We start from the raw sequence: 72,089 nt of genomic DNA, 5'->3' as shown, positions 1-72,089 counted from the left end.
AAAAAGCATAAACAATAAAAAATATGTTATCTCTCCTTTAACCTTGGCTTCAGAGTAAAGTTGAGAAGCAATAAAAAAAAAAATCTGTTGATCTTATGTGTCCTAGATATGTTCAAATTTGTTTTGTTTCAAAAAATAAAGGACCCTAATCAGACGAAAAAGGAAAAGTAACAACTGTATATTTAGGAGCTGTACTTAACAATTGTTTGAAATTACCATTAACCTATTCTTTACCTCATCTCTGAAATCTAGGGTGTTAATAAGTTGGTGATTTGGTTAGTCTGTTCTATTTATGCTGATGACATTTAACAAAATACGTTAATTCACAAGATGATTGATAAAATATTAGTAACAAGACATACTCATTTTACAGATAAGGATATGAAGTCTCAAAGGTTTTCAGAATATTTCCTGAGGCCATACAATAACCTGTAAATGGCAAAGCCAATTTTAGAACTCGTGTTTTCTGATCACAAATCTATCAGATTCAGATCTTAGCTTTAAAGTCCAAAAACTAAGATAAATCTCATTTTTTTATCTTGGAATCAGTCATGATATTTTACAAGTGGAAATTTATATTTCCATTGCTATTTTATTTTATTTTTTTTGCTACAATGCCATAATAAATATGCAACATGTTCTTTTAAGCAACTTTCTGGAACTGTAATACCAATGAATGACTTTACAGAATTATTGAATAGAATTTCCACTTAGTATAGAAGAAATGCCTTGGTTCAGCAACATCCAGTAAGTGAGCACATAAATAATTGCTTATTAAAGACTTTATATATAGAATATTACAACCTCTAAGTATTAGCAATTCGATAATGAAAACATTATGATTTACTTGCCACCACCATTAGTAATTGACACCATGGATTATATAATATTACTTCCTGCCAGTAATTTTGATTGAAGCGAAGGAGAAGTGGCCATGAAATATGCATTTATAACTCTATATGAATACAGTACAATTACTATGAATGGTTGATGAACTCTTTAACTTTCTGATACTCATTGACAAGCTGTATTAAATTTCATTCTATGGCATCTGTCAAGGAAAATACAAAACTCTATTTACTGGGCCAATTAGAAGGAGAAGGAATGTTCAATCAAATTTATGTGAGGTCTGAATAAGTTATATCACATTTATCCTTGGATAGGGGAAGAAAATGTTCTTAGACTTTTGCACTTTTGATATAGGAAAGAAATTGATAAATTGATTGGGAGTTCACAACAAAGGGCATTTTTGCAAGGTCATTGTATATCGGGGTCCCCGTGATGGAGACAATGGAAGACCTGAGCTTCAGCAAAAGAAGAATGGCCAAGATCTCCACGAAGACTGTAGGCACATACAATGGTATTATAAAGACAAGGTTATACAGCCCCATTCTTTTCACATAAAGACATAGCTGTCTGGATAAATTTGTACATTTAGGGACTCTTGCTTATAAATAAATTCTGAAAGCAGAAGAATCTGTCTCTAATCTAGAATTTGTCTAGGTTAGAGGAGGAAGTCTCTGTCTTTGAGTTAAGAGGAAAAAAAATTATGACAAAACCAATAATCCAATGTGCAATTGCTAAAACTTCTGATATCTCTAACAGAAATGAGACTGTCTGGCCTATGTATGATCTCTCATTTTTGTCTCAGCACACACAGAAAACCATGGCCTAAGTGTCAACAGAGGTAGAATTCGAGGTCTCTCTGAAAATGACCTAAGAAAAAATATGGGGCCCAAAGAACTGAAGAAAATTTGGCCCATGGCCCCTTTAAATTTTTCCTTCAGCTAAACAGACATCTAGTCATTTAGAAAAGAACCCACCCCCTTGTTAGACTAGCTGAGGGACAATCCCCTGTTGTCATTTTTATTGTCTGCCCTGGAGAAGGAGGCAGCTTGGGATGCCTAATGGAATCTTGATTCTATTTCACAGCTACAGAGCACAGCCAGAGGCCCGTGGTGCTTTTGTGAGCCAGAATCCACGGAGGCTAATTTTGGCTGAATAGAGGCTAAAGAGAATTCATTTTTCCTTGTTACATTTATTTCACTAAAATTGTTCAAACTCACAAGATATTGCTGGAAGGACACCAGCAAGCACTTCTTAATTGGGGCCCCATTCAGTAGCAAAACTGACTTTGCAGGTACCAGCGCAGAGGTGATGAGGATTTCAGGAGCCCTAAATGCATGGAAATTAACCTTAACACAGGAGATATAAACGTTATCTCTACTTAGATGTGGAATGTAATCTCGAGGCTTCTGTTTCACATACTTGCTGGAAACTGTAACCATGGCTCTCATCTTTCAGTTGCTACATATGAAAGGTTTCATGTCCAGACATCACCAGTAGATTCTGCTGAGCATGCTCAGGGAGATAATTGCTATTCCCCCCCAAACGCTAAGAGTCTCTAGAGATAACTAGTAGCAATTGAGTTTTAACCAGCATTCAGAAAGCCAAATGGACAATAGAGATACAGGAAGAGTCATTTTGCTTTTTCCTCCTACTGAAAATTTTAATGAGTAAGAAACATTTTATGTTTAGGTTTTAAAATGTGTGCAACGTACCGGTTCTACAAATTATCTCAATGTTAATAGTACAGAATCCCGTTCTGAATTTTAATCTTGCACACATTCTGATTACTACTCCTCGCTCTAACTTCTTGCATGTTTTTAACTCAATAATTAATAAGGACAGCCATTAAATTGCTAAAGTCTTGCAGAAACAACTGTGTGAACTTGCTAAGTGTTGATGTGACCGTTACTATTTTCTATGGACTCTCCAATCTTTGTTTAAAGGAAGTATCATCTTCAGAAGGTACTAGGGGAAGGTGTGATTACCCCCATTTTACAGATGGAAAAATTAAAGCTTATGAGACAGTGATAGGAGTGCCTGATGGAAGAATTTCTGTCTTCCGTTTCAAAACTTACTCTTTTGAAATTGGTGGTATAAAATAAGCCTAATGAATTTAAAACATAATTCTGATATGGAAGATTGTGTTTCACAAAGAGAACTTGGGGAGAAAATGAATTTCCCTGTAACAGGTACTCCACGTTGTTTGTTGTCCAGAGGGTTCTGAGGGTAGTTAACCTAAGCTCACCTGCATTAAATATTGACCCTGAGGGGCAATTTGAGGCCTTGCTAATGGGGCAATTTGGGGCCTTAATGATGCAGACAAAAAGGTCCACAATCCTACTTGATGAAGTGAAGAGGCTCATTAGCATGATTTTCAAGGGTGGTGCTCAAAGAATTAGCTTGCCAACCAAAGCCATGTCTAAACTGGTCAAATAATGAGCTCTTCATTTAGCTAGAGTGCTGTATTTGACCAGTGTCTCCATGTTCTTATGCATTTTTCTTTTCTTCTAGAGCATTAAGTTTTTTACCACAACCTAAATGGACAGCTAACTTTTTGCAAAACTTTGAGAGCATATCAAATATGTGGTATTTTTTAAAGCAACACGAAATGAGAAGAGCTCATGTAAGCTTACGCCAAATTACCAATTATCCCTACTAGGGGAAAGTTCTGTGGTGAAAACAATGACATATTGTTTAAGCTATTGGATTTATGGAACACATCCCAGTTTCTAACATACGGTGGAGTCAAATTTAGGAAATAAAGCATCCCATATCACCTTTAAAATATCAAACAACAGAGCAATACAAATGCCATCACATACGTAATTTCAGTGACATGCATGGAGCCTTTGCAAGTGCTCAGTAAATTTAAATCCATAATGCCTTGAGGAGACAAATGTACACCCAAATACATACCGCGCACACACACACACACACACACACACACACGACACACACGCAGCATGCAAACCCAACGTTAACTCAGTCAAGTAGAAAAGGCAGCTGTACTGTACTCAGTGCTTCATTATCAGAAATTCACGTTCATTGAACAAATACACAGTAAGAATTATCAACAAAGGTGGAGAATTCTCCTTGTTCATGGAAAATGTGTTGGAAGGCTTTAAGAAATATAGTATTCAAAAAGTAACTGAAAATATCTTAGTTCATCAAATAAATATGTAAACTTTTTTCTTGTATCATTTTATGTAATATACTAGCAAACTGTCTAATTCGATTATGGAATACAACGATAGACTGTTCTTTGACTTACTCCTAACCATTACACCAGATAGACTGAAGTGCCCTCAGCTTTGCCCTAGGCTCTTAATGCCTCAAGCTACTGCTTTAGTGGCTGATTCAAGGGGAAAAAAAAATAATGAAAATTCAAAATGTGACACTTTTAACTAATCAACTGCAAGATACTTTCCTTTCAGCATGGGTAACAGATAGCTTCTTCCTACATACTCATTCTATAGTTGACCGCAGTCTTCGGAATGGACATGTTTTAAAAATGGGATAATGTAATTATTATCAAAACTAATTGGTACCTCAAACGGCCCAAATTTAAATTCAATAAGCACAGTAGAAATTACCATGTTTTAAGTTCTGATGCTTCACCCTACTAAATTTTTAATTGTGGCAGATATGTTCTGCTTCTGGGATGTAGAATAAGAAGGGGGGCAAAGACGCCCGACATTCCTCCATATAAAAATGTTTTTGTAATCACTCTATTTAAATAGTAACATTTTATTTTTTTAAGCACTTAGTTTCTTGATCAGGATCCATATTCATGGGGTCTCGCTGTAATCCACTTTACCACTTAATGTTGCAATTCAAATGTTCAGTCAGAAGCAAAGCCCTCCAGAATAAAGCATGAATATTACCGTGTGGGGCTGTAAAGAGAAGACTATTAGAATATATCACCAACACACTAGGGGACCATTTAGTCCACTGCTCTAAATACATCATTTAATTACAATGGAGACATTACTTCATGTTTCTACTGATGTAAGTATTATTAGAATTCATGATATTCGCAGGCTACTGTGGGCCATTACATTGGCCATAAGCTATTCCATAAGATTTACTACTAAAGGCCCGCAAGGGTATTTGAGCATTCATGGATTCTGTGGCAGTAGGCTTTTATCTAAGACACATAAGTGAGGGACAACCGAGTTATTATCTCTAAGAAACATAGCTTAATATTTTGGATTCTAAAGGTTAAGGTACCATAAATCCTGAATTACTCTGAGGTATCACATAAAGAGACATTTTTATTTTATTTTACTCTATTCTGCCTCTTAAAATATTTTATGATGGCAGTTTCTAGAGTTGTACCATGTTGTTTACATTCAATCCCTGGATGCATCAAAACACTGACACAGCATTTCTTTTAAACTGTAGTACAGAAAGCAAAAATATATCTATATCTATATATATATATATTGTGTGTGTGTGTGTGTGTAGTATGTTGTCTGTGGCACAGAAGGAGGGAAGAGGGAGAGAGGGAGGGGTTAATCAAATCCTTTTTTTTTTTTCTTCTTTAAGGCATACCCAATTTCCATTTTAGGAGTCTTGCTCAGTGCTTTGATTGGCCCTTTTCATGACGGGTGTCCTTGTGTTGGTCGGAGCTGAGCTGATTTGCCCTTAGATGCAAAGCCAGGATCCTCTTGGGAAGGGGATTCTAAGGGACCACACAGGGAAGAGCAGATCAGCTGCAAGAAGCAGCTTCAGAAGACTGCCTGCTTTTGCAGACAGTGAGAATTACAACCAGAAATCTAAGCAAAGACTGAAGAAGGGGTTTAGTATATTTGTCACAAAAAGTAGGCAGACACGAAAACATTTTTTTATTATGAAATGAAAACTTCTAGATAACTTCACACCAAATGAAAGCTTTGGAAAAGCATGGAATTCAGGCAAACGCTCCAGTTTCTCCCATGCCAGATGCCATGACAATGCCAGCTTTGCATGTCTCTCCAAGTCTCTTTCTTGGCATTTTGAGGCACCTGTTAAGCTTCTGAGTCTTAATACGTGAAGTCTAAAACTCTTTCACTTTTTCTAGGAAAACTATCAGATTCATCAGCATTGGTTGTCTCATCTAAAGAGGAATCTAAAAATGACAAATAGTAGCAAACAGCTAGAAGGGGATATGAGGGTACAGAAATTGTGTTTACTGGGGGACAGGAAGAGCTATTGGGTTTGAACACAGAACATCCACTGAAAAGTTAGGCAGACAAGTCAGATATATGGTCTCTGAATTTGAAAAATGGATGCCTCACTTCCAGAGCAGATTTTTCTGTCATCTGCCTTCCTCCCTATACTCCTCTTTACCCCAAACCAGTCAACTCCAAGAATGTACTATTCCAGGCCCTTAAAACTTCTTCTAGGAGAAAAAGTTTCCACCTCTGCTATAGAAACCATCACCAGAAGGGTTTGTAGCTTTGTATGATGTACAAATGCACTAAAATGTTATCTTGAAGGCAAGGAAGTAAGTAAAATATGCACAACTACCTTGGACAAATTTAGCTGTTCTTCATTGAAACCTAAAATATTTAATGACCTCAATTAAATTTAAAAATCATCAAATATACACACTAATAGTATTTACCATAAAGTCGCACTGCTTTCTATCTTTTTTGTCCAATTAGAATGTGCTAAAACATTGTCCTTTGGGGCCTACATTCTAGATTTAACCACTTTGTATTTTACATTAAAAAATATAGTGCATATATTTTGACCTCAAACATACAAAATCTAAGTAATATTTTAAAAGCTAAGTATTTTGAATTAACATTTCAGGCTTGCAATAATAAGTACCTTTCGGAAAAGTTAATACTATTTTTTGATGAAATCGTCATGCCATGAAGACCAGGCAAAATTTCTCAATCTTAGGACTTTCTAATTTCTAAGTATTAGACTTTACCACGTACAAATGGTTAGACATTTTTTTAAAAGGCAGGAACCACACAATATTGAGTTACTGGAAATGTTTCTACACATGCTACGCATGTTTCAGTTAGACCTTTGACATACCTGAAGCTGCTCATGCTCCCCCAGTTTTCTTTTCTGAAGCCATGTTTTTTCCCAATTATAGATTTTTCTAAACACACATATCCATCAAATACATTTTTATTTTTTTTATTACCTATTAATAAATTAGTTCAATCATTCCCTTTGAAAGGTAGGGAAGATCACCATTACTTTATCCGGATACTCTTCTTATAAAAGATGTGGTCTAGAGAGGTGCTACCCATCTTCTTAATTCTAAACCAAGTACTACTTCCTCTTCAGAACTGAGTAGCACCTGTGTGGTGGGAGTTTGAGCTCAGGGAGTTCCAAAATTCAAATCGAGAGAGCCAGCACAGGAGTTGGGGAGTCTCTGAGTGAAAGTACTCCTGGCCAAAAGACCAGGGCTGAGGGTCAGGGCTTCATGATTTCTGCCTGGGGGAGTCTTCGTCCTGGAGACCAAGAGATATCCAACAGGAGCAGCCTGGGAAGATTTGGAGTTGACCTAGTTCTGAAAGAATGGGCTGAACAGAAATGGGTAGATTCCATTAATTTATTATCATGCTTATTGAGCAACTACTATGTGTAAAGGCCTATTGAAAATGCGAGGGATACAAAAATGAAACAAGAGGAGTAGAAATCCCTATCTTTTTGGATCTACCATTTTGTTGGGAGTAGTTAAAACCAAGGTTCACATGAATTGCCCAGAAAAATGAGAATGAAAATGTGGCTCACTCTCAACTCAGCCTTCCCATTTGCTTTTCCCACCAAGTAGAGCAGCTCCAGGGTTAGCCTCACACTATTAGGTTTAATCCCAGTGTGCTCAAACATTAGGTCCTGGGTTCCCATATTCATGTCACTGAGTTGTGTCTTTGAAGCCACTCTCATTTTGCGTGAGGTGAGGAGAAAACCCCTTCCATTCCTCATCCTTGGATAGGAATTAGAGTTCCACCTACAGACAACTGTCTCCAGAGAAATTTCCTTTCTCAGCTCTGGAGTGTTCACTCTTTCCTGGTGAGGAAGATGATCTCTGATCCTGGGAGGAATGGTTTTCCAATCTTTTAGCATGACAAGATGTGTTTAGGTGATCTAAAACACTACCTTTTGTTTTCTTTCATGTAACGCTAAATTTTTAAATTAGGTGCCCTCATGCATATTTTTTGGTTGATAACCTCAATTCTCATCCTATATTTAAAAATAGTCTCAAAGGCAGTAATTACTGACATTAGAATGAAACCCGTTTTTGTCATTTTTTTATGTATCCGATGAAATCTATGACAATAATTTGATACCCATCACTATAGTTTTAAAACACATGAACAAGTTCTTCTCTCACAGTTGGAAAGTTTACATCATCCTTTTACTCCTTGAATTTAAAGTCTCATCCCAATTCCCTTCTCAGGAGTTTTGCCTAATGTATTACATTGTTATGCTTGAAATGACTTTCCTGAGCCTTGTTAGAGTTCTCTGGGACTAAAATATGCATATAAGCCAAAATAGAATTAAACATTTTTTGTGACCACAAATTTCTTGGTGTTTTAAAAAAATTATTTTGCATTGGGCCCTCTTTACAATTGTTGTTACTATGTGATTGATTAAAATAACCTGCCTATATTACTAATTTTGATAAATAATTCTCAAAGATAAAATTATAATTCTATTGGAAGAAATACTTTAATGAGAAGAATGGGCTTTTTATTTTTACATAGTTCATGTTTCCCTGACTAAATATTATTTTTTGCTGAAATAACACAGGATTCAGCATCAATAATCTATTCATATATTTTATAGATATATGAATAATAAAAGCTATTCACATAAATAAGATAGTAGTGATGCAAAGGCTTTTATTATAGCAATTTTTTTCAGTTCTTATAACTCAAAGTATAAGCCAAAAGTCACATGATTATAAAAAAATCTACTTTTAATTACAGTTTGGTTAGTTCCTGTTTCAATTTTATTAAAAAATAAATAAAAGGAAATCATCAGTTTCTAAAAAGGTTGGGTTATTTCTTTGTTCGAGTAATTCATTTCCTTATTTCTGGTCATTAAACCAAGATTTATCAAATGACAGTCATCCCATTTTTCCTTCACTTAGAGGTTTAACTTTGCATACTCAGAAATGGTTAGGAAAAATGAAAATACAGTTTATTTCAACACTCTTTCCCAAAATAATTGTTTTGGGTGGAGAAAGTTTTTATATTTTCATATATTATTATCAAAACAATGGGCCTATTGGTTTTACTTATTCTACTTTTGGAAAATATTTATTATAAACTTAATGGCAAAGCGAGTTATTATTTTTAAATCATACAGACTGACTTTTTATTTAAAAAGACTTCATTTTTCATTGCAGATAAATGTGCTAATTTGTGATCCATGAAAACCAACTTTCTTTTGAATTCTAATTCTAAGATGATAGATTAGATAGATAGATAGACAGATAGATAGATAGAATAGCAAGTGGAATGGTGGCCTCCAAAATATATCCATGTTAAAACTCCGAAATTTGTAAATGTAGCTTTATTTATATAAAGAGTCTTTGAAGGAATAACTCAATTAGGAGTTTTGAGATGAAGAAATTATCCTAGATGTCCAGGTAGATCCTAAATCCAGTGACAAGTGTCCTCATAAGAGATACACAAAAGAGAGATATATAGAGAAGAGAAGGCAATGTGACCATGGTGACAGGGACTGGAGTGACACAGCCACAAGCCCAGGAATGCAGATGGCCACCAGAAGCTGAAAGAGACAAGGAATTAGATAGTCTCCCAGAATCTCTAAAGGGCCCTGCCAACACCCTGAATTTGGTCTTCTTCCTTCAGAACAGGGAGACAATAAATTTCTATTATTTTAAGCCACCAAGTTTATTGCAATTTGTTAATAGCAGCCATAGGAAACTAATAGAGATAAATAATCAGATAGATGGTAGATAGATAGACAGATGAGAGATAGATGAGAGATAGATAGATAAGATAGGATAGACAGGTTGAGGAATTTGCTGCATGAATGAAAAAAGCACTTCTACCTTTCTTTATTTTGTCATTATTGGACTCCTCAGGGTCTTCCTATTCCTTATCATTAATCAGTGGATAGAAGAGGCAACAAATCTAAACAAAAATAATTATCTAAATTGGAATTTGGAGTCTTCCAACATTGCCAAAATATCCCACTTCTAATGTCCTGTGTCACTCTTAATAGAAACTAAGTCAGATAATGATTTTTTTAAATGTCTGAAAAAAGCAATATTTTATAAAATCTCTTTGTTTGGTACCTGAATATTTTTAAACCCAGAAGGAAAAAAAAGTCACCATATTAAGATTCAGGACAAATGCAAGTTATGAGCTTCTTTTGTAAAGTAGGAGAAAGAGGATTGTAAAGGGGAAAATGGGGAAGAAAAACCAGCATGACACACGGATCACAGACATATTTTTAGATAAATCAATTCAGTAAAAAATACACACAGAAGTTGAAGATATAAAGACTGATCCTCTTAAAACTATCTATGCTGCACACTTCTTAGTAAGTGTTGGTACCCTAGGAGTACATTTACCCCTGTGTAAAAACCCCTAGTCCTCAGTAGAAGACTCAGATCTTGCAGTGCTCAAAGCTTAAACAATTCTAGGAGCCCTCTTGAAGAAAACAAATACAAAAATTTAGTATGTATTTAAAACAGAGCCTTGGGAGGGGCTCATGCACTTGAGGGACCCTGAAATTTAAATTTCATTAGTTTCATGCTAATTCTACCTCTGGATGTGGGGCTTCTTAGCACTAATTGTATAGTTGGCCTTTGAGACCTCAGCTCAGACACAAAGAATGCTATTTTAACATCCATTAAAATTATGTTTCTTTTGTCATTTATGATATTTCTTTAAGCAGACTTGCCTCTCCTCTCTTAGATTACAAACCACTGAGAATCATTTTTCTGCTCCTGAGCACTCTCCAGCATCCTGAATAATGGACACACTGAAATATTGGTGACCAAATAACGGACTCAAGTCTTCAACTCTGTAGCCACTTCCCCTCACCATATTTTGCAAAGACCTCTTGGTATTATGAGAGTTCAAAAATGTTAGAGCACACTGCTTCCTGTTACCAAATGTGTTCCAGAGGTGCATTGTTTCTGAAAGATACCTAAAGGGGAGCATGGGTGGCTGGATAAAGCAGAGTCTGGACAGGATGTGCTGGCAATCCAGATGCAGGATGATTTTAATTTAGGTAGTGGGGATCCCTGGGTGGCGCAGCGGTTTGGCGCCTGCCTTTGGCCCAGGGCGCGATCCTGGACACCCGGGATCGAGTCCCACGTCGGGCGCATGGAGCCTGCTTCTCCCTATGTCTCTGCCTCTCTCTCTTTCTCTCTCTCTAACTATCATAAATAAATTTTTTAAAAAAATTAAAAAAATATTTAATTTAGGTAGTGACCAGGGTGTCCTGTAGGGAGCTCAGAGGAAATTTCTGGAAATTTGGAAGGATCTGGATTAGAAGTGGGGTTCAGAGCATGGTAGCAGGCAATATTCCGTACTCTTGCTACCTCAAGATATTTCTTACAGTTGTTTCTGTCCCCTGGGGCCTCAAGTCTGGATCCAAAGTCCTTCTGTGAATGGAGGCTGCTTCTCCCTTTAGAACCACACCAAATAGTTTGGATTATATTTTCCTTGTTTGACAATAGAGGATCCATTCTACCAAGAGGAATAAACTGTCATTGTTTCCAGGGCTCCTGACAATTGCACTCTTTGGGGAGGTGCTATATTCAGATATTTGAAGTTGCTCTGCTTACATGAAAGATACTTGGTCAGTGATCCCAAAATTCTCAACTCTGCTTCAAAGGGGGTACCTTCAGGGTTCCTACGAAGGTTTCTTACATGAATGCATGCTATAAAACATTAGATTATTATTCTCCAGGAAAGCATAATGCTCTGTTGGCATTTTATCACCTATCTGCTCTTTACGTGCATATTTATGTCCAAATTGTCTCCCTTTTTAACTCCCTTAAGGGCATAAGTTGTACTAGAGTGTTTCTCTGCACATGTATTGTGCTTGAACAATTGTAAACTGACAGAAGTCTAATTGTCTCTAAGACAGAACTTAGTTACAAGTAAAATTCCCCAGTCAATCGTACCTTACTTCTTACAGCTGACAAATACATGTTTCTCTATGGGGTACATACTAAGGAAGCCAGAATGAACATTAGTTCTCGAAGACTTTTTGGCAGCATTTCTCCTGGCTTATATCACATTCCTTCCCGTACTTGCTAATATAAACTCTTAAGCATACCAGAGTAGGCATCTCAATGTTAAAGCTCTTTTGAATTATGTGTTTTTGAAGTAGATATAGAATTAACAGGTATCCCCACTTCATCATTATTGGTGGCCCCAAAAGAATTACTGCGTCTTTCACCTTGTGGTTCAAATGAGTTCAAAAGAGGAAGACAGCATTACATGATGGAAAGGGCCTCACGATCTCAATTAGATTAATAGACACTCACCCTAATCCAGTTCCACGGCATCTAAAAAGGACTAAGTCTTGCTGTGTAAGTAATAAAATGGTAAACATAAAGCATGTGATAACCAGAGCATATTTTTGTTTGACGTGTAAATTAACAACTAAATCTAGGTAAAGAAAATAATAACCACCAATACTTCTTCAATATTGAATATACATCAGATTATATAAATGGATTATTTCATGCTGATCTCAATCCTATGAGATAGGTCCTGCTATTAGCTTCATTTTACAAAACAAAGAATTGAAGTGTAGAGAAAACAAATTGTATTAACTAAACTTATACAGGCAGATAGTAAGGGAAGAGGGTTTGTGCGCCAAAGTTTCTGTATTTGTCACTACCACCTTCGCAGAGAGGTTGGAGAAGTATTCCCAGTACTGTTTGTTCAAGGTTGATTTCTATGATAGATGACGAAGTAACAGGAGGTAGAAAAATCCAGTGATTTTTGTTTGTCATAATCTTCCCATATAAGACATAACGACTTCTATGTAATTCTTATCAACAAATTCCGTAAACTTAATTGAGGATTAATGGGGAATTTTGCATCAGAATCAATAATGAATAGTGACTCTTGAGTTGAAATTAAGTGCCACCTCTGGGCTGTACTTGTGGCTATAGATGAAGTAGACTGCTTTAAAAAAGGGATTCCACCAAAATGCAGACATTTCTCTTCCTTCTGTGGTCCTGCAAAAATCAATATCCATGATATATGCAGGCTTTTTGACCATTCCCATTTCCATGGAAAAGTGGGTGCCTTTGGCTGATTATGCATAGTAAACTTATGGTCTTTTCAATATCCAAATCAATTCAAGGTCACTAGACACAACTCTTAGTAACCATCTCCATGAAAACGATTCCAAAATCCATTGCACAAAGCTTAGCCAAGATAACAGGATGGCTGTCTTTTGAAAGAGCAATATAATCTCCACAGAAAAAAAATATCATTTGTGTCAGATAACTTATGTTACTGTTTTGTAAAATGGTCAAATTCCTCAGGAAGCTCTCTTACTTCTATTTAGACTTTAAAACAAGGTAGACTAAATTTACCTAAGAAGTAAACTAACATGTTCCTCCAACATCAACACTTTTCATAGTAGTGGCACATCTATTCTGAGATCTGTTACGGACTATCATTCAGGAAATTATATGATATACAAGCCAAAATGAAGATAAGTAGATGGTCATAAACACTTAACAAAAATATTATATGTCGTACAGCTTGCATTACTAACATAACTGGACTGGAAGTCAAATTATCTAAAAATGGTAGAAGTAGTTTCTGTTTTCTCTTGAAAAATTTGTAATGTTTGTACTGTGGCGGAACAAGCAAGGTTAAAGTTTATTAAATTTCGGATTTTACAGTTACTTTTGTTGTTTTAAAAATTTGATAATATTTCTGAGACTTACATATATTAAACTGTGCTTATGTGACCCAATCGTTTCCCATTGCTGTTATAAAACGTTACCACAAACTTGATGGCTTGAAACAACACAAATTTGCCATCTTACCATTCTGGAGGTCAGGAATCCAAGACGGATCATGAATATGGTTAAAGTCAAGTATCAGCAGAGCTGAATTAATTCTAGAGGCTCTAGAGGAGGATCCGTGCCTGACAGAAACTTTTACAGCTACTCCCAAGAGATGACTGTGTTCCTTGGTCATGGTTGCATCACTTTGATCTGCTTCCATCATCTTACCCTCTCTTATTTTCTCCCTCTTATTAGGTCCCATGTTGGGCCCACCTGGATCACCAGGATAATCTCCCTATCTCAAGATTTTTAACTCAGTCACAATTGCAAATAAGGTAACATTTACTTTATACCCATTAGGTAACATATTTACAGGTTCTGGGGACATTTACCTTATACTTATTAGGTAACATATTTACAGGTTCTGGGGTTTAGGAGGTATACATCTTTAGGGGAGGGAGAGTGTTATCCTGACTACCACACTATCACAGGTGGTGACAAAAATAAGGGTGCAGTTGAAGGTTATAGTGGAAGGAGCCTGGGCTCTGTCGCAGTTGGACAGCCCTAGGGTCAAATCTCAACTCCTCACAACCAGACTATGTCATCTGTGAAGGTTAGTCCTTGGAGCCCTCATGTAGGAGTTAGTTGGAACTTGTAAAGAAGAAAACTTCTCTTTATTCTCATTGGCTGGAATTATGTACCATGTCAAACCCTGAACCAATCAGAAATCTAGTTCATCAAATGAATCAGGGCTCACTTCTGGAGCTGGGGAAAACTGATCCACAAGCTGTAAGAGAGGTATAGATAACTAAAAATAAGAAAAAACAAATAGGAAAAAAACAAGGTTCTCTTAAGAAGGAGGAAGGGTGAATGAATACTCCATAGGCAACCAGTAGGACCCATTGCTGAGCTTTTAAAATTTAACCTAAGCAAAAATCACAATAACAAATAATTCTAAACATTCAATTGCTTTCAATCTGCAACATGAAGTAATGTGTTTAAAATACCTAGAATAGGGGGCGCCTGGGTGGCTCAGTCAGTGAAGCATAGGTCACTAGATCTTGGCTGGGGTCATGATCTCAGAGTCCTGGGATCGAGCCCCACCAAGTAGGGCTCCATGCTCCGCAGGGAATCTGCTTCTCCTCTTCTCCCTCCCCCTCTATCCCTCTCCCTGCTCTCTCCTCTCTCAAATAAATAAATAAACCTTAAAAAGATACCTATTATATGGCTTGGCACATAATAAATATTCAATATATATCAGCTAAAGTACCATTTTATGAATATTATTTGGTGTTTTATTAGGGAGGGTTTTTATTATCATTATTAACTCTTTGGACAAGTAGAAATGAGTAAATCCTAAGAAACAGGGCTTTAAATGATGCCAAAAATCCTCCAAACAACAGAACTAAACTCGGGTTTTGAAAAAGGTGAGTATCTGGCAGACAGAACTGTCTACTGGCCACATTTAGCCACCTGTTGCTCCTCACTCACAATTCCGAACAGTCTCAGATTTTGATTCCTATTTGAGTTAGTGTCCATCCAATTGTTCCTATTAGCCTCCAAACTCTCTGGCATGTCTTCTATGTGTCTACAGACTCTTACAATTTCTTCATCCTAGATGCTCAGCACTCTCCTCTCTACTTCACACAGGCCATTCTCCCAGTTTTCTCTGTTATTTTTTACCTCTTGGTGGTAACCATCTCAGCCAGAAATCTTTGTGATCCACCTGCTATTGGGATGTCTCTCTTTGTGACGTTCATTGGTTACTCCCCATCACTGGAGGGCCACTTGCCAGGTCTACGCGCGTCCCTGCAGGACAGCACACCCAAGCGGAGCCAAGCTCTTATGTGCTGTCTACTTCATTTGTGAAACTGAGAGTCCCGAGCATGGTGCAGGAAAAAAGTCCTGTCTTAATAATGTAATAATGTCTCCAAACAGCCAGGGCTTGGTAAGGCAAGGATGGTGAGAGACCTTAACATGTCTATTAAGGGACGAGAAGTCAGGAACAAAATAATCTCCTGTGTAGGGATTTTTGTATTGTTTGCTTTCAATCAGAGTTAAATTCTCTCATAAAAGAGGCCCCAGATCAAAATTGTTGACATCTCACTATTCAGTGTGAAAGTAGTTGGGGCGTTTTAAGGGCAGATCATTCTCAAAGTTCGGACTGAATTTGGTTTCACACGAAACTTTTTTTTTTTTTAAGATTTTACTTATTTATTGAGAGAGAGAGAGAGAGTGCATGAGCATTGAGGGAGGGGGCTTGTGGCAAAAGGGAGAGAGAGAAGAGAGAGAGCGAATCTCAAGCAGACTCCACGCTGAGCACAAAGCCTGCCTTGGGGATTGATCTCACAACGCTGAGATCATGACCTAAGCTGAAATCCAGAGTCAGGGCAGCCCTGGTGGCTTAGCGGTTTAGTACCACCTGCAGCCCGGGGTGTGATCCTGGGGACCCGGGATCAAGTCCCACATTGGGTTCCCTGCATGGAGCCTGCTTCTCCTTTGCCTGTGTCTCTGCCTCTCTCTCTCTCTGAATAAATAAATTAAAAAATCTTAAAAAAAAAAAAAAAAAAGAAATCCAGAGTCAGTCATTTAACCTACTGGGCCGCCCAGGTGCCTTTTTAAATGTTCTTCACTATTGTCAAACTGGTGTTTTTAATAGTGAATTTCCAAACATACTGAGTTCAGGGTAGAAGCAAAGAGGCAGAGTTTGAGCACTCATTTTACTGTATCTACAAATCTCATAACATCCTCTTTCTAGTTCCTCTAGCATATAAAGAGCTGGGCCTAGACAGAAAATTGAAATTAGTCTCCCAGCCCTTGGGACGTCACCATTAGCTCATAGACAAATGAGTGCTTACTAAATACTTATGGGGGGTGACTATTTGGCAGTTTGACTTAATGACTTCGAAAGAACTGAAATAGTCATTGCAAATTTGTGCAACTTGAAAAAGTCCATGGGTCTTCTGATCATGCTTAACTTGTAAGGGGAACTCTGTACTGTATCCTTTGTGTTGCTTCAGAGGATAATAACCCTGTATGTTTTCCACCTGGAATTTGTAAAGTTTTTCTTTACGGTGCATAGAGTTTCCTCTTTGCGATCCCCCTATCTCACTGTCTCTGGATGTCCCGCTGTCTTAATTCAAAAGCCCCAGGATGTTTGTGATGCCCAGACTCTCCACCATCCATCCAGTCCAAGCTTCCTTTCTCATGTCGTCCCTTGACTTCTCTGCTGTTTGCACATCCCCTTCCCACCCCCACCTCAATCAGAAAGCCTGTTCCTTTAAGACATTAATTTCAGATGTTCAAAAATAAATCTAATAAGAATCTTATGGTTAGAACATTTTCCACCTAAAAAGCATTCATACATACAGTTTCCTTATTTGATCCTCATGACCATGTTTTCAATATTGGTAGGCCGGACATGATTATCCCCTCTTAGAGATAAGAAATTAGGTTTGCAGGAATAAATGAATTAAGCCAGGCCAGGTACCAGCCAAGGAGGAGGCGGTGTGCCCGGGGACACACCTGTAGGTTTTACGCTTCTTAGTTTACTACTCCTTCACTCGTCATTGTAAATCTTCCTAAAATTACTTAACTTAAAAAAAATTACTTTACTTGCCCGGGCACTAATCAAAACAATATTGCCTGCAACCAGCGGTAAAATAATAGATCCACCCCCCCCACACAAAATGCAAATGCTTCTCCTTATGTGGAAGAGTACAGCAGCCAGTCCCTTCATCCATGTGATCTCCCGCTCCTGGGGCCTACTGTGGAAACAGACGCTTTTGAACTAGAATGTTCAGATAGTTATCCGTATTGGTACCTGCCTCCCCCCCCCCACCTGCCTAGGTAAAAAAAAGGGGGGCGGGCAGAAATAGAAAATGCAGTCTATGCTTTCAAGCAAAGGGCCCAAATTTGAGGTGCGGTAATTTTGGGAAATCTCCTCTCCAGTCTCAAGGGTCTCGGAGAACTGATGGTGTTTAGTGACCTCCAGCTGCCGTGTATCATCCTTGGAGGATTGGAATTGATTTTCTCCATGTTGCAGGGGAGGATCCAGAGGGGGCAGCCTCAGGGGCCACCACCCAGGCCTGCTGGGAGGGACTGGACATGGGAGCGGGGCCTCCTCCTGCTGCACTGTTTTGAAGTCGTTCTTCCAGATGCTGCTCTCATTTCAGTTCATTCTCCGTCTCCCTGTGCTGCCGCGTGCCCAGCTCCACTCCAAACTTGCTTTTTTTAGCCTCCCAAAACCAAAAATTGGTTGTCTACCAACTGACTTTGGTTTTACTACAGAAGGCCCAGGGCTGATTTTTGCCCACAAAACTAGAATCGCTGCGGCCTACCCTGTGGTCACCATCCTGCACAGAGCTGCATAGGCCAGCAGAGGGTGAAGCTGCACCCCCCCACCCCACACACCTTCCCACCCCCCACCCCAATCCCCCAGGTGTTAGTTGCTGCGGCCTACGGTGTGGTCACCATCCTGCACAGAGCTGCCCAGGCCAGCAGAGGGTGAAGCTGCACCGCCCCCCATACACCTTACCCCCCCCACACACCCACCTTCCCACCCCTGGACCACCGCCCCCCCTCCCCGACCCCAGACCCCGCCCAGGCGTTAGTCGGCCAAGCCTTCAGAGCAGTGGCGGTGATGCCCAGCGCCACCACCCAGGAAGCGGGGAGCCACAGGCAGGAAGAGCTCAAGTGCAGCTGCTGGGCCCTTCCTTTGCACACCTGCTTTTCAAGACCCTGAGGGAGGGTCCAGTAGTGTGTCTCTATGGTCACGTGTTCCTGTAGAACTCACAAAACTGAGGCACTTAGTGACAGCTCTTCACAGGCCCCTGGGTGTTGGAAAAGCCATGCATTTGGGGGATCTGAGTTAAGCGAGGCTCACTTGGACAAACGCTTAGTGTGGCCTTTACTGGAACATATTTATGCGATTATCAGGCATGTGTGTGTGTGTGTGTGTGTGTGTGTGTGTGTGTGTGTGTGTGGAGATGAGTGTCACTAGCCTGTTGGTGGTAGGAACGGCTCCCAGGCGTGCCCCCCGTGGCCCTAGCATTGTGACAACAAATGCAACACCAGAGGTCGCATCATGACAGGGAAGTGTCTGTGGGAAAATCGTTCTAATCATAAGACTTGTACATTTGTCAGCCAAGAGTGAGAATCTCATCAACACCCAGTAAATATGAAAGTTGTCTCCTGTCAGGAATATACTTAAAAAGGTGGCATATTAGGTTTCAAACACACCGTCTATATAGCTCTTCCAATTTCTTTTTAATGGGAATTGCACGAAATAGTTTATCAGAATCCCCTATTTACAGGGCGCCACCCGTGGCAGTGACGACAGAGAGATCATTGGTAACAATTCACATATGAAAGAAACTTGATAAAGGTTTTCTCGAATGTAATAACAATATTCGTGTTTCCACAAATTTTGTTCCATCGTTACCAACAATGATTTGTGAAGATGAAAAACTCTTCTAAGCCAGTAATTTTGTGGGAAAATTTGAATTACCATATATAAGAAACACTGAATTATATTGACTCTCTTTATTAAAACATAAAAGTTGCTGTCATCTGAAGAGCTGAAGAGTATTCATCCAAACGACAGTGAAGGAAAAAAAAAGATGTAACTGGGTCAGTCTGTTGACTAGTTAAGAAAATTGTGATTCTTTCCTGAAATTGCGGATATGGTGCATTTGATCACTTTTTTTGCATTTGTAAATTGTCCTGGGTTAGTTTTTTTCTTGTTTTAAGCAAATTTTTACATTTGAACAGACTAATCACCCGTGACAGTTTTGGGGGCTGAGGAAAGAGTACACCAAAGTGCACCCACATCACATGTCTAAATACCTCAGTTTTAAGTATACCAATAGCTGTGAATAAACTATGTTCTGTAATCTTCACAGCTATAACTCCATAATTAGAGAAAGACTTTATTTTTTTAGGTAACTGGATATTGATCAAATGTCAAAGATTACAGAAATTAATTATTATACATAAGTGAGCATCCTATTAATGGTATGATGATTTGGAGGTGATAATAACATACAGATGTATGCTCATAGGTCAAAGATATTTATTCCCGTATATATTTTTTTACTTTTATCAAAAGCATCTTGCATATTGTAACAATCAAGGCTTTTAGTTAATTTTTGTTTCATTGATGATGATGTCACATATCAACTCTTTTTCAGTAATTTAAATTTGTTTATCAAATTCAAGTTGGAGAAACTATGCTTTATTGGGTTGGTAGCAACTGAAATTGTCAGTAAATTTCTTTAAAAAAAATACTTAGATTCAGAAATAAACCTTGAGTTTGAATATCATGTTCAAACATTACAAGGTGATATATATGATATATCATTGTTATCACAGAAGATAGTACAAAACATTTTGGTTTTAGCATAAACCCATTTCGTACTTATAATTTCATCATATCTTAGCAATATCTAGAACCATATAGTAGGGTTAATAATCTTTGTGTACTTCAAGTACTTATCTATATCTGTGTCTTTTTTTTTTTTTTTTTTAATTTATGATAGTCACAGAGAGAGAGAGAGAGAGGCAGAGACATAGGCAGAGGGAGAAGCAGGCTCCATGCACCGGGAGCCTGATGTGGGATTCGATCCTGGGTCTCCAGGATCGCGCCCTGGGCCAAAGGCAGGCGCCGAACCGCTGCGCCACCCAGGGATCCCCTATCTGTGTCTTTTTTTTAAAAAGATTTTATTCACTAGGTGATACGCTATATGTTGACAAATTGAACTCCAATAATAAATAAATAAATAAATAAATAAATTTTTAAAAAGTAAATAAAAATAAAAAAAAGATCTTATTTATTAATTCTTGAGAAAACACACAGAGAGAGGCAGAGACACAGGCGGAGGGAGAAGCAGGTTCCCCACAGGGAGCCCTATGTGGTACTCGATCTGGGGACTCCAGGATCACACCCTGAGTTGAAGGCAGATGCTTAACCACTGAGCAACCGTGGCGTCCCTACCTAACTAAATCTGTGTTTATCTATAATGCACAAATTTAGCAATAATATGAATTGTTTGCTATTGAAATTGTTTTTCAGCTGTTGCCATTATTACATGTATTGTGAACACTGCCCTGATATGATGATTCCCTCTGCAATCACACGTTGGAACAGCAGTAGAAGCAAAGCGAATGAATGAATAAATGAATGAATCCCTGGCACCACCGGGAAATGATACTTGAAGAAAGCAGACCCTCTTACTGGCATGCTTACTCAGAGAAAGGAGTTGACAAGATAACACTTTTGCTGCTCAGATCCTCTTCACTCTCCAAAGCAATGTCCACATCAGATGTTGAGATCACCAAAGCCCGAAATCTTCAGTGTTTAGACTCTTTTTTTTAGATATTTTGAAGGCCCATTTTAAGAAAAAAAGGTAACCTCTTTTTTTTTTTTTTTTTTTTTTTTTTGAGAGCATACAATGTGAGATGTGAAAAAGACTTTCCCTGTTTGTCATGAGGGCACATGTGTCTGGGTTTACAGGTTGCTCTGTGTGATGCTAAGTGTCAGATCCCAAGTGATAGAGGAGCTGGGGTTCCTCAATAAACTGTGTGTGTGTGTGCACATGTGTCCAGAACGGGGCCCCCTCTTGTCAGGTTAAAGACAATACTGCTATTGTATTTAATGTTGGATTTTTTTTTTTCTTAAAATGGGCCTTCGAAATATCTAATATTCAGCCTCCACAAAGCTTAGACTTACTCCCGGAGAGAGCTTCTGAATAAGCATTGCAGATAATACACACATGTGTTTGCTACAGCATCTTTCCAAACCCTACTCAAATGCCTCACTAGTGATTTTTTTTTAAGTTATAAACCCTCAAGAGAAAATACAGAAAATGATCCAACAACAACAGAATTGAGAAAGCTAAATAGCAGATGTGTGAATGGTAACTGAATTAGCAGATGAGGAAAAATGAAAACTTAAGGTGACAGTCAGTCTTGGGGCCCTTTTCACATCCAACATCCAGCCTCTCAGAACATCCTGCTGGCTCTATCTTCAATATACATACGAATCTCATCATTTTCCACCATCTTTACTAGTACTCCTATGTTTTGGGTTAAATTGCGTGTCCCCCCACCAAAAAGATATGTTGAAGCCTTAACCTCTGGTGCCTAGAATGTGACTTTATTTAGAAGCAGAGTATTTATTTGTAGATGTAATAAAGTTAAGATGAGGTGATACTGGTTCATGGTGTCTTTTTAACAAGAGAGGGATTTGGAGATACAGACATACATGGACGTAAGATGGCCAAGAAAAGATGAAGGCAGAGGTTGGAATTATGCTACCACACAACAAGACATGCCAAGGATTGCTGGCCAACACCAGATGCTGGAAGAGGCAAGAAGTGATTCTTCCCTAGAGCCTTCAGAGGGAGCAAGGCCCTGCCAACCCCTTGACTTTGCACTTCTGGCCTCAAGACTGGGAGAGAATAAGTTTTTTGTTGTGTAAGGCACCCAGTTAGTGGTACTTTGTTACCGCAGTTGCAAGGAACAAATACGGCTACCGTTACTTCTTGCCCGGACTGATGGAGTCATTCCTAACTGATTATCCTGCTTCTACTCTGGCCCATCAATCAGTCTATCCTCAACACAGCACCAGTTTTCCTCCTAAAATATAAATCAGATCGTGTCACTTCTGTGCCTAACACCTTGTTTTGGCATGCTATTTCTTTGAGAGTAAAAACCCATGTTTGCGCAATGGCAAACAAGGCCCCACATAATCAGAGCATATTTCCACCACCCAGCTCTGTCCCCGCTCCACTTTCCTCACCACCTCCCACAGGGTTTTCTTCTTCACTCATTCTACCCCAGACACACTGGCCTCCTTGCTGTTATCAAACACATTAAGGTAGGTTTTCAACCTCAGACTTTGGCCTGAGAGATTCCCTCTGCCTGCACACTCTTGCCCTAGATACTCCCTTGGATAACTCTCTCACTTCCATCAGATCTCAGTCAAAATTCGCAGTCTAAGACCTATCAAAACCACTCTTTTAAAAATTCCATCTGCCCTTCATCTTCTGGCATTCCTAATCCCCTTACCCTGTGGTTATATTTTTTATGGCATTTGTCAGTTTCTAAATTATTAAATAATGTATTTAATTATTATGTGTCTTGTTTATTGACTATTTCTTACACTCTATAAACCCCTTGAGGAGAGGGAATTTTGTTTTGTTTACTCTTATACCCCAAGTGTCTGATCCCTGCCTGGCACATGATAATAAATATTTGTTGGATGAATTTGTTGTATTGATTGGAGAATCTTAATCTCTACCAGAGAATCCTGGAAATACTAAAGAAGTCCTGAATAGCAGAAAGTCCAAAAATAGGAAACATTTGGGACTGAGATGGGAAAATGCTTAAAAAGTTATAAAACTGTTATTGGACACCTGGCCCTCGTCCACACACAGGCCCCCGTCCCCCCGGAAAAAAACTATAAGTTTACTCTCTGGAAAGGGTCTTTAGGAGATTCTAAGGGTCAGGGAATGATTTCAGGCATATCACATAAAATTTGCTTATTGCACAGGGAGATCCCAAATTCTCTTGTGTTATTTGACTCCAAGAAGATTGACATTCAAGCTCATGAATCAGGGGTGGAAACTTGCAAGATTGCTTCCTGGAGAAACTGACAAGCCCGAAAGAAAATATTTACTGATACAAAGAGTTGAAGATGCACCAAAGAAACAATCCAGCCAAATCACCTCTTACTAGACAGTGTGAAGCTGCTCGTTTACACTAGACAGCTAATAAGCTTTTAGAACCTAATCCTAAAACATGAAGGGATCATCTTCAAGAAAACACCTAATTTGAAAGACTTTACCTGCCAACAATGGAGTAAAGAACATTTATATATTTCTTTAAGAAAATAATATAACTTTGTAAGAACACTGTAACAAAAAATATTTCCTGAAATCTGGCATCACAATATTTCCAACCAAATCTATTTTAAGCCTTAAAATACCAAGAACTATGATGATTATATTCTGGTATTTTTTTAGAAATCAGACCAATGAATTGTTTATCAGACATTTGGCATCACAATTAATGATTTCTATGAAGATTTGCTGATCAGTGATCCAGTTGTTTTGTTTAGACTCTTTCTGTCTAGACTCTAAATTCGAACAACTTTGTACCACTTTACAAATGTTTATCAGGTGCTCACTGTGTGCAAAGCATTTTTGAGTGCTGGGAAAATATATAATATCATTATTAATGCTACACTGTCACTGTGAAATATCCAGGACAGGAATTAGTACTTTTGTTTGGCAACCGGAGAGAATTGAAACAAAGAGATTATGTGATTTAGGTAAAATGAAACCATTAGCTAGAAAATCCCTCTGTGGCAAATCTTCCCAACTGACAAAACCCAAATTCCTCTGGGAATTTGGCTTTGATGAAGTTTTTTGTCTTTTGTCTAATCAAGCACCTACCTAGGAATTCCCGTGTTTATTACATCAAACAAGACAGATTACATTTGGCGCTTTCTCAAAGCATTTTGAAGTCCCTCTCCCTGCCTCCAACCATGCATTTTATTTTCACCTAGTGAAGGGGAGCCATCAGTTCAAGATGACTCCAAAAAGCTCATTGGCTCAGGTAATTACTTGATTTCCTCTCTTTGAAAATGTCATGCACATTTTAAGCACATTGACAAGCAAGTTTGAAATGCTTGTCACATTCGGAGATGCTACAAAATGCAGTCTGCAAGGATAAATGGATCTTTGGATTAAAAACTGTTATTAGGTCCAATCTTTATGACTTTTTTTTCAGTCTTTAATGTAGAAAAAATACTCTCTTCTCTGATTCTCACCTCCCAAAGTTTTCTAAGATCCAGTTAACAGTGAGGATACTCTTAACAACAAGCACTAGAAACCCCAATTAAAATTGGCTTACACACTATGGAAATTAGTATTTTCACTTTGCTAGAAACCCAGTGGATCTCAAGAAAGTTAAGTCATGCTCAAAGATGTCATTATGTCTCTGCTTTTCCATTTTTGGAGGTATCACCTTCATCTTATCAGTGGTAAGATAGCTGCAGAAATTCCAGGAGGAGCATCTGGATATGACCAAAATCAGAGGAAGAGAAAAGATGCTTTCTTCTTATTCACTCCCAGAGGCAAAACAAAATTTCCCAAAGTCTCTACAGCCAATTTCTCTTCACATTGTATCTTATATCACATGTTCCTTTTTTAATCAATTGCAGACAAATGTGATTACATAATATTAAAAATTTGGGATCAAGTGGATGGTGAGGGGTCAACCACACTGTTCTCTTCTTTGTCTTTCACTTGTTTCTGACTGGTCACTTAATTTTTTTTTCAAATTTGGCATTCCTGCGTTATTAGCTTAATAAATTAGTTTAAAATTAGAATTAGGGTAAAATTAATTTAATGAATTAGAATGTACCTATTTCAGGCCACAGTTCGCATCAAATGCAAGGATTTATTAAGTTGTATGTTCATTAATTTAAATGCAATGAGAATCACAAATTTAAAACTACTTATTGTCACCTCTTGCTTTCTACCCCAATGCCTCTTCATTAGTAGATAATTCAAGGACAAGTAGAGTCAGCAAATTTGAGTCTCAGTCATCTCTTCCACTTCCAATGTGTTTAATATTAGACAAATTACTGTCTGTGAGTCTCAATGTTTGCATTAACAAATTGGAGATTATTGAGTCCCTATATTTTATTGAGGCTTATTGGTTTCATGACTCAAAGTCTATCCAAAGTTACAATTATTGAGAATTTTATACAGATTCAATGTTAATAACTTTAACAAACATTTCATAAACATTGTCATAACCGTTATAATAATATTATGAGGACACAGTATTATTATTCCTATCTTAAAGATGAAGAAAGTGAGACTCAGAGTTTAAATAAATTGTCTCAGTAAGAGGCAGAGCTGGGATCTGAACCAAACTTGTGCCTGTATGACCCCAAAAATCATGTGCTCAACTGCCATGCTCTACTGATGTACAAAATCATCATTACTATGTCTGAAAATTCACTCATATACAGTTCCTTTACTATTCCTCTGTTATTGTCTCCAACACCTAAATCAATGAATATTCATTGAGCACATACTATGTGTTAGATATTAGGCCAGATGTTGAGATAGATCCAGATAATTATGACATGCTTTCTGTTCTCAAGGTGATTACAGTCTAGCCAGGGAAACTAAAATGATTCATCAGTCAAGGCGATATTGCCATATGAACAGACTGGCACAGGCAGTCTGTACTGCAGAATGTGTGTACTTCCAGAGAAGTGGGTCAGGAATGTAGATAGCCATGAAGCTTCAAAAGGCTGTGGGCTTTAGCTGGTCAGATGGACCATCACAGCATGTGATCTGGTCAGTAAGAATTTGTGGGGAGAAGTAAACTAAAGTAACTGCCCCGTGTAAAGAAACCTGAAGGTTGATGCTGATGAGGAACTTCTGCAATAATCCTGCCCCGAGGGAGACACTACATTCTCAAGCTGGAGACCTGAGGTGGGAGAGACCAGGCCAGGTAATGAGTAAGAACTCTCCAAGGAAATGGCAGGGTCAGATTTTATCATTTTTGGATTTGATGAGATTGCTCTCCAAGCTTATTCTCTGTCTATAAACGCCTCTATACGCTCACGTATTTTATTATTTGCCAAAGGAATCTTTGCAGAAACTATTTGGGCTTCTTAAAAAGCTAAAATTTAGGACTTAAAAAGATCTTCTAAAACTATCTTCTCTAAAAGAGAGCCTGTGGGACCTCTTTTCCTTCCCACACTCTCACTCACCCTTTGTGTGCAGGTATTTATCTGTGTCCCTGAACTTTCTTGGGCTAAATTATCATTATTTTTACTAAAAGCTAGTATGCTTCTAGAAGCTCGGTTTATACCCTTCAGAATATTTAAAACTCTCTTTCCCTCTACCCCTCCCCCACAACACACACACACACACACAAAATCCCACCAGTGTCTATTATTGAGTTGTAAGGGTACTTTTTATATCCTGGACAAAAATCCTTGCTCTGATTTTTTGTTGCAAATATTTTATCCCAGTTTTGGCTTCTATTTCTATTTTCTCTGTGGAAAAAAAAGTTTTTAAACCCTGATAAAATCTAATTTATTGATTTCCTCTTTCTGTGCCCTAAACAAGAAATCCTTGCCTAATCCGAGATCACAAAGTTCTTCTCTTACATTTTCTTCTAGATAATTTTATGGTTTTCTGTTTTATTTTTGGGTCTATGATCCATAACAAATTAATTTTTTCATGTATAATATGAGGTAAAAGTTGATTCTTTTTCCTTATGAATATCCAGTTTACAAGAACCATAATTTTTCTTTCTCCAAGAAATCGCCTCACCTGGTCAACTTTATTGACAATCAATTAAATATGTATGTGTGGGTTAATTTTTAGACTACTAACTGAATTCCATTGATCTATATGCTGATGTGTTAGATAATAAGAAAGCACCTTGATCATTATAGCTTCAAAAGTCTTAAAATCAAGTAGTGTTAGTCCTCCAATCTTGTTCTTCTTTTAAACATTATTGGCTGTTTTAGATCATATGCATTTCCATATAACTTTCAAAATCATTTGTCAATTTATCATTTTACATTTTTTATTGGGATTTTGTTGAATCAATCTTTCGAATATTCATCCCTCCAATCCATTAACATGTTATATATCTCCATTTGCTTGGTCCTTTTTAATCCCTGCCTGCAATAATTTAAAGTTTTCCTTATAGCAGTCTTGTGCATTTTTGTTAGATTTATTCCAATGTAGTTTGTGTAGTTTGGCACTATTTAAAATGAAATCTTATTGTTAAAATTATTTTCTTAATTGTTTGTTTCTAATATTTAAAAATTTTGATAGCTGACTTTTGTCCCTCTTTCCAACTTAAGTGCTAGAGCCAAGTAGAGTGAGTAAGTAACTAGAAGCTCACCTAGATACATAATCCATGGATAAGGCGACTTTTTGATTCAACTAGGTACATTTTTAACTTGTGAATCAAATCTGATTCTTGACTCAAGTGACTATACCTCATTTTAAATTATGCTGAGTAAAAACAGTGAAAGCTAGACCACCAGGGACTATAAAAGTACTTTACATATAAATTTTTCTTAGTCTTGCAATAACTTTATGTTTTAGGTACTGTTGTAATTCCCATTTTACAGAAGCTAAAGACTATAATTAAGTAACTAGATCACATTTACTAATCAAATAATTCTCAAAGACCATTCTCAACCAATTTTACACAATGCTTCTTGAAAAGCGTATAAAACTTTACTCTTGAGTTGAAACTAGAACAATTTTTGGTGTGTTTTTGTGAAATTTCCAATAGTAAAGCATAAATCCTCTCTAATGAGAATAGCTCTTTAAGAGTTCATCCTTAAAGCATACCTTCCAAATGGAAAATATTTGTAGGAAATAAAATGTTGGAAAGAATGTTGGGCTAAGACTTGATGGGGCAAAATTTAAATACATTTTCAGGCAAAATGAGGGAAGGTGCAAGGGGGGGAAAGGACCTCAATGTTATTAGAGATGAAATGGAAAAGACAGAAGCCTACCAATTTTATTTTTATTGTTCCCTCCTCGCCTCCTCTGTGAGAAGCAATGAGACCATTACTAGTTCAGTTTTACTGTCCAGAGAATTGAGACATTCAGACTAGATAAGTAATTTGTTCAAAGTCTCCTAGTTAAGTAGTGTTTTAAGAACAGGGATTCAGGGATCCCTGGGTGGCGCAGCAGTTTAGAGCCTGTCTTTGGCCCAGGGCGTGATCCTGGAGACCCGGGATCGAATCCCACGTCGGGCTCCCGGTGCATGGAGCCTGCTTCTCCCTCCGCCTGTGTCTCTGCTTCTCTCTCTCTCTGTGTGTGACTATCATAAATAAATAAAAATTAAAATAAAAATAAATAAATAAAAAGAACAGGGATTCAAACCTAGGACAGTTTGATTCCAAATCTCAGACTCTTTCCCTAGCACATTCCTTCCTCTTTCCACTCCCATCCCCACTCTTCCCAAGGATTTGTGCTTTAAAAGCCAATTGAATATGGTGAAAGGAAGGATGGGTAGTGAAAGTAAAAACCCCCCATAGGAATGCAAAATTGATTGAATAGTAAAGTTTGGGACTTGTCTCTCTCTGCAAGGTTGGCCTAACTGCAGGGAAAAGAATAATATTCCCAGAATTGAGAAAGAGGGAGCCAATAGAGCCTTTTCCCTAGATGTTTGGAGGTGGTTAGGACTTTCAATGAAAGGAATGGAGGAAATATCAAGGTACATCTCAGTGATATCAAGTTTTCAGAACTTGAAAGAAAAGAGAAAAAGCCTCAAAAATGATGAAAGAAAGCCTCCAGTTCTTTTATAAATGCTTTACCCTAGTTTTTCTTTAATCCGATTCACCAAATTAAGTAGGGAAATGAAAATTCATGGCTCCCTACTCCCCCATCTCAAAATGTGATCCAACTACTAATTTACAAAGAAAGGTTAGCTTCCCTGAAATTATAATATTTAAAGCCTATTTGTATTTTTTTAAGTAAATTATTTGCCTACTATTAAATTCTAAACATTCTTAAAGAGTTACAAGTGGAATTTTGGGTTTGTTTGCCCCTAGGAACCAATGTGGAAGGTCAAATTTCTTTGAGTAAAGCTGCTGCAAACCTAAGGAAGATTGAATGTATTCACTCCTTGGCGGTTAAAAGAGACATTTAATGGAGTTCTTCCTATCTAGTCAGAGAGTACAGTGTAGTTCTAAGTTAGAATTAAAGGGGCTGTTTGCATTTCTACTTCATGGTCTTATTAGCTTTATCCTAATAGGAACAATTTCTATTAATGAACTGAGAAGCAGATGGACTTTGGCAGCAGAAAAAAAAGCTTTGTTTTCAAGATGTCAGGAAAAAAATGACTAAAAATATCCAAAATTTGAACTAAGTACTAGCCTTCTTTTTAGCCATTTAATATTCTAAGTATATACTTTAAAGACACAGGTTTTGTGTTCTTGAAGGTACTAACTTGTGAAAGCAAGGAAAATAAGATCAGAGAGAGAGAGACAGAGAGTATTTTGCAATAAAAGTATTTTGGCTAGTTTTTGGTCTACTTTGTTTCTGTGTCCATACAATGCAGTTAAGGAAATTAGAATATTGTGAATTTTTCTCATAAATTCATGTAATTCACATTAATTCAGCAATAGATTCTAGGAAAGAGAGAATAGAAAACAAAGTTTAAATATGTAGGGAATTCCACCTGCTATTTCACTCTAAAGGTTTATGCCCCTAGGTCTTGAGAATATTTAAAATAATGCTGACATATATACATATATTCCATAGAAATTATCCCCAAGTTACAACTATTTTATATATACACAAAGCCATGTATAGTCTATTTAATAAGTAAATAAAGGTATCTTCAAAGCAACTTCAACTCATTTTTGCTTAGGGGCTAACTTTTTAAATCCCTGAACAGAAAGCTTGCTTAAAGGCATAGTATTCAAGTCAGAATTTTTTGAAGTTTTTATTTAAACTCCAGTTATTTAACATACAGTGTCATTTTAGTTACAGGTGTACAGTATAGTGATTCAACATTTCCATACAATTCCCAGTGCTCATCACAAGTGCTCTCTTTAATCCACATCACGTATTTAATCCATGTCCCCATTACTTCCCCTCTGGTAACCATCAGTTTGTTCTTACAGTTAAGAGTCTGTTTCTCAGTTTGCCTTTCTCTCTCTTTCTTTGTCCCTTTGCTCATCTGTTCTTAAATTCTACATATGAGTGAATTCTTTCTCCGACTGGCTTATTTTGCTTAGCATAATACTCACTAGCTCCATTCACATCATTGCAAATAGCACAATTTCATTCTTTTTTATGGCTGAGTAATATTCTGTTGTATATACAGACCACATCTTCTTTATTCAGTCATCAGTTGATGGACACTTGGGCTGCTTCTGTAATTTGGCTATTGTAGATCATAATCCTATACAGATCAGAGTGCATGTATTTCCTTTAATTAACTTTTTTGGGCAAATACCTAGTAGTACAATTGCTGGATTATAGGGTTGTTCTATTTTTAACATTTTGAGGAAACTCCATACTTTCCAGAGTGGCTGTACCAGCTTGCATTTCCACCAACAGTACCACAACCTCACCAACACCTGTTGTTTTTTGTGTTGTTGATTTTAGCCATTCCAATTCAGAATTTTTAAGTCAGAATTTTCTTTAAGTTGCCAGTTAAAATAAAAGTCTACTCTGCTGGGCTTCTAAACTTATCTGTTGGTCATTTATATTACAAGCAAAGAAATTACAAGCCTAAATAAATAAAAAACAAAATAGTACTTTATAGCTAACTTTTAAGACATAAAGCTATGCAAGTTTCAATGAACATATATATAAAAGTGATACAGGAATGTACACTACTTTAATGTGTTCTCACATGAATTTCTTCTAGTGGCAGGGAAGTAACATGCTCCATCATCAGCTCAGAATAGCCATGCTAATACTGTTGAAAGAAACAGTGTGAGATTCAGTTTTTCTTGCTCTAATAGCAAAAGTCAGAGAAAAAGAGAAAGACAAGAGAGAAAGAGAGAGAGAGAGAGAGCACAAAGTAAGAGGAGACAAGCAAATTGACTTAAGAATTCATGCTTTTATGTCAGCTGATATATTTTTCTTTGGTTTGATTATAAGCTCTCTGGTTTATGATTCCTATATTCCCCATTGTACCAAGGAACACTACTTTGTTGCCACGCATGCTTAAATGGAATGTTAAATTTTTTGTCAAAAGATATCCTTCACAGAAGCAAGTCACCTTATATTTGAGTGTTCAAGTCTTTCATATTACATATATTTATTCTTAAAGCAGCATATTGTTAATCTGATTTTCAACCTAGGTACATATTAGAATCACCCAAGAAACTTCTAAATATGCTAGTGCATAAGACTATTTTCTAGAGATTCTGATTTAATTTGGTTTGAGATGGTCTCTAGGTATTGGGGGGAAAAAAGCATCCAATGTGATTTTAATGTACAGCCAGGTAGAAAACTACTGTAGTATGCCATTATTAATTTTGAATATTTATAGATGTGGCATATGAAATCAAGTGTGAAGAGGCAGAGAAACATAGATTTAGTAATGATTATTATGAGTATGATTTTATAATTATAAATGTTGGACATTATGGTATATGAGCCTTTAAAGCTGGTCTTAAAAAACTCATTAAGTGGTTATATTGTAGAGATCATACTTATGACCACATAAAACAACAACAATAATAATATTAACAATATTAACTGAGCACCTAAGATGGACAAAGCACACAAAAACAGATTATACTAAAATTATACAAATGGGTGAGTGATGCTTGGTGTAAAACTTCCAGTAAAATCATTATACAAGGATGTTAAAGTGATTAATATCAGTAACAGGAAACATGGCTTATACTTCATTTGTAGCCTCCCTCCTTAACAGTTTTCAGTACAAGCATAAGAACTTACGTACTTATGTGAATAACATGTCTATACGCAATACACATTACATTGCAATATTACATTGGCTTAATCTTAGATATCACAGAATTATTTAATATGCTTTCTCATGGCAATTCATCAAAATGCAACATTATCACTTCAAAATTAATATGAATTAAAATTGTCAATATTTTATCTTTCCACTTTCTGAAACATTTATTTCAAACTAATGTTTTATTATAATTTTTAGCGATTCACTAATAAAGGATTTTAGGAAGTTGAAAATACTAGGCATTCAATTTGTCAATAGTATGTTGAATGAATAAATGAAAAAGCATAACACCTCTGCGTCTTACGTTTCATATACAAATATTCGGATTTTTTTCAAAATTGCATTATCTCAAAAAAAAAATTAGGGGTGGCTATGGGAGCATCTGAAAATGAATTCATTAAGGTGGCAGAGACTTGGAGCAAACCTAGTGCATCTATATTTTGTTCTATTTAACTTGCCTTATGAGGGCTTAACAATCGCATGATAATACTAGCAAATTCTTACGTATTACTGCTATGTGCCAGGCACTATTCTAAGCATGTAACATATATTAGCTCACCCACAAACCCCATTAATAATGAAGCTTCAGTTTACATTATATGGATCATCATTATTTATAAATTCTAAAAAAGTGTTTTTAGGCAGAGTTGATTAGATCCAATTGTCTTCCAGGAAATGTATATCAGAAAACTAAATCACTAATTGCATTTTAAAAATGCAGAAATGGTTTGTTGAAAAAAGGGAGATTCAAAGATGTTATTCATAATGTGCTAAACCTCTTGATGAATTCAAGAATGACTCTGCATTCTAATCTTTGATCTCTCACTTTTTCTTTCTCCTTATGTTTTTTACCAACCCCTCCAATGATTAATCTTAAATAATGAGGCCAAAGTTGACTCCTTGCACCTGTTGCTTTAGCTATCCTACCTACTTTCTACAATCTCAATGGCATTTTTTTATCACACCCAACCACCAACACATTGATCCAAAGTTTTTCTAAAGGGTGCTCTGGTCAACTCAACATGCTTTTGCTACCTCGCACCCACTTTCCCACACTCCAGTTCTTTCAAGCTCACCTATTGACTACCTCTTTCTCCCATCATTCCACTTAATTTTCCTCCAGACTCCCTATTGAGGCTAGATTTTTTTTTTTTTGAGGCTAGATTTCTAATTACTTCCCTCTTTAAAAGGGCCAATGAAAGTCTTGTTTGGTAGAAAAGCTATGTCCGTTTCTGTTGGCTTCTTTCTTACTAGGAAAGCTACCATGGATTGAATTCTGTCTCCCAGTCCCCCACCCCGCCCCCGCCACCTGCCCAAATTTATATGTTGAAGTCCTAACCTTACCTCAGCATGTCAGAATGTGACAGTTTTAGAAGTAGGGCTGTCATAGTTGTAGTCAAGTTGAAGCCATATTGGAATAGGGTGGACCCCCAATCCAATAAGACTGACGTGCTTATAAAAAGGGGAAACTGGAATGTGTAAACATGCACAGGGAGAACACCATGTAAATATAAAAGCAGAGATCAGGGCAAGGCTTCTACAGACCAAAGAATGTCAACGACTGCTAACAAATCATCAGAAGCTAGGAAAGAGGCAGAGGAGAAACTCTCCCTTGCAGCCTTCAGAAGAAACCAAACTTGCTGACACCTTGATCTCAGACTTCCAGCCTCTGGGCCTATGAGGCAATAAATTCCTGTTGTTTAAGATACTCACTTTGTGGTACCTTGTTACGGTAACCTTAGCAAATTGATTTAGAAACTAAACACATAGCTGACTTTACTACTATATCCTTGTACTTCCCTACCTCTATACATGATGGAAGGCTTTGAACCAACTCTCCTTAGAAATAAGTATAATGATAATACTCCATCACCTACTACAAGGAAGCTGAATAGTAGAGTGAACAAAAAACTAGGTCAAAGATGGAGAAACCTAGTGTCAAGTTTTCTTTCTCCCTATTTCTTGCCATGTTAATTTGAAGATGTTTTGATTTCATCATGTTGGCTTTCTCATCTGTAAAATGAGATAGCAACACACACTATTACTGTAAAATAGTATAGGTAAGGTGAAGAGTCTGGGGTCTTGAATCAGGTAGAGCTAGGTTCCTAGTCAGCCTCCCTATTCACTGCAGGTATAATCTCAGGGAAGTTTTGAGGTGGCTACTTCTTTCTGTAACAATTAAATCCCCCACCACAGGTATGGGCACTAGGCTTCAGATGAACCATTAGGACAAAATCCTCTTAACCATAACAATTGGTGTATTGGTGGGCAAGAGACCTAAGCCAAGCTGAGAGGCAACAGTGTGGATGGAGGAGTCATTCTGGAGATAGAGTCTTTTCTCACAATAGCTTAATTGGGAAAACCAGCACAAATATCTTCTGGCTTTTGAATGTTGGGCAAATCCCCTGACCTCTCTAAGCCTGTTTCCTTTCCTTATTTAAAAAAAAAGTAGGGGTTCCCAAACAATGGGGATAGGAGTACCTGGATATGTCTCAGTAGGTGCTTCCAGAGATACCACCAATCACTATGCCAGTACCTAGAGAGGAGAAGAAGCAAAAAAGAGCAGAAGAGAGTTGAGAGGTTCTGGCCAAGCCCGTCCTCCATTCCAGTCCCGAAGGTCCTCTTGTTTCCATCTGTGAGCTTTCTGGTGTCTGCCAATAACTCTCCTTTCCCCATTTAAGTGAATAGCAGTTGAGTTTCTGTGATTCACACATAACTTAATCTCTCTCAGTCTATTTCCTCATCAATAAAATATGCAGTAATAGTGGCCACTTCACTGGGTTATGATGACAATAAGAAATAAAGTTCTTTTTTTAAAGTTTTTATTTATTTATTTATTCATGAGAGAGAGAGAGAGAGAGAGGCAGAGGGAGAAGCAGGCTCCTTACAGGGAGCCGGATGTGGGACTTGATCCCAGGACCCCAGGATCATGCCCTGGGCGGAAGGCAGATGCTCAACTACTGAGCCACCCAGGCATCCCCAAAAATAAAGTTCTTAGCACGATGTCTGACACACAACAAGCAACTTATAATAATTATTAATTTCACTGCTACTTAGAGTTACTCAGAAAAAAAGTAAATATATGTAAAAATATTTGGGAAAATGGATCGTGAAATACAAAAAGGCAAGAATGTCTCACAATGATAAAAGCTATTTGTGATGATCTCATATAAGGTGATTGACTGTCGAGTGGTCCTTGTTCCTGAGCCAACCTTTTGTAGGTTCCGCCCAATTCTGATTTGGTGAAAACGGTGCTAATGAAAAATTTTATTTAACTGTATGCTAAGAACAGGGAAAATAGGCTTATACATGTAATCAGCTCATGATACCAAAGTCACAGAGGAGTTGAAATTCTGAATACACTACTTTCTGGGAGGGTGAGTTTTGACAGGTTGCTCTATGACTGCAAAGATCAGTTTGTTTGTTTTTTGTATAGGGCAGCATATTTATTCTCAGTTTTCCTCTGGCCATGAGTAGGAAATATAAAAATAAAATATAAGATTCATCTTGAGAAATATTATCCTATTGATAGCCAACGTCCACCCACCATTCCCAGAAAGTATCCAGAGAATATAAGCTTGGGGACATTGAGTGAGGGGTTTTGGGTGGGGGCAAAAAATGAATAAAGAAAAAAAACTTCACTAAATGGAAAAAACAAAAATCTCACTCCATGTTTTGGGTTGAAATAGAATGAACAAAGGGTTGCGGAAGGGGAGGTGGACAAGGGGATGGGGTAATGGGCACTGAAGAGGGCACTTGATGGGATGAGCACTGGGTGTTATACTTTATGTTGGCAAATTGAACTTCAATAAAAAAATTTTTAATTAAAATGAGGTCATTCTACACACACACACGCACACACACACACACACACACAAATAGAATGAAGAGTGGCAATAGTAAGATTTTTTTATTAAACCTAGATTTTCTCAACCTTTCCTTGATGCTGTCTAAATGGTTGCCATCTAAGTGTACAGCTCAGTGCTTATCAAAGGAAGAAGTTATTTTAAGAATGAAATGTTGCTAACATTTTCTGAAGAGAACAGTGTCCAGCAAAGAGACAATGCCATCACTTTTGCCCTGAATTTCAAAAGTTAGTATAAACATGAATTCCAAAAAAAAAATCTTTTTAATCTTAGATGATTTAATACATTAACATGCCCTTTGTTGTTATTTTTTTCTTTTGAATTTAAAAATATTTCTTGGTATTCGAATTAAGTGGAATGACAACAAGGGAAGTTGAAGCTAGATAATTGTTGCAATTTTCAAAGGTTAGAATTATAAAACCCATATGACTTTATACATTTAAAAAGCAGTATGAAAAACCAGAAAAGGTGAAAATAAAACTTTATATTGATCTATGCTCATAAAAATACTTAGAAAAGCAGTGTAATGATTGATGTTATTTTCAATACCTAGGGTTTTAAATCTTCTTTCATTTTGAAAATATGGTTAAGAACCAGAAAGTTTTTAGCATTCTGAAAGTTTTAGCATATTCTCAGTGATGTGTTTAATTTTCATATAGTGTTTTATTCCTACCTCACCTGTTAATACTAATTTTTCTATTAGTAAATAATACATTTGCTTTGTTGTTTTTTTTTTATATTCTCAAGTATGTGGTTATTTTAAAATATTTTTATTTGCCTTTTTTGTTCCATGATTACCATAGTTTAGAATCATCAAAACAAAGAAATACTGCCTTCAAAACATTTAAATTTAGGGTGGCACTGTGTAAATCTTGAGCAGAAAGAGTTAAACTCTCTTACCATAATTTTCAATTTGTAATTACAGGACCCAAAGAATTAGTATATATTTTAAATTTGATGAAACAATAAATGTATTATAAGTTATATATTAAATGTATAAAGAATACAACTTTAGCCACAGGGAACAAAAGTCAGAATAAATACCACAGCGAAAACTGAGAGTACCTACAGAAATAATTGAATGACACCAGAGGACATAACAAAATATCAGCACATCCTCTCCAATCCTTGTTCAGTCAACTTGTCTTCTACATCATATATATCTGAAATAAATTCAGTTGTTCACATTTCAAGTGTTTTGGAGACAGACATGAAACTGACAGGCATATTTTGCAAAAATAAAAGCGTAAGAAAACTCTTTTTTGCAGCTTCCCAACATTATAAATAGGCAGGGGATAGACAGTTTAATTAAAACTCTTCATAACATTTACAAAATAAACTTTCTCCACTTTCTCTACTCTAGAACTAAAGAAATCCCAAAGGTAAAAACTAACAAGAACTGAAAAACCTTAAGTAAATGTGAGCATAATGAAAAGAAGAATAATTGCTATTTAAAACAATAATGGTTTTCTAGGGGGTAGAGTTCTATAAAATGGAAGGTCTTCTGATCCTGCAGAGCATATTAATGGATTGAGTTAGGCAATGATCAGACTGGGAATAGCTCCTGGAAATTGTTTAGTTGCTGTGCATAAGTGAGATAAATTTGGTGCTCACGGGGAGGCAGCTGAGGAGGAAAAATGAGAGGGAGAATGGAGGCAGATCAACCAGCTAGTTCTCGTGAGTACCAGTCCATGTGAATTATCACAGAACAAACTTCAGTCATGGAATAGCCTGAAGAACATAAAAGCCTCAAATGCAGTTGCAAGTTCTTTACTTTCTGTGATGTAAACATTTCTTATTCTCCCCACAACATTAGTAAAGTCCAATGTCACATGAATACCCTGTGGGTGTGACTTTGTGGAGAATAAAAAAAGGTTTGGTTTAACAAAGTGAGGAACAACGTTCTTGATGGCAAAATGACCTATAAAGTGAATGTGGTTGTGAGGAAGTCTTGGGTGCTTACCAAATGGGCCCCCCCACTAGACTGCCTTGAGAAATTGTAGTTAGCCATGTAATTGAGTTAGGAAGCAGATCCCTCCCTGGTCCTGTGCTCAGATCACAGGCTTAGCTAACAGACTACAGATTCATCAGAGAGCTTGGGTCAGAAGCACGAGGCTAAGCTATGTCCTCATACATGGCAAAAAAAAAAAAAAAAAGTTGCTGTTGTAAGTCACTAAGTTTTAGAGCAATTTATTGTACAATGCACGTATTAGTATGCACATAGGTAACTCATATTCTGATAGTAAAGAAATATGTAATCTGAGATTACATATACACCCAAAGTGCTAAATCCTACAAAAACCATAAAACAATATATCATACCACTGGTCTTAAACCAATCTCTTTCAGGTTTCCAGGGTGACCTGATCCGCACAACTGATTAACATCTTCAAAAATTTGGAAGTTGCTATTTTATAAAATTATTTGAAAAAGTAAGACAGAGAAGGCAGGGGGAGTAAGCAAAATAGTGATTAGTATGTGCCATTAGTGTACATACTAATGCACGTAAGCCCCACAACAACCATAGAGTAGGTGCTATTACAATCTTCATTTTACAGTTGAGAAAACTGAAGTACACTCACACACACACACACACACACACAGACACACACACACAAATCAAGTAATTTGCCAAGATTATACAATTAGTAAGCGGTGGAGCTAAGACCAGAGATGAGGCTGACTGGCTTAAAATGCGTCATTACTATTATACAATTTTCTTTTTAGTAAGTATTTGCATCCTTTTCTAGAATGCCATGAAATAAGTGAGAATTCCTTTCTCAGTGAGATTAATACTCAGAAGGAGGAGGGGTGTGGTATTAACTTTGCTGCACTTTTGCCATTTCTGCCTTTATATCATTTTATTATTTTTTTATAAATTTATTTTTTATTGGTGTTCAATTTGCCAACATATAGAATAACACCCAGTGCTCATCCCGTCAAGTGGCCACCTCAGTGCCCGTCACCCAGTCACCCCCACTCCCTGCCCACCTCCCCCTTCCACCACCCCTTTATATCATTTTAGCAAGCAGATGGAGCTCATCCCATTCTCCTCAGTAACAGACTGGTCGCTTGTAGGGGTAGATGTCCTACTGAGGCATCAGTGACGGTTTCTTCATTCAGTGCCCACATGAGGAGTTATATTTTCTTCAGGGAGATAAAAGGAATGGATGGTTCCTGTTTAATCTTTTTCCTACGAGTGTATTTAGGAATATTTTACAGTTTGTGCTACTACTTACCTAGTTACTAAAAATAGGTCTTTAATTAAATTCTTTCTTATGGGATGGTGGTGTCCTTGGTTTTGTGTGAGTGATCACCTATTCTATCTGTCTGGCAAATGCATGAAAAATGTTTCTGCTATTGTTTAAAAGAAGAATCATGCACATTAGAGTTGGGAGGAGTAGAGAGACTCACGATATTTTGCTAATTAGTACAGACAAGTATATGGATTTAAAAAAAACCTGGGGTAACAGTATTTCTCACTCTATCCAAAGAACACAATACTTCAAGGGCTCACAGTTAGTAAGAAACCTGACTTGTTGACAGCTGGAAATATCCGTGAATGTCATTCCTATATTCCTTTTACTGCTTAGATAGTGGGATTTTTTTTAACACTTAAATGTCAACAAGTTTGATTCAGTGTAAATAGGTTACCTCCACATCAGTCAGTGACAGAAAAATCTCAAGATGTTAGAAGAAAGAGACAAAAGTTGGAAAATTTTTCATGTTATTTGTCAAGAGCTCATTTATTCATTGTTCGTTACTAATGACTCATAAACAATATCTCATAAACGTTGGAAGGATTAGTAAAATGTCTCATAATTACTTTTACTCTAGTGATGAGTGATTTACTAAAAATATGAGGCCTCCCCTGTAATACAGCCCTCGGACTCCGATGTGAGTTTATCTTATAAATGAGAGTGGTTTATAATGAAGGCCTTCTCTGTGACAGTAATAAAACCTTACTGAAAAAAGTAAAGCCCTGCACATATCTCAGGCTGAATTCTGACTTTGAGCAAACCACCTCATAAAATGATGTCACCAAATACAGCAGCACCCCTGTACAAGTATTAGCGCTGTTACCAAAAACATCAACAGCCCTGTGGTGCTTGAATTTACATGGAAGGGTGATTGTAAAAACATTGTAAAAACTCCATTGCATTTTTAACAGAAATCTGAATCATAATTGGAATAATATCTCCAGGATGAATAGAAGAACTGGAAGCAGAACTGTGAACTACTGCAGTCTTTGACCCTTGGATAATATTCCTTTCCATGCCATAGCACCAGAAAATGTAAATAGGAGAAAAAAGCATGGATTGTACACAGATCTGAGAAAGGAATGATAGGAAAGAGGAGCCAAAGTATTGTAGGTCAAGGCCACTAAGCCTTACAGAAGTCTTAAAAGGAGAGCATGCTCCCCAAATTCTCTACAGCAAACCTTTCTTTCTTTGTTCATTGTATTTACTTTTCTCCACCTGTTGACTTCACACACATTCCAATGGTTTATCAATGGATTCAGAACATTAAGTTATTGTCTTTAAAGTTTACTACTGTTTTTCAACTCATCTTTTAAATCTTCCCGATGTGTCCAAAAGAAGTGCTTTTAGCTGATGATATAATTTTTCAATACAGAATATCTTTTGTGTCTGGTAAAGGAATGACTAACCACAAGCAGACAGAGCTATATAATTGGTACACCAAAGTAAAGAGCTGACTATTAGAAACACAAATAAAAAGAAATATTTCTATTATTTTATCAACCAGAGACTAATCAGTGAGACACCTACATTTTTTGACAGAGCTTGTCAAGAGAGATCAAGCTTGGTTTGGACTATGCTTTCTACAGCTTTATATCAAGGTAAAATTGACATGTAATATATTTAAAATGTACAATGTGATGGTTTGATATGTGTCGACATGTGAAAGATTCCCAGGTCAGGTTAATTAACACATCTATCACCTCCCATATTTATCTTTTTCTTTTTAGTGAGAACATTTAAATTCTTCTCTCATCAAATTTCAGTTACATAAGACAGTGTTATCAATAATAATCATTATGTTATACATTAGATCCCCAGACCTTAATCATCTTATAACTGAAAGTTTGTACCCTTTTACCAGCTTCCCCATTTCCTCCACGCCACCTGCCCCTGGCAAATTTAATTCTATTTTTTTTGTTTCTATGAGTTTGCCTTTTGCTTGTTTCCTTGCTTGCTTTTCAGATTCTTCATATAAATGATAGCATGAAGTCTGTCTGTCTTTCTCCGCCTGGCTTATTTTACTTAACATAATGTCCACTAGCTTCATCCATATTATCACAAGTGGCAGGATTTCCTTTTTTTTTTTTTTTTGAGGCTGAATCATATTCTATTGTGTGTGTAAATATGTGTGTGTGTGTGTCCATTTCTTACTTTCTTTATCAATCTAATTGTCAATGGACCCTTAGATAGTTTCCATACCTTGGCTATTGTAAATAATGCTGCAATGAATATGGGAGTGCAGATTCCATTTCCTTTAGTTATATGCCCATAAGTGGATTGCTGGATCACATGAAAGTTCTATTTTTAATTTCTTAGGAGCCTTTCCACACTGTTTTCTATAGTGGCTGCACCAATCTACACTCCCACAAAAGTATACAAGGCCGCCGTTTTCTCCACCTCCTTGTCAGCATTTGTTAGCTCCTGTCTTTTTGATTCTAGACATCCTAACAGGTATGAGGTACTATCTTATAGTTTTGATTTGCATTTCACTGATGATAGTGAAGTTGAGAACCTTGTCATGTACTTTTCAGTCAATGTGTGGGTTGTCTGTTTGTTCATTTGGATCAGATCAGACCATTTTATTAATGGCCTTGCGGGGAGGGGTCAAAGGACTGGAAGGACAATGAGATCCAGTGTCCTAAGCCTTGGCCTGGCCAGGGTCTCCCCAGCTGCACCATCACCCAAATCTCTGCTGGCCATTGGTATGTTTTCTTTGGAAAAATATCTATTTAGGTCATTTGCCTATTTTCAACTGAGTTACTTGGTTTTTCACTATTGAGTTATAGGACTTCCTTGTATATTTTGAATATTAACCCCTTATCAGATATGAGGTTTGTAAATATTTTCTCTCATTCTGTAAGTTGTTTTTTCTTTTCTTTCTTTCTTTCTTTCTTTCTTTCTTTCTTTCTTTCTTTCTTTCTTTTGATAGTTTCCTTTGTTAAACAGAAACTTTTAGTTTGCTGTGGTACCTCTTGTTTATTTTTTCCTCTTTATGCCTTTACTTTTAGTATCAGAACCAAAAACTCATTGCCAAGGTCAATGTTACGGAGTTTTTTCCTTATGTTTTCTTCTAAGAGTTCACAGTTTAGGCCTTACATTGAGTCTTTAATCCATTTTGATTTGATTTCTGTATATGGTATAAGATGGGGGTCTAGTTTTATTCTTTTGCATGTGAATATCCAGTTTTCTCAACATTATTTATTGAAGAGACCATCCTATTGTATATTCTTGATTCCTCTATAGAAAACAATTTGACCATGTAAGCATGGGTTTATTTCTTACTTTCTATTTTGTCTCATTGATCCATGTGTCTGTTTTTATGCCAGTACCATACTGTTTCATTTATGATAGCTTTGTAATATAGTTTCAAAGAGTCGGAAATACGATCTCTCCAACTATGTCATTTTTTTCTTAAGATTGCATTGGCTATTGGAAGTCTTTTTTGATGCTGTATGCATTTTATACTCTGGAGTATTTAATTATGCTTCATGATCCCAGAAAGTCAGTTGTTCATGTGAGGAGTCCAACATAAATTGCATGACATTTTTAGTGTATTTTTCTAACCAAGACTGCCAAATATTTACAGGTACCCAACCTTCCTAAAAATAAGAACCCCATGTCATGACCATGCTCTCACTGCTTCTTGGTTTACTCTTTCTTGTTAGAGTTGACTGCAGAGCTATCCCCTCAAAATACTCTTTACTAGATATACTGTGTAGGAAGAAATGTCGGAGTTCCTACAGTTTTGGGTGTTGCCTCCCATTCCACAATTTCTCAACTCTGTCAGCACCTCTACTCTGCCTCAACACAGCAGAAATAAGTAGGGTAACTATTTAGCATCACAGAGCTAAAGACTAACCTGTATTAAATATGTGGCCTCAGATCTTCTATCTTAGAATATTTCCAGACGGTGAAAAGCACTTAGACCTAAGAAAAAAGTGAGAAAGAGTTACATCCTTGTACATTTGACTAATATAGGGTTTCTTTTATTGTACAATCTAGTAATTCCACTACTGGGTATTTACCCCCAAAAATGAAAACGCTAAATTGGAAAAGATATATGCACCCCTTTATTGTCTGTAGCATTATTTACAATAACTAGGATATGGAAGTGGCCCAGGTGTCTACTGATAAATGGATGAATGGATAAAGAAGATGTAGTGCACACATATGTAAGCACTTGTGTATGCACACCCCCCCCTCACACATACACATACACACACACACACACACACACTCTTAGCCACAAAAAAGGATGAGATCTTGCTGTTAGTGACAACATGGATGGACCTGTAAGGGATTATACTAAGTAAAGTAAGTTAGACAGAGAAGGAAAAATATCACATGATTTCACTTATTTGTGGAATCTAAAAAACAAAAACAGGTTCATAAATATAGAGCACAGACTGTGGGAGTTAGGAGGGTGGGTGAAATAGGTGAATGAGATTGAGAGGTACAGTCCTCCAGTTGTAAAATAAGTAAGTCATGAGATGACAAGTACAGAACAGGGAATAAACTCAATAATATTGTAACAACATTGTATGGCAACAGATAGTAACTACACATACCATGGTGAGCACTAAGTGATATATGAATTGTCTAATCACTATGTTGTACACCTGAAATGCATAGAACACTTTATGTCAACTATACTTCAATAATAAAAATTAAAAATAAATTGAAAAAAGGCATATTCCTGGAATAAATTCGGTTTAGTCATGAAAAGATAAATAAGTGAAATATTATTTCTTAACTGTATAGAAAGATAAAAATATGTATAAATAAATATATTTTATAATCTGTCACATTAGCATTGTTTTGGTGAACAGCACAAGACAGATCCTGGCTTTCTAGTGTTCCTATGACCAATGAATCTCAGAGGTGACCTACATTTGAACATTTTGTTACAGGAAATAATGCATGTCTTTATGGATTAGGCTACGTTCAGTTGTATTTGCTGTTACTTTACACTGGAAACATTCTAGAAAAATGCAGAAATATTATCTCATTCATGCCTTTATTACAGTGCTTGAGTAAATTAAATAAACGGGGATGCAGAGGTGGGGAGCCAGGGAAGACATTAGGAATCTTTGCAAAGAGGACTAGTTCGGGGAATTCAGGAGACTGCTGATTGTAACGGTCCCAGCTTCACAATTTGGCCTAGGATTAGTCTTATTATAAATTTCTGATTCTGCAATGAATAAATGGACGCTAATGGATTGCAAACATCTGTTCCTCCAACAAGGTGATATTTTGTCCTTTTTTTTTTTTCACTGTTAAAAGATAGGATTGTTGTCACTGTCACTGTCCTCAAAGTCATATCATAGAGAATTAATAACTAGCTAACATTTTGCTACTGTTAAAAAGTTGGAAATTTAACGCATTAATCACTTTTCCTTAAGATGTTCCAGGTAAGAGGTAAATCTAGAACTAAAATACAACATACAATGATAAAATGTATACATGTATATTTTTATACATGCATGCATATATATATGAAAACATATCTGAAAAAAACACCGATATATCTTAAATTACATTTATTTAAAAATAAACCTTATTATAAATTTTCTATCTATATATCTGAAATGACATTTCTTTCCAATAAATACATATTTAAAACTGATCTTATCCCAAGTGAATACAAATAGGCGAGTTTACTTCCATGACATAGGCAAATGAAATGATTTTAGGTTATCTGTAACCTGTTCAACGGTAGGTAGGACCCATTTGGGGATTCAGTGATCTGACCTGACCATCCACGAGGTCAACTTTCCCTTTCATTTGACTGAGTTTCCCTTTGTAGATCATGGGCAGTCACAGTCTTTTTTCTTTTTCTTTTTTTTTCTCCTAGAAGAGTGATTCCTTGGACCACTGTCCTGTCTCCTCTTTTCCTAGAATTGTGCTGCTGTCTACTTTAGATCTTATAACAACAACAACAACAACAACAACAACAAAATTGAAGCTGAAGTGTTCTTTAGGCTAATGAAACTATTCAAGATAGTCAATAACAGGAATGGCATGTCCATCCCTCCATAATCTCTTAATATGCATTGTGCTCAAATGTTCAGATTTGCAGGTCAGTGTTCCAAATGCTGACTGGAACTAGCATCTAATGTGCATTGTATGCAGTAAAGTCACACTTCAATTTCAGCACAGGTTTTACATTTTAGTTCCTGCTCATAATCTAAATAAACATAGCGTTTCTCAGCTTAAATATATTTCAGGCATGCTCTCTCCAAAGGATTTTAAAATTAAAATGCCTCCATGGCAGAATGGGGATGTTTATCCATTTAAGATGCTTAGAAATATAAGGAGTAATCATCTCTCTTTTCTGTGCAATACAGTTTTTGAATAACAGTTTTTGAGAAGATCATTTTGAACTATATTTAACAAGTAGCTTGTTTCAGCTTCGATATTAGCTTGATTTACCATCTGCAGAATTACCAATAACATGATGCATTTATTACCCGTAAAAGCTATTAGCAGGTCATTTTGTTCAGTTCATCATATGTGTCTTGAGACACAATCTGGCGTCTAACAGATTTTCATACATTGATGTCGCAGAGAATCAGACTGTTCTTTAATTGATTGTTTCTTGCTAGACTCCTTTTGATTAAAACAGGTTATGCTATTTGCTTTTAGTTCTACATTTCTCCACTTCAAAGTCCGGCCACAGAAAGCAGAAATTATTCTCATTTCTCTGGATTCTTTTAATTCAAAGTGAATGTATACATTTAAAAGTCTCCCATAATCAAGGGCTTTAAAAATGGCTTCGGTTTTTCCCAATCTATGACGCCCTCAACAAGAATACAATCCTCACCAGGCCTTTAAAAAAACGAATTTATCTTTTCCTGCCAAGTCATCGAATTTTGAACCTCAGAACCTCAAGTGAGTACAGATCACAGGGACCAAAGGGAACAGGAAGGGCTCCCTCAAAGCTCTCTTTCCCTCACAATTTGCACAGACCCAGACAAGCAAAGCTGAATCGTGGTGATAGTGTTATATCCTTCTCCAGAGGGAAAAGAAAAAAGGGTCTTTTGCTAAACTGGTTTCAGAAGGCCTAACTCATATTGTTCATTTAAGCAAAGAGATTGGTACGCTCCTGAGACACCCCGTACCCTCCTCCTCCCCCCACCCCCCAACCAAAAAAGGAAACTCCAAAAGCTGTGTGAACTCTGCGGGGAGAAGGTCGGTGGGCCTGTCTCAGACCTTCTACCCACATTCCCCACACAGTTAACACCGGAAAAAATGAAAGGGCTGCAATCAGATCAGTACTCATCAATAGGAATGAGTAGCAGCTTGCAGGCTCAAAACAAGAGCCTAATTCAGCATTCAAAAGGTTTTTGTTTGCCTAATGTCAGAAACAAACATAAAACTTTCCATCATGTGACACCCATGACACTAGGAGAGAGCAGTCACCCTTCCCTTAGGCTTCTGTCTGCCACAGACAAAAGCTATCAATAGATTCATTGTAATCTATCTCAGTTTTCTGTCTTCGAGGATGAGCCAGCCAATCATTCCCAATTGTCATCCCTCTTTCCAGGTGAAATTCCCCAGTTCCCAGCCACAGACTCCCAAGTCCCAGGATGCTAACTAGTTCACATAATAATAACCTGGCCGGTAGATTATTCTTGGTGGATCAAAAAATGTTATCGGGAACCAGAAATATTTTTAACACTCACTTGAAAATGGCCTGGTGCTTTCCATGCTGTTTACATAACACTTTGTGAAATACTTGCTATTTTAAATTATTTTGGGCAGCCCGAAATATGTAAGCGAACGGAACTTATTTTGTCATTTTAGCACAAATGAACTCCTTAAAATATACATTAGATTTATACAAAGTGTAACTGCCTGGGGATCCTAGAGGATTTTTAATGATTTGAAGTTGAAAGCCACTATTCAGAACCAGTGGTGCATTGAGGAAAATTATGTAAGTTATGTCTTTAGAAATTACTTTTACTCTAGAATTTATTTAAAATTGAGTTGTGCCGATCATTTAAAATATTGCACTAAATTTAATAGAAAAATCTCTTGGTGGATGTTTAGTGTAAATTGAAAAGCTTAAATGGCTTAAAAATAGCTTTGAAACATTATGTAGTCACATGAGGCAGTTATCATGTTTAAATGATGGGAGTTTAATGGTCTTCTCATACATTAACCCTACACTCTGACGGTGAGGAATGCCTCCTCTTACTCTAGAAATGGATAAAAATAAACATTTAGATTTTGTAAATCTGATGATTTATTTAGCATCTCTTTACCTGTTTGTAATATTTTTGAAATTTAATGAGGTGAATTTTTATGGCCCAGAGTTCATTAGCTACAATGGAACCTTCAAATATATAATAGCACGCACTTGGGGCAACTGACTGAGGTGCAATCCTGTCTCTTTCATGCAGGGCCCCAGTCTCCAGGACTATGAAATTAAAACACACAAACAAAACAGCAACAATAACAACGACAAGAAAAACAAGGCTATTTTATTTGATGGAATACTTTAAAAAATTAACGCCAACAAATGGTATTTGTTAGTCACCTTCTGAGGAATAAGTATATCCTACTTGTGATAATATACTGATGTCAAAAGCAATAAAAATGCCTAAAATGTACCATTATTTGATTTAGAATGTACAATAAGTTACACTTTTTTTCAATGAATCCTTTATGGGGAGTTATATTACAGGCACGTTTGCTTCTAGCAAGAATTGTATGAAACAGTTTATATTTAATACCAATGTGGGCAGATAACTGAACCGGTTTAAAGAGAATATTTTTTTTTTAAAAAATGGTAAGTTTCTCTAGATGAAAATATGAACTTTTGCCAGAATTCCTTTGAGAGAGAGTGGGAAAAAAAATGAAAGCAACATTCTTTGAAGTACTCTTCAATGTTATCTGGTCTAATCCAAACTGCAAAGTTATAAAATCTGTAGATTTCATTCACCAGCTCTGTACCAGTCTCTTATGTTGATAAAAAGGATTGGATAAATATATTAAAATAGCAGTTGTATCCTGAATTGTTCCTTCTGACATATGAAGTAATAGATTCTTTTATTATTATTAACATCTTGAACAGAATTTCGATGTAGGTACATATGATATAAAAGGTAATGCACTACAATTTTATTTTATTCTATGGTTTCCTTAGTAGTGAAGAATGAGACCAAATAAGTTGTCTTAAATCCTAACTCACTTTACCTTAGATAGGCGTCCATCTCCACTTTGATGGGATACCCTATCATAAACAGTTTCTAGGGATTTTTAACATTGTTTGATAAAGAAGGTATTTTTATTCCCGCTTTATATGAAGAAACTGAGGATTTAGGATACAGTTATTTCTTTCTCTTTTTTTAGTTAAAAAAGAAAAAAAAGACAAACCTCTTCCTTTTTACACTAGTTTGCTTTATTCTGGTGGGAATCAAAGATTATTTCACTTTATGAATACAGAGGATAGAGTGATGGCTGGGTAAGAACTAGCATGTTTTCTTCTGTTCTTTAGTAATGATGTTCTTTTAGAAGAAAACTGAGATAGATGTTACTCTTTCTTTCAACCACCTGCTTACATTTCTTTCCCTTTGACTTTGTATGCTATGAAAGAGTATTTTGGTAATACAAACCTCTCCATGCCAACTATTACTATAGCATCTAGAGGTAAGTCATCCCAACTGGTACATCAATGGCCCTAGAATGGTGCAATGGAAAAACACTAAACAGGATAAGAGGACATAGAGACTGGTTTCCACTGGAAGTTTCTAAGTAAATGTATGCCTGAGGGTCTACTTACTCCTAATCACATTATTAATTGTATGCTTAAATATACGACATATATGTTCTACAGGTTTTTATTTCTTATCTTATTTAATTCTCACTATAAGCCTGTGAGATGTATTATCATCCCCATCTTATGGATGAGAAAATGAGGTCCACAGAAGTTAAGAGAGTGAAAGCAAAGACTTAGGGGAATCTCTGGGTGGCTCAATGGTGTAGGGCCTGCCTTTGGCCAAGGGAGTGATCCTGGAGTCTTGGGATCGAGTCCCACATCGGGCTCCCTGCATGGAGCCCCCTTCTCCCTCTGCCTGTGTCTCTGCCCCTCTCTGTCTCTCTCTCTCTCTGTGTCTCTCATGCATAAATAAATAAAATCTTTAAAAAATAAAATAATAAAATAAAATGACAATAGTTATTAAAAAAAAAAAAAAAGAAAGAAAGCAAAGACTTAAATTAGGCTTCAGAGACTTACCATTGACCATTATGCCCATTCCCACATCCCTACATCTGCATAATGAAGAAATTAGATGGGCATACTCTTGAAGTTCCTCCTCCTCCTACTCCTCCTCCTCCTCCTCCTCCTCCTCCTTGGTCGTCTTCTTCTTCTTCTTCTTCTTCTTCTTCTTCTTCTTCTTCTTCTTCTTTTTCCTCTTCTTCTTCTTCTCCTTCTGTGATTACTTCATAATCTTTTTTCATTCTGAATTAAACTGTTATCTGTTTGGGATGCCTGGGTGGCTCAGCGGTTGAGTGTCTGCCTTTGACTCAGGGAGTGATCCCAGAGTCCTGAGATTGAGTCCCATATGGGGCTTCCTGCATGGAGCCTGCTTCACCTTCTGCCCATGTCTCTGACCACCCTCCTCCCTTCCCCCATCTCTCATGAAAAAATAAATAAAATCTTTAAAAAAATAAACTTTTACCTGTTCATCTGATTTATCTGATCATATTCTTATCTATTCACTTTAATCATACTCCAGATAAGCAATCAACATTTATCAAGACATAAGATAATGTTCTTGTTCTATCTCTTTTCCCCATCACTTTGTCTCTCACTTATATATATACATATATAACACAGCTACTGCAAATAATTAAAATCAACTGTACACATACACAAGTGTATGAGCGCCCACACAATCACAATGATTCTGATCATTCTCAGTAGTCATGTTTATAAAGCTACTGAAAACTGAATAGCAAATTGAATCACTGCTGAATCATTGCTCCTAAGGGAAATATGGAGCTAGGTTCCTGTGAGCCTCTGGTTACATTTTTGTCAAGAGATCAATACATAACCTTGTTTTATATGTTTTACTCTTAAAGACACCTTATTTAATGTAGATTGTTGATTTATTAACATTGAACGAGCAACCAACAGTATTATAACTCATACTTGGATGAAGTTTATCTAATACATATATTTCCTATGTAAGGCACATCATAGCCTTCATGCTCTTGGGGCATTTCAATATTATGCTTTGGGACCATCATAAAGAGTCTCCAAAAAAAAGCACAAAGATGCAAAAACACAGCACTAAATATATCACAAACAAGACACTTGTTTACAGAATGAGAGCTAAAGCAAGAAAGCAGAGCTTCACCTTATTGAGCCTCATCTGGAAATGTGAGTGTCTAGTAACGTAAGCATTTCACTGCTCTGCACATGTGCATGCCCTCGAATTATCATGAAAGTGCCTAAAGTATAAATAAATGTTACTGGATATGCGAATTCACAAATGCAGAATCCACAAATAATGAGGATGGTATGTGTGTGTGTGTGTGTGTGTGTGTGTATCCCCATCTCTGCTCCCACTTTTCTGCCTTTCTCCTTTCCCATTTTCCCATTATCCTCTCTTTTATCTTCTCTAGATAAAAACAAGTAAGTAGAAAAAAAATCAAATATTATTTTCCACTTTGTTTCTCCAGTCCTTATTTTCTTCAGCTTTTCAGAAACTTCAGGGCTGTTCTGCGCACACACACACATACACACACACACATCTTTTATTCCAAATCAGTTCAGCACATACCTATGTTAATAGTGTTGAGGCTGATTATGAAGTATAATTATTATATATCATATAATGTTTGCTTGTCAAATTGTCTTTAAAATACACCTAATATCTCAACAGAGAATCAAATACCGATCTAAGAATTCTTACTTTTTCTTTTTTGTCCCTGACCTTTATATTACCTTATACTATACAGGGGCAAGAATGTCTCTATTCCTGATTTTTTTAAAGCTTCAAATTACTTGCATTTAATTTAGCAATCTGTTCTTCATTGGAGAGTAGTTGAATTTACAAAAGCAATTACACCAGTTTCCTGTGACTTTGAAGGATATATATAGTTGTGTTAATTAAGTAGAAGAAGAGAATGTGGATTGCTGGTGATTTTCCAGTGGAAAAAACAATTGTCGTCATTTGTGTAGCATTAATTGCTACATAGGGTAGGAGATTAATATTTTTAACATTTTAAGTGGTTTTGCATAAATGTTAGCAATAAGCAAGCCATTTCATGTCTTATTGGTTTGCATTTTTAATAATATTGGAATGTTAGCCTTCCCATAAAGGGAACATTGCAACAAAACTGAAATAGTGTTTCAACCTTGCTAGTTATGTGCAAACTGACCCCATGTACCCCCTTTGGGGAACACTCAAAGACAATGGTACTGTTGAAAACATAAAAAGAGGAGGAGGTAATTTATTTTTAATTTTTCTTACATTTGTGAATTTAGTGTCATGAGAGGCTAACAGCACTGGCCAAGGACTCTGAGGAATAGATGTCATGAACACTTTCCATATCTTTTCTTTATTATGTTAAACTTGGCCTTCTTTTAAAAACTGATCATTAAGTTGGTAAAATTGCACCAAAATATAAATTGGCATATCCATTTGTACAAAGAGAAAACTCTACCGAATTCTTCTCTACTATTTAAAATGGAGAAAGAATCTGAAAATGTAGTGATTGCAATTCACTTGTTCCACAATGATTTTTGAGCTCCTGGGGTATATGAGGCCCTGTCCTAGAAATGGGAATACGTAGCAAACATGACAAATGGGGCTCCTTCTCTGCTGAAGGTTACATTTCATGGGCAAAGGAGTGGTTGCAGCAGGATCGACCATAAAATAAATAAGTACAATATTTTCAGATAATGCTAGAATGAAAAAAAATAAAACAACAGGGTGGTACTTTAGAGAGTTTAAACAGCAAAGACCAGAAGGGCCTGTCTGAGCAGGTGGCATTTATGCTGTGACCTGAATGAGAAGAACTCATCTATTAAAAGATATGGAGGCAGGGTTTCCATCTAGTGGGAACAGCAGATGTCAGCGTCTGCTGTGGGTTTGGACTTCAAATATGAAGAGCAGAAAGTCGAGCCTGGCTGAAGTGGACAAACAGTGAAGGGAGATGAGGCTTGAGGGGCCAAAGCCAGATCATGGAGGGACTCGCTCCCCATGAAGAAGACCCTGGACCTTATGCTAAGTACAGTGGGAAGCCATTAGTCAGTGCCAGCCTGTAAGGAAGGGAAAAGCATAATCTGATATGTACTCATAAAATGCAACCTGACTGTGAAGAGAATGGGCAGGAGGAAGGTTTGTGGGAGAAGAGTGGGAGAAGAATTGGTAAAATCCTACTCATTATTTTAAATCCAGGTCAGACAGAAGCAGAGGCATTTATTCTTTTTTGTGCCCAGAGTGTTTTTCTTAAATGCACATTCGTGATGGTGGAACACAGGTTTATCTCCCTTGCACTAAGCTGAGGAAAGCCTGGACAACAGCTCAATGCCCTTGTTTCCACACAGATCCCATGGCACAGCTGATGTTCGGTCAGCATTCGCTGAATCAAAGTGAACCAAATGAAGACGATGATCCACTTCAGTCTGAATTTCTTGAATACAGTATTTACCCCTTATCCGTGGTCTTAACTTCCCATTTTTCAGTTACCTGTTGTCTACCGTGAGAGCAAATGATCTCCCTTCTACAGTACCATCAGAAGGTCAATAGCAGCCTAAAGCTAGGTCACGATGCCTCTGCCCTTCACCTCACTTCATCTCATCACGTATTTTCTCACAGCATCAAAAGAAGAATGATTACAGTACGGTAAGATATTTTGGGAGAGAAAGAACACATTCATATAATTTGTATTACAGTATATTGTTACAACTATTCTATTTTATTATTAGTTATTGTCATTAATCTCTTACTGTGTTTAATTTACAAAATAAACTTCAAAATGGGCACGTAAGTATAGAAAACCATAGTACATATTCTGTGGTGGTTTGGTATTCTGTGAGGTGTCAGGCATCCACTGGAGATCTTGGAACACAACTCCCATGAATAAGGGGGAACTATGGTATAGTACGTTCTTAATCCTAAAATAATGGGTAACTGCTGGTTGAAAACAAAGAGAAATCTTCCAGGTATAGATGAAATTTCCTAATAGTATTGAAAGCCTGGTTACGTTAATTTAATGGTTACATTAAATGTCAAATGAAATCTTGGACATGTTGTAGAAAAATCCCAGATTCTCTAATTTATATTCCTATTAAGTATTAGTTTGCAATAAACTACTTCTTTAAAAAAAAGATTTTATTTATTCATTAATGAGAGACATAGAGAGAGAGACAGAGACATAAGCAGAGGGAAAAGCAGACTCCCGTTGGGAAGCCCAATGTGGGACTTGATCCCAGGATCCTGGGATCATGACCTGAGCCAAAGGCAGATGCTCAATCACTGAGCCACCCAGACAGTTGTACCCATCCTGCAATAAACTATTTCTTGATTTATATTTAGGCGGTATGAGCACCTGTTTCTTGAGCCACATATCAGTAGATATTAAGGTCACTCAACATTGACTTTCATTAAAAAAATTTGTTTTTCCATCATAAGAGGAAGCTTTGTTCATCAAATCTGAAGAAGTCACTTTGTGCAAAGCTTGGTTTGATCATCATGGTAATTCAGGTACCTCCACGAACAAATAGATATTACCTTTTACTCTCTGTACCTAGATTTATGAATTCCTTAGTTATAAGCTATGAAATGAAAAATTCGGAAATCCAAGTGTTAGAAATCATTCAGAAGGTTTTCAACACAGAACTTTTTATCTTTTCTGAAAAAATTTTTAAATAAAAATCAGATATTACTCTTCAGATTTCTCTTTGATGAAGTTTCTTTTGTTTTTAACAAGTAGGCAGCTGAAATCTCCCTTTATGGTAGAAACATGCACAATCAAAGGTTCAGGCATGGCCAAGTTCCATGGCATGACCTGATGTCTGCTTCCAAGAGGCAAGGTGGACTGACCCCCTCTTTGAAAACCTAATTAAATTGATAGTGATGACATCTAATTATAACTTTTTCCCTTATTTAGAGGACTAAGAAGCATGCTTCATTCATCTTCTAATAGAATTACCACCAAGTATATTGCATGCATAATTTCTCCATGCTAAAATTTAAAATATGTGCATTTTGTAAAACACTCCTTATATGCATACCTTCCTTTGGTACATTTTTAATGAATCATCAGGTTCTCAAAGAACTATACTGTAGAAGCCCCACAATCAGTTTATCTACCTCATCTCTTCCTGGTGAAGGAAAAATTATCATATGATAAATGGCCCCCCCAAATCAGTCTTCTAGTTAGGATATCTCCAACCAAGGTCTTTTGGCATATGGAGGGATATATAATATATAAGACACGACATGTGATCTCATGAAGGGCAATTTGGTTTGTGAATATCTCCTTTTAATGTGCTTATTTATAAGTTACCTTATAAAAACTCAACATTATACTGTTAACTTCAAATGATGGATGACTTACAGATACTTTAGCATATCTTCCCTGTCGAAATGTCTTGAGCATTGATGGCATAATTTCTATCCTGAAGCTGGAGCCAAGCTATGTTAATTTAATATCCAGTTTTTTTATCAAGGTTATAAGGAGGGAGGTGGAGCTTTTTTAATGTTAATTAGTGCTACATGTATGAAAATGAACAATAGACTTAACAAATAGGTCACTTTTTTCTGCCTCTGAGTAAAGATGAGCTGATAAAGAGTTTCTGGGGAATTCTAAGGCTGATGTTGTGAAGTTCCCCTATTTGTCAGTGCAATATCTAAGAGGAATCAAAAAGAGAAACTTTCCCATTTTGCATTTAGGGAATACATAGCACTAGAAGCAGAATCAGATTAAGTAGGATATTTAAAGAATAATTAATTCTGTATTTAAGGAATATAAAGTATTCTCAAGTTCATGATACTGTTATACGCTAATTAACACAGTTCTTGTGACCAGTGACAACTCCAGAATTTTTGTGCAGAAGGGCTTTTGAAGCTGCATTTAAATAGCAAGCAGTGTGCCTTTTAGTAGGCTAATTTGGAGTTTGGCTGGTAAGTGGAGGTGGGTGGGTATATTAATCAGAGTTCTCTAGAGAAACAGATTCAATATACATCTGTGCGTGTGTAGAGAGAGAGATTTATTCTAAAGAATTGGCTTATGGGATTACAGAAGCCAGGCAGTCCCAAGATCTACAGGCTGTAGACTGAGGAGAGCTGAAGGTATAGTTCAAGACCAGGTTGAAAAGGCCTGAGAAACGGGAGAGTAATGGTTGAAGTTCCAGTCTGAGTCTGAGCCCAAAGGCAGCAGACCATTGTCTCAACCTGAAGACACTCAGGCAGGGGGTAAATTCTCCCTTCCTCAGCCTTTTGGCTCAATGTAGGCCTGTAGTGGATTGGGTGAGGTCTACCCACACTGGGGAGGACAATCTGCTTTACTTAGGCTACCAATAGAAAGGTTAATCACAGCCAGAAACACCCTCACAGACACACTCAGAATAATGTGTTATCAAGTATCTGGGTGCCCTGTGGCCCAGTTAAGCTGACACATCAAATTAACCATAAAAGTGGGATCTCCCTTGGTGTTCTCATGACTGTAATAAATGAATCATCTAATCTCCTTCAACCATAGTCCTCTCATTGGTAAATGGGAATAATGTAGCTAACCCTGTCATAATTCTGTAAGTGGGATCCAAAAAATCAGTTGTGTATACTTCAGGGCTATCTTCTTACAAAGTTTATAAAGTGGCTGCTGAGCCAAAGCCGCTAACTGGCCGGGAATACCTGAGGTCTGAGAAGCAACTGCCAATTATATTATTAAGAATTTGTGGTACTGTGGAATTTTACTATAAAAGTAATTGTCTCATGTAGTTGTTTGGAAGACTGGATTACATGATGCATATAAAGCACTTCACAGAATTGACTGCACAGATCAAAATTATTAACACGAATTGTAATTTGTCCTTTGTCTCCTTCTCTTTTCCTTCTCCTGCTCCTACTTATCTTCTGATTCTTCTTCTTCTTCTACAACATGAAGAAACCTGGGTGGGCACCTGGGTGGTTCAGTCAGTTAAGCCTTTGGCTCAGGTCATGATCCCAGGCTCCTGGAATTGAGCCCCACATCGGGTTCCCTGCTCAGCTGGGAGTCTGCTCCTCCCTCTCCCTCTGCCTCCCCTCCTCCCGGCTCATGTTCACTCTCCCTCTCAAATAAATGAATAAAATCTTTAAAAAGAAAAATGAACAAGCATCCAATACTCTGGATCATTCAGTCATTCTATAACCAAACTTAGATGAGTTTGCTCCTTGGTGTGTCAGAGACTACGTGGGGTGAGTTGTCGGACAAAGGTAACTTTACTTGCAGGAAATAAGATCACAGGGGAATACCTTCTAAAGCCCTGACTTTCTGAGCAGAAGGGGGTGGGCTCCTTTTATCTAGGATTAGAATGAATAGGTAGGAGAGCTTTGTCATTGTAATGAGAGGCGGGCATAAGGTGGCGCATGCGCCTTAAGGAAACATGCCTAGACATACATTGTATATTATATAAAGGAGGCTTGAGCTCCTCGTGGCTTACTCTGTGGGTCACTCTATGGTCCATTTGCACAGGCATGAGGTCAGGGGTTAAGTTTGAACTTGTCTGGGTGGTCTGGGTCTCCAGTTCTCTGTCCAAGCAGTCACTGTTGCTTGAGGGGTAGTTTTGGTTTTCATCACAGGATATTATGCCCTTCGGATCTTTTGCCTGAGTTAAGAGATAAGCTGGAAAGAAGAGCTTAAGGGAAAATGTAGAGCAAAGGTTGGTGGCTACAGGCAGGTGAGCAGAAAAGGTCAGGTCTTAGAGTCTAGCTGGGGACAATTAGAAACATCTATCACATTCTGATCAATGTTCTTTTATAGGCCTGACATTTCTGTCTCTGTCTCTTTAGGACTTCTCTTCTTGCCACTGTCCTTCAGTTGATAATATTCCTTGGGATCCCACTCTTAGCCCACCGATGAATCTACTCCGTACACTCTCCCTCTAGGTGAGCTCTTAAAGCTCCTGGTTTTAAGTACTACTTATGTACTGAGATTCCTGGCCAGTGTTCCCAGCCAAGACTCATTCTTTCAGCATAACGAAAAGTGAACTCAAAGTTATTGTCGGCTTAAACCTTAATTCTTTTATATATCCCTATTCCCCCTTGCCAATTACCCACCAGGTCTTGTTAATTTTTTTTTTTTTCAATCTGTACCATCCTCTCTACCATTGCTTTAGCTATCTAAATTCAAGTCCTTATCTTCTCTTTACTGGGGCAAGATAGCAACCCTTTACAGGGAAAACTTAAACATGGCCTTCCCTTTTCCTTGACATACCTCAATGACAGCATCAAAGCTCTTCCACCTGATGTGTAGATTTCCCTTTAGTATGACTTCTGCCCACCTCTCCAGCCTCTTTTCCAAGTACCCCATCCCAGGCATTTCATGATTCATCAGCTTTTACTTTCTTTCCATTTTATTATTCCACCAAGTATTTGCTCCTCTTATTCTCTCTGCCCAAAAGGTTCCCTTCTCTGACAAGACCTTGACTTGGCTAACTCCCATCAAATTTTAGGAGAGCTAAGTCATCCTTCAGAAAGATTTTCCAGATCCATCCAGGCTGGTGGAGGTGCACTTTTTGAGGGCTAATAAACACTTTTAGTTGCTATCGCATCTGTTTCCCCCACTGTCTTAATTAACTTAGGCTGCTAAAACAAAATACAATAAGCTCAGTAGCTATCAGTGAAAAATTTATTTCTTATAGTTCTGGAAGCTGACAAGTCTAAGATTGAGGTGCTGGTTAATATGGTGTCTGGTGAGAGCCCTCTTCCTAGTTATAGCTTGTCAACTTTTTATTGTATCCTTACATGGAGAACAAAGAGAGCCAGAGCAAGCTCTCATGTCTCTCTCTTCTTACACAAACACAAATCCCATTCATGGCAGTTCCACCCTCATGATCGATCTACTTACCTCCATAGGCCCTACATCCTAGTATGACATTGTGGGTTAGGATTTCAATATATGAACTTAGGGTGGGACACATTCAGTCCATAACATCCACTAAACTAGCAGCTGTTCGGGGGAAAGAACTCATTCTCATTACAGTACATTGCACAAGTTGGTGGTGCAGTACATGGTATATATGGGATGCTCAATAAATGTTTTTGGTGGTGTTAATGAAATTAATGCAAAATGGATCCTAAAGTGCCCAGTAGTCCCCTTTGATCTATAAAACATAACTAGATTAAGGAAAAAGATTGTTTCAAGCTTTCAGAAGTTGATCTCTTAAGTTGTCCATCAATAGTCTCGGAAACTTAAAAGACAGATGGCAAAATATAATAATAATAATAATAATAGAAATTATGTATGCTTAATAAGCACGTGTTTATACAAATAAATTAGACAAATTACATACTGCAGTGATTTCCAAACGATGTCCTATAATTATTATGATATTGGTATTTTGTCCATGATCAAAAATTAAGAAGTTAATTTCTGCTTAATCTCCTAAAGACACCTCTAACAATTCAATGCATCACTCAGACTTAAAGCTTAAAGGCTGTAAAATGTGTGAATGGTGCTCAATTCATCTTAATTCAATTCAATTCATTTCAAGAAATATTTATGAAATGTCTGCTCTGTGCAAAAGCTGAGTTAGATCTTTTTATGGACATCATGATAATTTAAATATAGTCTCTGCCTTTGAGGGGTATACATTACAGTAAGGATATTTAGACAAGTGTACACACATCTATAGTATAAAGTACAAAATCTATAGTATAAAGTACAAAAATAATATATCATAGATAATCAGAGGAATGACTTTAAAAGGAGAAGCTATAATAAATTCCTAAGAGCAAGACAGATCAAAGAAGATTCAGCTTATTATTTTGATTTTGCTTTTGGGTTACTAAATTTGAAAGCCATAGACAAAATACATCTTAATTTTGTGTAGTGATACTAGAGCCAGATTTTATTTTATTTATTTATTTATTTATTTATTTATTTATTTTATTTATTTATTTTATTTATTTTATTGGAGTTTAGTTTGCCAACATATAGTATAACACCCAGTGCTCATCCCATCAAGTGCCCCCCTCAGTGCCCATCACCCAGTCCCCTGTCCACCTCCCCTTCCACTACCCCTTGTTCATTTCCCAGAGTTAGGAGCCTCTCATGTTCTGTCTCCCTCACTGATATTTCCCACTCATTTTCTCTCTTTTCTCCTTTAATCCCTTTCACTATTTTTTTTTATATTCCCTGAATGAATAAAACCATATAATGTTTGTCCTTCTCCGATTGACATACGTCACTGAGCATAATACCCTCCAGTTCCATCCATGTTGAAGCAAATGGTGGGTATTTGTAGTTTCTAATGGCTGAGGAATATTCCATTGTATACATAGACCACAGCTTCTTTATCCATTCATCTGTCGATGGACACCGAGGCTCCTTCCACAGTTTGGCTATTGTGGACATTGCTGCTAGAAACATGGGGGTGCAGGTGTCCCAGCGTTTCACTGCATCTGCATCTTTGGGTTAAATCCCCAGTAGTGCAATTGCTGCAGACCCAGATTTTAACTCTGTTTTTACACTTTACAGGTCATGTGATTTGAGAAAGTAACTATTTCTGTGTTTCAATTTCCTAACTTTTAAAGTGGAAAAATATTATCTGTTTTATAGTGTTACTGTGATGACTCCAAATGAATGCATTTAGCACTCAGGGAGCATGAGGATTGGATGATAGGTGTTTCAGTGGTTGGTTGGATTATATCTCAGATCATTTACTAACGAATGGGCTTCACGCTAATAAAGTCTCTAATATTTGCCACATACGGGTTTATTTTGTTCTACATTTTTATTGTCATTTAGGTTGAAAACACAGAAATTTTGGTTAGGAAGTGTATAGACAATATAGGTGATTGCTAGCAAATTGGCTCCAAAAATTTTAGAATTAGAAAGGATCTTATATACTATTTCTTCAGCATCCTTATTTTAGAGCTAAGAAAACTGAGTTTATTTTTAAAAGTATTCATTTCATTTACCACAAATTTAATTAAGTCAACAACAAATCTTTACAATGAATTTAAGGAAGTATTTTGTATTAATCACATGATGTAATTATCTTTATTCATCAATGTCCACACCATTACAGGAGAACTGGGTGCCACATTTTCAGAAGGAACTGACAAACTCAAGACATCATCATGATGGAAAAGGGCACGGAAATTGTCATTAACTCTGTTGAAGAAATTAAAGTTATTTAGTGTGAAGGAAACAAATTCATGTAGATATAACATTTATCCTAATTTATTTTAATGGTGAGTAGGTGGCAAATCTTCTACATTGCTTTAGAATAAAGTTCCTGGACCTAGAAGAAGACATTATAAAAGGGATATTTTTCACTTGAAATAAGGATAAATCTTCTAAACATTAGAGAAGTTCAAAATATCTGTCTTGTAAAATCATTGAAATAGACTGTCTACTAAATTACCTTTCAATTTCTTGAAAGCCTAACTTTTCCTGAACTTTCAAAACTGATTAAGTATGGCATTAATTATTCCCAATGCAAAGGATTTAATTTATTTATTTTTCTCTGCTCTTACATCTCCAATATGACTTGACCAACATAAATATGACTTACACATTCTCTTTAAAGAATTTGTTATCTGACAAATTTCCTTAAAGGTTCTAGTTGTATTTGAATTTGATTGATTTCTCAATGACTGGCTGGTAGCTCTCCCTTTGTTCTTTTTTATGTCTGATGTAGAGGGTATTCTGAACTATAATGTCATACTGTGGAAAGGGAAAACATAAACACCAATAATCCACTTTTCCAAATGAATATCATGAGAATTTTAGAAATTGCACTTCATTTGTATTTTCAGTGGAGAAGTTATTCTATTTTGGTTACCAGTAAGATGAAATGGATAGGAAATGTCAGGAAACAGATTAGAAAGGAATTATCTCAGATGCAAAATATAGTATTAGAAACTGAAATAAGTAAAGAAGACCAAAGTTGGAGAATATGAAAAGAAATAAAAGGTTTGGGTAAAAATGGATGAACACTGACATTATTTATAGAAGAAAACTGAGAAGTATTGACATTATTTTCCAATATCTGACAATCTTAGAGAGTCAGAAATTTCGAGTTTTGACGTTAATATTTAAATTATAGGGTGACCACAAATAAGTGGATAAATATCTCTGAACACTTTCTTTATGTAAGGTGAGGGAAATGAAGTAACCCAAGGCTATCTAGGAGCTCACAAATAATTATTGTCAAGTACTTTATGCAGAAAATATGTGTCCTACCTTCTAATAATAATTTTGTGCAAGAATCAATTTTATTTTTTTTTAAAAAAAAAGAAAAATCTAGGCTTTTCTACAAGTGCTTCATTTTACACTGTCAAGTTGGTTTGGCTATTTGTCAGAGAATCTTTTGAGACATTATATCTCATATCAGAGCTGTCTTGGAGAATAATTGTTTGCTTTGGGGTCTTATGGTAGTAATTCTAAAATCTCTGGAGGCAAGGTTATTTACAGAATAAGGTGAGAAAATTTGGGACATTGCTAAAAACAAAGACAGTATCTTCAAGTAAGTTTTTGGAAGCACATCTAGTATTTGTTATAAAATGTATAGTCAATCAACTTCAAGAGCTGCCATCAAAGTTTATATTTATTGAGAGTTAACTGCAGTGAGAAGAAATAGAATTTCTACACAATAATGCTCTAAAGATATTGCACTTTTAATTTATATATACATTGAAATCAGAATAAAGGTAAAAATAGCATCTTTAATATAACACTAAACACAAAACCAAGTACCCCTCTGGTACTCACTGTTGAATGAAGGCCTTAATTGATCAATCATACCAAGAGTCAATAAATGGATCAATATTAGAACAATAACAATCAAATGTTATAATTACTTGGGAATGATAAATGAAGGGTTTGAAATTTTTTATTTGATGATCAGTAATGTATATTTTTACCATCAGTAAAAAATATATATATATATTATCATCAGTAAAAAACTGTAAGATAAAAGAAGGGCATTACCATTCAGAAAAACCACTATTACTATTAGATGTTTACTATACAATGTTGATCTCAATTTGAGACCATCAGAAAACCTTTTAAAACAAAAGGAAATTTGTCAGAAATGTTTTAAAGTAAAAAAAAATTGAAGATATGTTCAAATTGGTTTACTGATAATTAAATCAGACAAATACCAGTTATCAAAGATGACTTATGATCAGGTTTCAAAACAAAACAAAACAATAAAGTCTGTCCAGTATTGCCATATTTCAGTTCCCTTTGAGCCCCATATAAGAATAGTCTGTCTCTCCAGTAGGAGCAGATCTTCTACTTAGTGAAAATCAATAGAATGTAAAGCACCCTATGTATCACAGAAAAACTGATTCTTTAACTGCTGAAATTGGCCTTATAAGGAAAAAAATATATTTTATCAATTAAATAAAAAATCATTAGATAGAAATGTATTAGAAATCCCCCTTTGAATTTCAGATTTGGCTCCACCCTGTTCCTACCCAATAAAAGTCCAGGGAGTTTTAATAAATTGAACTTAGTTCTCAAAGACAAAAGATATACAAAAGCACAATCTCTTAATCTAAGCTTCTGCACTTACTAATGCAGGTGCAACCACCTATTTTACAAGATACTTATTAATGAATGTAGAAGAGCAGGATAAAGTGATGAGAGTTTAATTTATTTTGGAAGTAATGGTTTGTACAGTAATTATCGAGAAGCAGCCACTTGTCAAATGGAATCAGTAACAAGTGCAGTTGGGAGAGGTTTTCTGGTACACAGACATTGTGAAATGTTTTACTTTGCAATGAGAATAGACTCTCTGACAATAGTTTATTTTGCTTACAAAAATAAAATCTGAAGCTGATTAGAATTAAGAAATTGTATATATAGCACATTTGTAAAGATTAATTTCATTCTCATCTGTTTCTTTTTGCTTATATATAGAAGTTCTCATTGATAGATAGTATTTTTTTTTTTAACTTTATTCAATCTTCCACTCACCCTTATCCTTACAGGACTTGATCTTGGTCTGGAAATGCTAAGGTCTGTGGGCAGGAAAGAGAGAATCACAGTCTATGGGGTATTTTCAGGGAAGCAGCATCTTGGGACATAGGCCTAATAAGAAGTTCAAGCACGTTGTCAAAGAATAAATAACATCTCGGTGGCAGAGAGTGAGAAGCATTCCAGAGAAATCCTGAGGATAAGTAATGAGGAAGGTCATAATCCAGAAAGGAATATCCTTGGAATAGTTGCTGGCTAATTAAAATGCAAGACAGTTTACATAGGTAATTATGATTCCTAGTTTGACAAAGACAGTGCAGATAAAGACATCAATTAAAGATACACCCTGAAGTAAATTTTAACTTTTAAGAAAACGACTAAACAAAAAATAATACTTTAAGTTTCCTCAGGAAAAGAAAGAAAAAGAATTATTCAGACTCATAATTGTTTGGGCCTCCATTAATTATACTACTTTTGATAATTCTTCAGGCTTCACCAAGCTCTACATATTTTTGTCACATAAACTGGACTGAAATGACCAATAGGCAGTCAAAGAATTAACCAGTGGCTCAATCAAACCAGTCAATTCTTCTAGCTTAAAAACTAATATAAATTAGTTCCTTGTTATTTGTCTATACCAAGTTAACATTCAAGTCATCATCTGAGGAATTCATAGGAATAGACCATAGAGAAGATTTGATTTAACCACACCTAGCTCTGATTGTTAACATATCTAAATTGATTAGATATCAAATTCTAGTTATCATTTGATGTAATGCTTAGGGAATGTTTGGAACTTTCCCTGGAAAATAGCATTTTTAAATCTTTCTTTTTTTTGAATAGCAATTATAATAACTTCCATTCTAAGAAGCACAGAGTAACAGGAAACCTCTTATCTGAAAAAAAAAGGGGGGGTCAAATACATAAAACAATAGTTTTCACCAAGGACAGTGATTCCTGAGACACAGGAAACAAGGTAGAGCCATAACACTACCCTCGTTTGCTGCCTTGAAAAATTTCCAGGCTGTGGCACAGGATGAAATAACTTAGGTGGAGTATAGCAGACTCCCTAAGTTGAGAGAGACTAAGGCAGCTAGAGTTTGTAGGACAGAATAATGGAGAGGAGAGAGCTATACAGAATAATTTCCAGAGATCTGCACCCTGTCTCCTTTGAGTTTCCAGCAGAATAGTAATTGGCACATAATATGAGGAAACTATCTAGGGATAGGGGGAAATACCTGAAAAATCTAGATAAAACAGCATTTATAGGTCTAAAATTAGTACCTGCTCCCTCTAGCAGACTGGAACACCTCCTCATTCAGGGAGAATTGGTTTAAGAATTTAGAAAGATCTTACCTCACTAGTGGGAAATAATTAACCTTTGACTAAACACTAAACACTACTCTGGACCACCTAACAAACCTTAAAAAGCAAAAGTGTTCAAGTAAATAAACTGCATCTCAGAGCAAAGGCCAAGAATATTTATATACAAAAATATCCAGCATCCAATAGAGAATTACCAGGTACTAAAAGAAGGCAAACAAGACTATGGTGAAAAGAAACATCAATAAATCAAAAACAGACCCAAAACTGATCCAGATGTTTAAATTGGCAAAGATATTAACATAATTATAATGACTGTGCTTCATATGTTTAAATAGTTAAAGAAGACACATGGAATATTTAGGAAGACACAAGTAAAACTTTTAGACATTGAAATTACAATGTCTAATGTAAAAACAAGTGAACACTGGATAATATTAATGACTGATAACATATTGTATAAGCAAGTCATCTTAAAATATAATAATAGTGTATTTGTTGTGATGAGCACTGGCTGTTGTATGGAAGTAAAAAGCACTATGTTATATACCTGAAACATTACACTGCATGTTAACTAACTGGAATCTGAACTAAAAGAAACTACTTAAAATAAAAAACACAGAATGTTTTTAAAGAAATTCTAAAAATGACAAGAATGTCAATGAACATAGGTACAATTTCAAGTAGCCTAATATCGAGTCCCCTAAACAAGAGGAGACAAACAGGAAAAAATTTTTTTTTAAAATATTGAGGAAATATTTGCAAACTTGATGAAAACTGTATAATCCCAGATGGGAGAATCTAAACAAATCCCAAGCAGAAGAAACACACACAAAAAAACCCAGTAAGGCACATAATAAACTCACTAAAATCATTAATAAGCAAAAATCTTAATACTAGCCCCAGGAAAGAAGATATGTTATATACAGAGAAACAATGTTAAGGATAAGATCAGATATTTCATCAGAAACAGGACAAGCAAGAGTATCATCTTTAAATCACTGAAAGAAAAGAAATTGTCAACCTAGTATCCTATATCCAGCAAAAATACCTTGCAAAAATAAAGATGAAATAAGGACTTTTCAGACATACAGAAGGTGAAGGAATTCATCTTCAGAAGATCTGCACTACAAGAAATGTTAAAAAATTCTTCAGGCAGAGAGAAAATTACTCCAGATAGAAATGTGGACCTACATAAGGGAACAATGAGCACTGGATGAATATTAAAGATTATTTTCATATTATTTTTAATAGAAATATTCATAACTATACTGAAAGGCTTACTACTTGTTTACATAATAATTGGCTTTCTAAACAAAATAATAACAATGTAGTGCAGAGTTTGTAACATATGTAAACATAAAATGTATGACAAAAAATATAAACATTTATCTTAGAGGAAAGAAGTTGAGGTGTACTATGGTAATGTTTTTATCCTGTATGTGAAGTGATATAATATCATTTGAGAATAAAACTGTGTGGTAAATTGAAGAAGTATAACAAAATCTAAGACAATCACTAAAATAACAAAGAGTTACAGCCTAAAAACCAACAAAGGAGATAGAATGGAGATAAAATGCTATCCTAAGAAAGGCAGAAAAAAGAAAAAAGAAAGAAAAGAATGGGACAAATAAAAAGCAAATAACAAAATAATAATTAAACTTTGTCATATCAATAATTGTATTAGGGGCACCTGGGTGGCTCAGTCGGCTGAGCCTTCAGCTCTTGATTTCAGCACAGGTCATGATCTTGGGGTCCTGGGATTGAGCCCCGCATTTGGCTCTAAACTCAGTGAGGTACCAGTTTGGGATTATATCTCCCTCTCCCTCTTCCCCTTCCCCTGCTCACTTGCATGTTTTCTTCCTCTGTCTCATAAATCAATCAATCAATCAATCAATCAATCTAAAAAAGAATCACATTAAACATGGTCTACACACCCCAACTAAAGGACAGAGATTGCCAGATTGGATTACAAGGCAAGAACCAATTACATAAGAGTTAAAGAATAATCTGTATTAAATATAAAGGTCAACACATTAAGTGTAAGATGATGGAAAAATAAATAGCATTCAAACACTGGTTTAAAAAGTTAGACTGCCTTTGTTAATGTCAGATAAAATATATTTCTTTTGTTTTTCTTTTTCTTTTTTTTTAAAAGATTTTATTTATTAATTCATGAGAGACACAGAGAAGCAGAGATACAGACTGATATGGGACTTGATTCCAGGACCCTGGTATCATGGCCTGAGCCAAAGGCAGATGTTCAACCACTGAGCTACCCAGGTGCCCCCAAAGTATATTTCAAAACAAGTGAATTTAGTTTAGTAGGGATAAAGAATTAGTAGGGATAAAGAATTTAAGTTTATGATGAATCAAGTGTGCATAACAATACTAAATATTTATATACTTAATAACAAAGCATCAGAATATATAAAGCAAAAACAACAAATAGTATTTCAAGGAAAAATAAACAAATTTATAGTTTTTGGGGGTTTAATATCTTTTTCTCAGTAATAAAAATAATTAACAGACAAGAGGAAACACGTAAGGATATAGAAACTTCAGCATCACTCTGAAGCAACTTGATTTAAATGACACATAAAATACTCTAACCTACAACAATAGAACATGCATTATTTTCAGTTGTTCACAGAACATTTAAAAGAAAAATCATATCACTACTCACAAAACAAGTCTCAGTAAGTTAAAAGGGATTCGAGTTTTAAAAAACATGTTTTAAAAAATAAATAAATAAAAATAAACATAAAAACATGTTTTATAACTAATGAAATTAAATTAGATACTATTAACAGAAAATTTCTGAAAATATCCCAATATTTGAAAACAAATAACATACTTCTAAATAACTGAATAAAAATAAAAGCACACATATAAAAACCTCTAAGATCCTACTAAAGCAAACTAGAGGTTAAGAAATGCCTATATTTTCAAAGAAAAAAAAAGTTTCAAATCAATAATTTCAATTTAAAGTGAAACCTTAAGAAAATAGAAAATTAAGAGTAAGTTAAGTGCAATCAATAGAAAAAATAATAAAAATCAGAGTGAAAATCAGTGAAAAAGAAAACAGAAAACAAAAAAAACAATAAAGAAAACCAAAGAAAACAAAAGCTATTTCTTTAGGAATATTGACAAAATTGATAAACCTCTAGCTAGAGTAATCAGACTAATCAGGAAGCAAAAATTATAAGACACACATTATTAATATCAGAATTGAAAGAAATGATATGACTAAGTATTTTGTATATATTAAAAATCTCATGCCAAAAAAGTCTTATGCCAACAGATCTCACAACTTAGATAAGATGGAAAAATTAGTGGCATCAATTACAAAACTCACTCGAGAAGAAGTAAATAACATGAATTATCCTCCATATATTAAAGGAATTGATGGATAATTAAAAATTTCCTATAAAGCAAACTGCGGGCCTGATGGTTAGTGAATTCTACCAAATAGGGGGGTTTGGGCATCTATTTATTTTTCTTATTAGTTTCAGTGGTAGAGTTTAGTGATTCATCAGTTGCATATAACACCCAATGCTCATTATATCCAGTGCCCTCCTTAATGCCCATCACCCAGTTATCCCTTCCCCCCCACCACCTCCACTCTAGCAACCCTCAGTCTGTTTCCTAGAGTTCAGCATCTCTTAATATTTGCCTCTCTCAATTTTCATTGTATTTTATTTTTCCTTCCCTTCCCCTGTGTTATGTTTTATTTCTTAAATCCCATATATAAGTGAAACCATAGAGTATTTGTCTTACTCTGACTCATTTTGCCTGACATAACACTCTCTAGTTCTATTCATGTTATTGTAAATGCCAAGATTTTATTCTTTTTGATGACTAATATTCCATAGTGTATATATACCATATCTTCTTTACACATTCATATGTTGATGGACATCTGGGCTCTACTAAATAGTTTAGGAGTAAATAATAACAATTTTACACAAACTATTCAAGAAAATAAAAAATATACACAACTCATTTTCTATTTTTTTTTTAATTTTTATTTTTTATTTATGATAGTCACAGAGAGAGAGAGAGAGGCAGAGACACAGGCGGAGGGAGAAGCAGGCTCCATGCACCGGGAGCCTGATGTGGAATTCGATCCCGGGTCTCCAGGACCGCGCCCTGGGCCAAAGGCAAGCGCCAAACCGCTGCGCCACCCAGGGATCCCACAACTCATTTTCTAGGGCTATCATTACTCTGATACAAAAACATAGTAAGACAACCACATCAAAAGAAAAGGAAATTCCAGATCAATATCCCTTATAAATATAATGTATAATATATGTAATGCACAAACATATACAAAATGGAAAAGTTCCTTAAAAATTTAGCAAAAAGTTTCTTAAAAATTTATCCCAAGGATGCACATTTTAAAAATTAATCAATGTAAGACACCATATGAACAAACTAAAAAACAAAACAAAATAATATGACCATCTCCACAGATATGGAAAAAAACATCTGACTTAAAATCCAACATCCATTTCTGATAAAATCTCTTAACAATCTGGGTATAGAAAGGAAAACCTCTTGACAAAGGGTACCTATGAAAAACCTACAGGTAATATCATACTTACTAAAGAAAGTCTAGGTATTTTCTCTTTAAGATAAGAAGTAGGCAAAAATGTCCTCCAACATTTGACTTGAATTTCTAGCCAGTGATATCAGGCAAGAAAAATAAATCATAGCATCCAGACTGGGGAGAAAGAAATAAAATTTTCTTTAGGCAACATAATCATCTAGGTAGATAATTCAATTCATTGAAACTAAAAATGAAAACAAAGTATCAAACATACTAAGTGAGTCTAGTAAGGTTTCAGGATGTAAGACCAAAAGCAAAATCATATTTCTAAATGCTAGCAAAGAACCAATGGAGATTAAAATTTTACAAAAGCAATGTAATTAATCAAAGCATCAAAAATATGAAATAGTAATAAATTTGATCAAAGATGTGATTAAAGACTAGTATAGTGAAAATTAAATTAAAGAATATCTAAGAAGAAATTAAGGAAGATCTGAGTGGAAGATATATTGTTTTCCTGAGCTAGTAGACTCAATAATCTTAATATGTAAATAATTCTTGAATTTATCTATAGATTAAATGCATTCACATTCAAAATTCCCACGTGGCTTTTTTTAAGTAGAAATTGATAAGCTGATTCTACAATTCATATGGAAATACCAAAAGAAAAAAACCCAAGTATATCCAAAACAAGTATGAAAAAGAAGAACAAAGTTATTGGACTATCTACCTAATGTCAAGAGTTAATGTAAAGCTATTAAGCAAGATAATGTCTTGATAGTGTGTATTGGTATAAACAGAGACATATTGGCCAATGAAGCAGAATCAAGTGTCCAGAAGTATATCAATACATACATGGTGAATTGAATTTTGACAGTCATGCAAAAATAAGTGGAAAAGGCATAGTCTTTTTCAAAAATGGTGCTTGAAAAAAATTGCATATCCATAGGGTTAAAAAAGAACTTCAATCCATAGCTCAGAAAAATGTTCAAAAAATAAATGGACCATATGCCTAACTATAAAATCTAAAATGACAAAGATTTAAAAGACAACATACGAAAAAAATCTTGTGGTTTTGAGTTAGTCAAAGATTTCTTAGTATGATACCAAAAACACAGCCTATAACAGAAAATATTGATAAATTAGACTTCATTAAGCTTTAAAATTTTTTAATTTTAAAATTCATTCATTAAAAAATTTTAATACATTAAAATTTCAATATCTGATTTTTTGAAGATAATATTAAGAGAACAGAACCACAGAGAAATCACAGACTGAAGGAAAAGATTTACAAATTGCATACATGATAAAAGACTTGTATCTAAAATACATAAAGAACTTTCAAAATTCAATAATATGGAGACAAACTATCTAATTTTAAAAATAGGCCAAATACTTGAAAAGATATCTCACCAAGGAACACATTGATAGTAAATAAACACATTAAAGTTACTTGATGTCATAAGTCATTAAGGCAATGCAAATTAAAAACTATACAATTATATGCTATTGCATACCAGTAAGAATGGCTAAAATTTAAAAACCTGATCATATCAAAGGTTGTCCAAGATGTAGAGCACCTTGAACCCACACTTCTGGTACAACCACTTTGAAAACAGATTGTCAGTTCCTTTTTCTTTTTCTTTTCTTTTTTTCTCATCTTCTTTTCTCTTTTCTTTTCTTTCTTTCTTTCTTTCTTTCTTTCTTTCTTTCTTTCTTTCTTTCTTCTTTCTTCTTTCTTCTTTCCTTCCTTCTTTCTTTCTTTCTTTCTTTCTTCTTTCTTTCTTCTTTCTTTCTTCTTTCTCTCTCTTTAGAGAATCAGGGGAGGGAGGAGGGGATAGAGAAAAGCATAAGCAGGCTCCACATCCAGCATGGAACACAACACAGTGCTCAATCTTATGACCCTGAGACCATAACCTGAGCCAAAATCAAGAGTCAGATGCTTAACTCACTGAGCCACCAAGGTTCCCTGGCAGTTTCTTAAAGAAAGAAAAATATACCTATTACTCGATAAGATTTAGACATCCTGCTCTGAGTTGTTGACCTTAGAGACAGGAAAGCATGCAAAGACAGGAACCCAAATATTCATAGCAATGTTTTTTGCAATGGATCAAACTGGAAAAACAAAACAAAACAAAAAAACAAAATGTCTATCAACAGGTGAATGGATATAATAGAACACTATTCCACAATAAACAAGAAAGAACTATTGATATAGACATCATAGCCTCATGTTTGACTGTTTTTTTTAAGATTTTATTTATTTATTCATGAGAGACACAGAGAGAGAGAGACAGAGATATAGGCAGAGGGAGAAGCAGGCTCCTCACAGGGGGGCCCCCATGTGGGACTTGATCCAGGATTCTGGGATCACGCCCTGAGCAGAAGGCAGACACATCACCACTGAGCCACCCAGGTGTCCCCATGTTTGACTATTAAAATAGTTATGCTGAGTGAAGAAGCCAGACTACTAAGAATTCATACTGTATGATTATTTGTATAAAACTTTAGAAAATACAAACCAAACTGTAACAACAGAAATCAGCTCAGTGGTTTATTAAAGACAATTTTGGGGACTTTAGGAAAGA

The sequence above is a fragment of the Vulpes lagopus genome, chromosome 11 (assembly GCF_018345385.1).
Source record: "Vulpes lagopus strain Blue_001 chromosome 11, ASM1834538v1, whole genome shotgun sequence".
Lineage (NCBI taxonomy): Eukaryota > Metazoa > Chordata > Mammalia > Carnivora > Canidae > Vulpes > Vulpes lagopus.
The sequence above is the reverse complement of the archived record's forward strand: the minus strand, read 5'-3'. Positions refer to the sequence as shown.